The sequence below is a fragment of the Chenopodium quinoa genome, unplaced genomic scaffold (assembly GCF_001683475.1).
Source record: "Chenopodium quinoa cultivar QQ74 unplaced genomic scaffold, ASM168347v1, whole genome shotgun sequence".
Taxonomy (NCBI): domain Eukaryota; kingdom Viridiplantae; phylum Streptophyta; class Magnoliopsida; order Caryophyllales; family Amaranthaceae; genus Chenopodium; species Chenopodium quinoa.
The window spans coordinates 4183334-4255422 of record NW_018742484.1 but is presented as its reverse complement, the minus strand read 5'-3'; the positions used below and the strand labels follow the sequence as shown (position 1 = coordinate 4255422).

The 72089-nt window shown below is 36.6% G+C and overlaps 1 protein-coding gene across 1 annotated transcript; it reads right to left on the bottom strand.

Moving 5' to 3' along the window:
• Positions 1-36323: 36323 nt before the first annotated feature.
• LOC110719272 (probable purine permease 4) lies at positions 36324-40713 on the bottom strand. The gene is made up of 2 exons (XM_021898163.1): positions 39783-40713; positions 36324-37274 (listed from the first exon to the last, which is right to left on the bottom strand). The coding sequence occupies exons 1-2, from the start codon at positions 40481-40483 to the stop codon at positions 36815-36817; spliced, it is 1161 nt and encodes a 386-aa protein (XP_021753855.1). The 5' UTR covers positions 40484-40713; the 3' UTR covers positions 36324-36814.
• Between the last annotated feature and the right edge of the window lie 31376 nt (positions 40714-72089).

Here is a 72089-nt window from a genome sequence, read left to right as displayed (position 1 = left end):
AAAGCTTGAGATAAAGTAGCAAATATGCCACGTATTTACGTTATAGTAGTAGTAATTTCTTTTGGAAAAATGACTTCCAATATCAATAAAATAACAAATGTAGATCACAGGAATGAAGCGTATGCTTGAGAGTAGGGATGTGTTATGTTGGTAAGTTACTTTTTAACAATCTCTCTCTACTTTTTATTTATTAACAACCGTTTAAGCTTTTACTTGGCTTTAAAGCTCCTTAGTTTGCATATATCATAAATACTGGTACGATGTACTAATCCTAGTACTTTGGTGCTGTTTTTAAGACTACTAATGGCAGCAGCCTTGCACCTAATTCTAATAACCCTCTTCGAGAGTACCAATTTCACACATCTATCTTTAATGCTTCTTACCAATTACGGAGTATTTAAATTGGTTACACTCTTGAGAATGATCTCAAAAATCATTCCTACATACTTCTTCCGTTTCAAGAAGATGTTTCCGTTTTGATTTTATACGGTTAGCAAATCTTAATTTCCACTAATTATGTATTAATAAAAATTATAAAAATACGATATTATGAAATTACACATTGAGGCTAATCTAATAATATCGGAACATCATTTTGGGATATAGAGAGAGTATGCTCACCTTGACTACAAAATCTTAGTATCATATTGTCCACTTTGAATTTAATTAGCCCACATGGAAGACACCACAACTCTTCAATTGTGAGGTCACATACATGAGAGTCTCCCACAAAACTCTACCAAAGACTTGTACCCTCGCCATGAAGCCACACGACTCTAAAACTGAGTGTTCTAACACTGTCGATTCCATACTTCAGCGCATTTGTTTTGTCTCAGTTGTACCATCGGCTTAGATATGACTTGATCTTATTATGATATTGATTGCTTTGACGTATCCCATACGAATTTGTTTTGGGACACCCTTCCAAAAAGTCTCATACTAATGGAGAGGTGAACACTTATAATCAAGTCATCACTTTCTTACTCTTTTCACATGGTATATTGCACACCTCAATAAGGAGTGGGTAGTACAAAATACTTGTATGAGTATTGAGTATGACCCAATGCATTATCCGGTCTCAAAAACTAGTTTGGGATTAAGTCACGTCAAATTTAGCAAGAATAAAAAAAATGACTTCACAAAGAAGGACAAAATAATGTAAGAGGATTTGTTGTTCAATCGGTGGTCCTTTAGGCAATGGCCCAATAACCAGCATGCTAGCCCACTCCAACTATGTATTGTTGCAAAAATCATTTCTTCACCACTCACAAAACTTATCCCATTTTGCCAAAAAAAAAAAAAACAAAAAACAAAAAAAAAACGAAACTTATCCCATTAAATTTCAGATAAATTTCCAACCAATTAAGTTATGTAATTACATACCAGTAACTTGTAAAGGTAATTTTTATTTTTATTTATTTTTTGTAAATTGTTTGTTATAATACATGTAGTTTTGATTGATATGTCAATAACTAAAACACTAACTTTGATATCATAAAGAATCATCTTAATCAAAAGCTTCCCTCAAAAAAAAAAAAAATCTCAATCAAAAGCTTAATTTGATAATTGAAAACCCTAATTTGTTTACATACTCTATCATATACTCCGTAGATGACCAATTGGTTGTTAGTGCAGTGGTGATTGAGACTACACTTGGTAGAAAAAATTGCGTGTTCTGTTTCGGGGTTTTCTGATGTCCTGCGGGAGTACAATTCCGAGACTGGAACCGGACGCCTGTACCTGCAAAACAAACGGATGCTCCGGATGATTGGAGATCCGCCTCCGACGGTCAAGTTAGTACTTGATTAAGGAGTAATTAATGCGGAAATTAAAGTGATTGAGTCTCTCTAGGTGAGAGAGTTTAATGTGTGTAATCTGCGTAATCTCCCTTAATGAGGATTAAGGGAGGTATTTATAACCTCGGGAAACGTGTCAATCTAGGTTTAGGTTAACCTTGGGCTGATTGGGCTTCCCACGGAAGTTGGGCCTAGGTGACCGGTTATCCCAGGTGTCATGGGAAGGACACGTGTCGTGTCGTAATTGGTCTATAGTGGACGGATCATTGCTTGACACGTGGCAGACTCCTATTGGCCCATGTGACGGACACATGGCGGAACCTGATTGGTCCACTTGTCAGATGGTGATTGGTGGGGAAAAATCCCCTAATCATTTGCCCCTCACAGGTGGCACGTGACTGGTCACGTGTTACCTGTGACAGGTATCGCCCTGTAACAGGCGACGGCCTGCTACAGGTGTCACTTGGCGAGAGGCCGAGAGATTCTCCCGCCAAAATTTTGAATTATGGAAGTGACCCTTCGCCTTCTCACTTCGCCTATATAAAGGAGTGTTGACTTCGGTCATTTTCACACTTGAAAACTTTGTGAGAGAACATTCGGACCCCTGAACTTGCTCTGACATTTTGGACCCTTTCTGCCTACCGCCTGCTCTGACAAGCCGACTGCAAAGGATTTTCAGAACTTCATCAATCGTCACTCGTTCAGGTAACCGTCGGTTCTCTTACTCTTAATTTTCTCTTTACTTTATTCTTTTTTGAAATGGCACCACGGAAGCACACGACACGACCTAGGTTAGTGATCAGCCGGTCACCGGGGACGGCTGAATCTAGGACTAGGAGTGTCGCCTGCCCTTTTCTGGACCCATCTTTGCCCTTTATACAAAGTCCGACTGTATCTGTGTCTATGCAGAGCATGATGGCCAGAACAAAAATGACTGTCAGGATCTCAAACTCAGACGGCTCCTCCCACAGGGTGCCGATTAGTGAAACATCTGACCAGGCGCCAGATGTGGAAGTGAAACAAAGCGGCTTGAAAGCCGGCAGTTCTGAGGGAGGAGTCAAAGTGACCCCTTCCCATTTTACAGTTGACAATTCTACATTCTCTCCTGCTCCTTTTAAAGGAGAGGAGGCGGGCCCCTCCGGGAGAGGGGAGGAGTCGTCCTCTTCGGACTCGTCAGAGGACGATTTCGAGTCTAGCTCTTCTGGCCATGCTTCTCTGGACACAGAAGAGAAAAACTGTCGCCTACAAGAGGCGAGGCTTTCTCACGCAGTTGAGAAGGGGGACGATTGGGCGGAGCCATCCGCCTCTCACCGAGAGCAAAATACCCCCTACTACTGCACGGTACCTCGGGGCCGAATCACAGCCATGCAAGAGAAAGTGGAGAGCTTTATCGCAAACCACACAATGGGCCCCGGCTTTTTAGTGTTCGTGCCGGATCCAGAAGACACAGTCGTCTGGCCGGCTGGTACCAGTTATGATGGCGCCTGCTTTGGCTGCTACGAGGCGGCCATCAAGGCTGGGCTGCGCTTCCCACTACATCCGGTTGTTCAGCGGATCTTGGATGGGTATGAGTTGGGGTTGTGGCAGTTAGCCCCGAACTCCTGGGTCAACGTACTCGGCTATGTGGCCGGGTGCGAACTGCACGGGGTGGAGCCGAACTTCGAGGCTTTCGCCCACATGAACTACCTCAGCCGGACCCCTAAGGCAGGCGGTACCGGCTGGTATCAATTGACGAGCCACAGGGGCTACCTCATGACGAGAGGTAAAGAAAACAAATGGAAGGACTGGCGGAGCACCTTCCTCATCATTGAGAGTTCAGACACAGAGCTGAACAAGCGCTTCAACAGGTGGAACAGGAATCCGCCCCTTCTTGCAGGCGGCCGCAGCATGCCGCCTGTTCCCCCCAAGGCTAAGAAAGAGATCCTAGATCAAGGACTCTTCAAAGTAGAGTCGAAGGTGAACTCTACTTCAGGGGTACGAGAGCCTCCATCATGCAACAGTCTTCAACCGCCTCCAGCTCGCTATTCCTCCAAGACTGCGGCGGCCATGTTGCGGGCCTCCATCATGCAACAGTCTTCAACCGACTCCCCCAACAAGGGGGCACCCTTGGTGGGCTTCGAACCTTTCACCCTCTTTTTGGAGTTGTGTTTATGCATATACTGACTCTTTTCTTCTTTTTTAGACGGGCGCTCCAAGAGCTTCTTCTTCCCAACAGCCGGACCCCAAGGCCCGGAGGACGACTGTTGCGAGCTCTCCTAGTTCTGCCAGGAAACATGCGGCGGCTGAGAAACAGCCGGCCACTTCTTCTAAAACTCCAGCTGGGCCACCTAGAAGTATGAAATTATCCTTGTAAATTTTAGACTTGCTCCCTTCTTTACTAGGTCTAATCCGTTTGTTTATGCTTGATGCAGCCGGCCCTCAGGAGCCTGACTTGGTCGAGGTGGCCAAGTCTATGATCAAGGCCGTTCCTCCAGCTGAAAGGGAGGCGGTCAGGGGTGTCGGCACCCTTGACCTAGACGGGATTGCAGGGGTCCTTGCTGAGGTATACTTAGCATATTTTTGAGTACTTGAATTCCAGGACGCCTGTTTTCTTTTTTGTTTGGAAACTGACGCATGTTCCCCTTTTTACTTAGGCCCTGCTCCGAGTGAACGGCCTTCGCAAGCCGCTTGACCGGAAGAACAAAGAGGTAAAGGCTGCAAAAGCTATGGCCGCCTCTGACTGTGATAAGGCAATGTTTCAAATTGCCCAAAATGAAGTTCTGCCCATTGATATTCTTTATTATCAGGCGCAGGCTACCGCCGCTATCCGGGCTCAGTTAGAGGCGGCCCAGAAGAGGAATAGCGAGCTGGAGGCGACCATCAACAACCTCAAGGCCGAGCTGAGACCTCTTCGCCAAAAGATGTCCTCATACGAAACCTTGGGGAAATCCTTGGCGATTGTAAAGGTACGCCTGGTGACCCAGGAGAAGAGTCTTACTCAGGAGCTCTCGGAAAAGGCCGAGCAAGAAAAGAAAGAGCTGGTCCGGGAGATGATGGAAGACTCTGCTCAAATCCAGCGCATGACTTGGGGCCGCCTCTTCCCCAATGCCGACTTTGCCTCATGGGAAAAAACGTACCGCCAATGTTCTGATAGATATAATCAAGAGATCCTGGCGGCTGCTGAGGAAGAGGCGTTGGAGGAGGAGGAGCAGCCGGTAGTGGGCGCTTGTGTCGCTTGGGGGTAATGCATCAAAGAAGGATGCAGCTGAAGCCGAGTCCAGCAAGAAGAGTGCTGACCAGGCGGCAGCTGCTAATATTGAAGATCTGCCCCCTTCCTAAGCTTTATGTCTTCTTTCCACGGCCTGCGTGCCGTTTGTTTGTATTTACCCGGCCAGGGGGCCGGGGCTCTGAATATTTTGCCAGTCTTTAATGACCGGCTTCTTTTTAATGAATTTTTTTTTGTTTTGCTTCAAATTTGTTTAAGTATTGAATATTCTGATATCCAATTGTACACTATACCGACTGTTTTACATGGCCGATAGTTGCAGACAGGTACGGACAGTTATTCACGCCGCCTATGCCCCTGGACGACTGGTTGTCTGTTTCCAGGCTAGACGATCAGTCGGCCATTTATCCAATCGGTATTCGAACCATTTTATAGACTGGATCCCCTTTAGGCAGGCGATCCTGTCATTTGTAAAATTTAACCAAGTAGGAAAGTTGTTTCCTACTTGTCATGCTTTTAGGCTAGAGACTTTAGGCCGTCTAGGCCGACTGTTTCCCACCATATTTAATCTAGTGTGAACAGGTGCTGTATGAACACCTTTTTAGTTTCATACTAAATTTTTAAGGAGTGACCAAGTAAACATGATTGTTACCTAGTCGCCAAGTAACTGAGTAGTAGAGGTATCAAGCGGTGGGTACCGGTTGTTCCCCTTTATTCGCCAATGTTTGTTGGCTTTTAACTCATAGGTTGTTAACCTAGCAGGAGTAGTGGTTGAGAGCCCCTGTTTGCTAAAAACAGGCGGACGACTCATACCTTTTGGGCTCCATACTAAGTTTGAGAGAGTGACTATGAGTTAACTTTGGTGTTACTCAGTCGCCGTCACTCCTGCTTGAGTAGTAAAGGTACCAGGCGGCGGAGGCCGGCTGAACCTTTTGATTCGCCAATGTTGGCTATTAACTCAATAGGTACCCCCTGCATTTATCCCAAGTAATACAGGCGGTCATCTGACTCAGATGCCAACTGCTACCACTAGTTTGGTTAGTGATAGAGTTATCCTTGTCTCAAAAACGGCTACGTGGTTGCCCTTGGGGACAGTCGTATAGGTGCCGTGTAATTAGTTTATAGAGCAATGTTCCACCCAAAAGGGAGCTGCTCTCTGCGACGAATTTCATCCGGAGGGATGTCGCCGGACGCCTGCTATGATGTTGGGACAGGTCGTATTAGTTTAAAGATTGGATCAGTTGGCTTGGCGCCTGGACTGATCATTCGGCTTGTGGAATTGGTTAGTTCTTGGTGAACGTAGGTGCTAAGTAAGAGGAGGGTAGCCGATAAGAATAAAAATTAAACATGGAGAGTAGCCGACTGTTTGTCAGTAGGCATGCCCCTCTTAGGTAAAAATGAAAACTGAGTATGGAGAGTAGCCGATTGTTTGTTAGTAGGCGTGCCCCTCTTAGTACAAAATTGAATATTAAGTATGCAAACTTTTATTAAGTAGCCCTTGACTATTTATATCATTCAAAAGAAATATTTCTTAAGATTATCTGCATTCCAAGTTCGAGATAACGGTTGGCCGTCTGGTGTTTCCAGATGGTAGGTACCGTCCCTGAACTCTTCACAGATTCGGTAGGGTCCTTCCCGGTTGGGAGTTAGTTTGCCAGACTCATTAGCCCTTCCAACTGCTTCCATTTTTCTAAGTACAAAGTCCCCCACTTTGAGTGGACGCCTGTGTACTTTTTTGTTGTATGATCTAGTCATTCTCAGACGGTAAATTTCATGGCGCAAGACAGCATTGCCCCTCCTTTCAGGAAGTGAGTCTAATGCCAGGCGCATGGCTTCCCAGTTTTCCTCTTCGTCATATAGAATTACTCGAAGAGTCGGCTCATAGTGTTCTATTGGAAGAACAGCTTCCGCACCATAAGTTAGGAGGAATGGAGTTTCTCCAGTTGCCCCTTTTTCAGTCGTCCTAATGGCCTAGAGAACATGTGGTAATTCATCCGCCCATAGGCCGCCTGCTCGTTCAATCTTTTTCTTGAGACCGTCTGAGATGATTTTATTAAAGGCTTCTACCTGGCCGTTTGCTTGTGGACGGCCGACAGATGCAAAGTAGTGTGCAATTCCTTGGTCACCCAACCAGCTTTTGAGAACAGGCGTCTCAAATTGGGGACCATTATCAAAAACCATAGACATGGGAACCCCGAACCGAGTGATGGCATTTTTCCAAATGAATGAAATTACATCCTTCGTCTTGATTCTCTTTACAGCCTCCGCCTCTACCCATTAAGTGAAGTAGTCGACGACAACAAGTATGTACCTCCTTCCGCCTGTAGCAGGCGTATATGGACCCAGAATATCCATGCCCCACTTAGCAAACGGTAGTGGGCTATGAATGGTAGTGAGGTCAGTAGCCGGACGGTGAATTAGCTTGCCAAACCTTTGGCACTTGTCACATTTTTTCACCATCTCCATTGCATCTGCTTCTAAAGTAGACCAAAAGTAGCCCTGCCGCCTTGCCCGTTGAGCAAGCGTCCTACCGCCTATATGGGAAGCACAGTAACTAGAGTGAAGATCGCCTAGTATCTCTCGTCCCTTTTCTGGAGTAACACACTTTAAGAAGGGTTGAAGGTACCCCCTTTTGTGAAGTTCTTCCTTTATTATTTCAAAACTGGTTGCTCGTTTTTTCAGTGCTTCCGCCTGTTGATGATCATCCGGCAGGGTACCCTTTGTCAGATATGCCCTGATTGGATCCATCCAGGTTGAGCTTCTGTCTAAGATTCCAATAGGTTCTTCCTTAATGCTTCTCCTCTCCATTACTTCCCAAAAAACAGTTCGAGGAGTATCACAGGAGGCGGATGATGCTAATTTTGAAAGTGCATCCGCCTGGTTGTTTTCTGATCTCGGCACTTGGGTCAGACGAAAATCTTCAAGGGATCCGACCGCCTGTCGTACCGCCTGTAAATACTTGATCATGGCCGGATGGGTTGCTTCGTATTCGCCATTGTACTGACTCACTATCAATTGTGAATCGGAACAGGCGTCTATTTTTCTTGCCCCAGCCGCCTTGCACATGCGGATTCCGGCTAGTAAAGCTTCATATTCTGCCTCATTGTTTGAGGCCTGAAAACTGAAGCGTAGAGCATACTCGTACCTGTCGCCCTCTGGCGACTGACATATGATGCCTGCTCCACAACCATTTGAAGTAGAGCTTCCATACACATATACCTTCCAGACTTGGTCTGGAACTTGAGAGTCAGGAGGACGAGTCATCTCAACAATAAAGTCAGCAAAGGCTTGCCCCTTCACTGCTTTTCTAGGCTCGAAGGTAACTTCGAGGCTCTGTATTTCTATGGCCCATTTGATCATTCGGCCTGACGACTCCATGATGGTCAGTGGCCGCTTGATAGGTTGGTCTGTATACACGATGACTGCATGTGCCAAAAAGTAGGGCTTCAATTTTTTAACAGCCATGAAGAGTGCAAGACCAAATTTCTCCACTAAGGGATACCTCAACTCGGCATTTTTCAGTACATGACTGACAAAGTAGACCGGGAGCTGACAGCCGTCTCTTTCAGCAAGGAGAACAGCGCTTAACGCATGATCAGAGACGGCCAGGTACATGTAAAGTACTTCTTTGGGCAAGGGGCTGACCAGCCTCGGCAAGGAATGCAAGTGAACTTTCAATTTCTGGAAGGCCGCCTCAGCATCCGGCCCCCATTCAAACCTTGCCTTTTTCTTAATTGCCTGGAAAAAGTATAGGCATTTGTCGCCTGATCGGCTTAGAAATCTTCCCAAGGCCGCCAGACAAACCTGTTAACTTCTGAACCTCTCGGATGGTACGAGGCGACTGCATGTCGATGACCGCCTGCACCTTCTCAGGGTTCGCCTCTATTCCTCTCTGATTGATAAGGAATCCGAGAAATTTCCCAGACTCAACTCCAAAGACACATTTCTTGGGATTGAGCATGACATGGTGCCGCCTGAGTGTGGCGAAAGTTTCTCGGAGGTCCGACAGATGATCTTTCTGAAGTTTAGACTTGACAATCATATCATCAATATATGCCTCGACATTTCTCCCAATCTGATCAAAGAACACAGTGTTTATCATTCGCTGAAAAGTGGCCGGGGCATTCTTAAGACCAAACGGCATGACCGTGTAACAGTATAACCCCTGATCAGTGACGAAGGCAGTCTTTTCCTGATCTTTCTCCCATAAAGGAATTTGATGGAAACCAGAGTAGGCGTCCATAAAGCTCATCAAAGCATGGCCGACTGTTGAGTCGACCAGGTTATCAATTTTAGGCAGAGGGTAACTGTCTTTAGGGCACGCCTTGTTTAAGTCTGTGTAGTCTACACACATTCGCAAGGTGCCATTCGGCTTTTTAACAAGCACCACATTTGCAACCCAGTCTGGGAAGTAACATTGCCGAATGAACCCTGCATCAAGTAATTTTTTAACTTCGGCGGCTGCCGCCTGACTTCTTTCTTCTCCATGGTTCCGCTTCTTCTGCCGTACCGGCTTCTTTTTCGGATCCACGGCCAGTTTATGTACCGCCAGATCAGGACTAATGCCTGGCATTTCATGGACTTCGAATGCAAAGATGTCCTTGTATTCTTTCAATAGTTTGTGAAAGTCGTCACCCAGGTCCCCTAGAGAAGTCGTCCCAACCTTGATTGTTCTGTCAGGACGCGAGTCATCTAAGATCAGGTCCGTATGCTCACCAGCTGGCTGAGGGCGGAATTCATCCGACCGCTCCTCTGCCAATGATTGCTATTTTCTGTCTTTTCTTGCGGCCCCTGTCTGGGATGCCTTTCTCTTCTTGTCGCCTGCTTCTTGAACAGGCGCACTCTCCTTGACATTGTCAAGGTCTATTTTTCCACCGCTCGACCTAGTGGCCATAACAGTGGGCTTGACATCCGAGAGATAGCACTCACGGGCCATCCTCTGATCTCCCCTTAGGGACCCGACTGTTCCATTATCCCTCTCAAACTTGAGCAACATAAGAGATGGGATTATAACAGCCTTGGAATTATTCAGGGTTGGTCGTCCCAGAATCATGTTGTAGGCCGAGAGTTCTTCTACTACCAGGAACCGGACTACCATGTGTCGTCCTTCCCCTTTTTTGCCTAGGCGGATGGGTAAATCAACTCGTCCCACTGGGTGGACGACTCCTCCTCCAAACCCTACTAAAGGGTGGGATACCGGATGTATGCAATCAGTCTGATATTTTAGTTTCGACAGACATTTGCTACTGATGAGATCTGAAGAGCTTCCGGTATCTATGAGGATTCGGCCAACTCTCTGGTTGGCCACTTTACATTCAATAACGATAGGGTCGTCATGCGGCCCTCTTACCCCTCCTAGATCTTCTTCAGTGATGACAATCTCAGGAAATGAATATTTGGAGGGCCGTTCTTGGTGAACGGAATTTACATCTAACCGTCTGATATTGTCTTTGTTGCCCCTAATAGTGGGGCCGCCTCCTGAGAAGCCGCCTGCAATGGTGTAGACGACTGCATTATCTGTATCGGAACTGTCGGCCTGTTGATTCTTTTTGGCCGACTGCTTTTTCGAGGAAGTGTTCCCCGTAGATTTCTTGACATAAGTGTCAAGATCACCTTGCTCAGCCAGGCGGTCCAGATACCGCATGAGACTGATGCATTCATTGGTGTGATGACCAACATCTTCATGATAATCACAGAATTTTTCTTGGTTCCGGTTGTTTGCAGAACCCTTCATGGGGACCGGCTTCTCAATTGAGATCCGTCCCTTGATTTCCTTTAGGATAAATTGGCTATCCTTGTTAAACGCATACTTTGGGGAGTATGGTTTGAAGTCTTTTTTCTTTTTCTGGGCCGGCTGTTTAGAGGAATCAGCCGCCCAGACCTCTTTTCTCTTCTCGTCTTTGTTTGACGACTGTTTCTGTCGTCCTTCTCTTTTGTCGGACCTTCTCCCGTCTGACTGTTTTACCGTACTACAAAGATCAGTCGCCTGTATATAAGCTTCCGCTTCAATCAAGGCCTCTTGAAGAGTCGCCACCCTCTTTCGGACCAAATCAAATTTGAAGGTCGACCCGTCTTTGAGACCTCTGAAAAAGTCAGTATAGGCTACTTCATCCGGTAACCCTTGAATCTGTATTCTCATCAGGTTAAACCGCCTGATGTAAGAACGAAGCCCCTCCTTCTCGCCCTGCTGAATTGTTCCTAAATCAAGGGTCGTCTTCTTCGCAGGGATGTTCATGGCGAAGTTGGAGGTGAATAAGTAAGCAAGCGTCTTGAAGCTATTTACACAACCAGTCGGCAGGTTGCCGAACCATTGTTGTGCGATTCCTTTGAGAGTCGCTGGGAAACACTTGCACCAAGTGGGATCATCCAACCCTTGAAGGTACATCAGGTTGGTGAATGCCATCAGATGGTCTTCTGGGTTAGTAGTGCCGTCATAGGCGCCTACTAATACATTTTTCACTTTGGCCGGCTGAGCGGCTTCAGTAATTTCCTTGGAGAAGGTCGACGGCTGTTCACCAAGTCTAAGCAGCCGTAGCCGCCAGTCCATAGGTTGGACATTTTTTGCTGCATGTCCACCAAACGGAGGTGGCTGTAAAAAATACTGTTGTTGCGGTACAAACGGTAAGTTTGGTACCGCCTGGTCGCTATGAAAGTCGGACTGACGGGAGGTGCCGCCTGACTGACTCTCATGATACGACTGAGTATGCCTCATCGAGGTATTTCGCAGACTGTCTTGGAAGTTTGAAGTAGAGGCCGACTCTGACAATCGGTCACTCTTCTTCTTCTCTAGCAGTAGCCGAGCTTCTGTGTATGTTTTCCTCGACCCGTCCGCCTGAATATGACGAACAGGTTTCCTATTTCCTGGAGTAGGAAATCGGTATTTTGTGAAATCAAGGGAAGGTGGCTCCCACTTCCTAGATTTAGGATGAGGGGTCGCCTCTCGCCCTTGAACTGGTTTTCTCTTCCGTGAAGTGGAGGGTTTCTTAGCCGACTGCTCCTTGTCCAGAGCAGGCGGCTTCTTGTTGATCAACTTTTGAATTTCTCCCTTGAAGTCCCTCATGAAGGTCATGAGTTCGTTCCTTGTGATGGGAGCAGACCCATCAGTCGGTTGCTGCCGAACAGGCGGTGCGCCTGCTGGTCGCTTCTAATTTGAAGATGTTCCCGTTCCCTCCTTTCGGTATGATGGGTACGTCGGGCCCTTAGGGTCCCGTCTGAAGCTGTGTGAGCTTCAACTTCAAATTCATTCTCAGTATCGTGGTCCGACTAAACTAGAGGGTCGTCCAGGGGACGTCTCTCTTCAGGAGCCGGTACAAACGTGGATGCCATCTCAGAAGTACTCTCCCCACAGACGGCGCCAAGATGTTTCAGGGTTTTCTGATGTCCTGCGGGAGAGTTACAATTCCGAGACTAGAACCGGACGCCTGTACCTGCAAAACAAACGGATGCTCCGGATGATTGGAGATCCGCCTCCGACGGTCAAGTTAGTACTTGATTAAGGAGTAATTAATGCGGAAATTAAAGTGATTGGGTCTCTCTAGGTGAGAGAGTTTAATGTGTGTAATCTGCGTAATCTCCCTTAATGAGGATTAAGGGAGGTATTTATAACCTCGGGAAACGTGCCAATCTAGGTTTAGGTTAACCTTGGGCTGATTGGGCTTCCCACGGAAGTTGGGCCTAGGTGACCGGTTATCCCAGGTGTCATGGGAAGGACACGTGTCGTGTCGTAATTGGTCTATAGTGGACGGATCATTGCTTGACACGTGGCAGGCTCCTATTGGCCCATGTGACGGACACATGGCGGAACCTGATTGGTCCACTTGTCAGATGGTGATTGGTGGGGAAAAATCCCCTAATCATGTTCGATCCCCCATAACAACAATTGAGAGAGAATTAAAACCTAATCACCTAAAACTAGCCCCTAAATCCAGATTAGCCTGAAAAATGAATTGAGTGGAGACACCAATATACTTCGTAGATACACCCTCCGTTTTTAAAGGTAGTGGGGTAGGTGAAAGAATAAAAAATTGTAAAAAGCAAAAGTAATTGAGAGAATTGGAGGAGAGAGAATATGAAATTAATAAAATATAATTTATGTTGGGTCCACTAGTTGAGGGAAATGAATTAAATATTGTAAAAGCTTTCCAAATAAGAAAATGGAGCAAACATTTAAAAACGGCCAAAAATAAAAAGTGGAGCAAGTATTTAAAAGAACGAGGTAGTAAAAGGGCATGATAACTATCGAAATAAATAAATAAATAAATTTTTTTTACAAAAACTATTGGACGTGAAGGAACATTTATTAAATAAGTTTGGGACCAATAGCGATTCTTATATTACAAGGCCCCATCAGAAGGTTCGGTATTATGTCTACTGGGCCCCCGTAGTTTTGGTGGCCTTACTTGATCAAGTAGAGCCCGTGTAACAGTGTATGTATTTTGATTGGGCCATTTTGTCCATTTACCACAATTCATTAGCCACACACCAAATCCCACCAAAAAAAAAAACTAAAAAAAAAGGATCTCTATTTTCTTTTAAATTGATCACTTTTACTTCTACCTTTTTTTTTTTTTTTTTTTTTTGAAGAACTGCACTATATCTTTACTAACTCATCATTTATTTTTATTTTTTTGAATAGAATAGAGAGAAGTGTTTCATTAAATAATAATCGTCATTCGACACTTACAATCATCCTTTAAGAGATCTTAATATTCAATACAAGTATTAAACATTCTTAAATTAATTTTGACATCGCTTTTGAACTACTCCTGAATAATTTTAGATGCCTTTGCATTGTTCTTGACGGAGCTCCATTGATGTATAGTCGCAAAAGTGATAAAACTTGATTGGTCATTTAGATCGGCAAATTTGCAAAACGAATCTTTTGAATCCGCACCCCTATACCAATAGGCCGTAATTCCACAAATTTACAAGACGAATCTTCCAAATTTGTGTCTCTACACACACGAAAAACAAACAAACAAACAATACTAAAAAACCCACTATTAGGGAACTGACTAAACCCCACGTGGAGGGACTGACTATAATCACCATATTGTTGATGATCTTTATTGGCTAAAAACACTGAATTGAAGAAGAATTCGGGGCTTACCGATGACAGCCTCTAAGTTTTACTGTGGAAGCTAGGTTTGAAGAGAGAGAACATACTACCTCCGTTAAATATTTTGTGCAACTTTTACTATTTTTGGCCGCTAAATATTATGTGCAACCAAAATATTTCTTTCCTCTTTTAGTAAAAAAAACTGATCAAAAATCCATTTTACCCTCATTTAAAAAATTAAAACACATTTTAGTAACTATAATCAGATTTAATTAATCACCTAATTTTCTCTCCTCTTTCAGTTATCATCTTCATTCATCTTCATCTTCCCCCATATTTTCTCTCTCCTCTTTCAATCTTAGAGGCTGTTTAGTTCACCTGATTTTAGCTGATCTGATCTGAACTTATTTTTTCCGATCTGATCTGATCTGAACTTATTTTTTCTGATTTGACCTTATTTTAATTATTTCAATATTCTACTTTTAATGTTAATCAATATTAATGTTTAATTATTATTGTTATTATCATTATTATTATTATCATTATTATTATTATTATTATTTAATTTATATTATATTATATTATATTATATTATATTATATTATATTATTACTATTATATTATATTATATTATATTATTATTATTAAATAATAATATCATTATTGTTAATGGAATTGTTTCTAAAATTTCAAAAGGGTGAGATTGTTTCTGGAAGATGGAGCAAAGGTGTGATTATTAGATTTCATTTTCCTTTTTTTATTTAAGCTTTTATATTTAACTTGTTTAGGGCGTTTAAGGGTTTTTTTTTATTCATTTGTTCCTCTATTGAACCTTTTTTTTATTCATGCGTGTATGGTTGTGTGGGAATGACACATTGACCTTAACCCGTCAAAACCTGAATTTAACCCGACCTATTCCTAACCCGACCCGAATTTAACCTGACCTATTACTAACCCGACCCGAATTTAACTCGACCTATTACTAGCCCGACCCGAATTCAACCCGATCTATCATTAACCCGACCTGAAATCAACCCGACTTGTTATTGACCCGAAATTAACTAGCAATCTAGGATTACGTCATTTTTTTTCTTTCCCTAATTCTATGAGTTATTTTCCTATTTAAGCTTATTCAAATATTTTCAAAAAAATTCTCTATTATCAAATGTATTATAATTTACGTCTCAAAAAAACCTATGAAAATTTATGAATACCACTACTTTTTGGATGTATGTGCATTCTTTATTCAAATTTAGTAATTACTATTTACGAATACTATTACTTTGTAGGTGCATGTGCATTAATGTAGTCAACCCGAAATGATCCGACCCGAATTAATCCGACCCACACTTACCCGACATGTTTACCCGAATTGACAGCTCAACTTCCGACCCATGTTCGCGTTAGGCTCCTCTATATGAAATGGGTGTATAAATACAATTATGGTTGCCTCGAGAAGACCCATTTGATGGGAATACATCGTTCAATGGGTGAATGGGAATACATCGTTCAATGAAATGGGTGTATAAATACATCGTTCAATGCTCCCGATGGGAATGACCCACTTGCTCTGGACTTCACCGGGATGGGAAAAGGTGAGGCATGGGTGAATGGGCAAAGCATAGGACGCTATTGGCCAAATTTAAGTTCGCTAAGTGGTGGTTGCAGTGACCATTGTGATTACAAAGGACCTTATAAATCGGACAAATGTCTCAAAAATTGTGGAAAACCGCCCCAGCAATTGTAACCACTTTTCCTCCATTAATATTATTGCCCCCCTAATTTTTTTTTTACTTTGTTTTCTATTCTTTAATTTTTCACTTTTCCTGCTTTTGACCTTGCTTTCCTTTTTCCCATAACAACCTTCTATCTCTTTTTCTGTACTCACACTTTCTCTCTCTTCTCTGTTTTTTGTGTTTACTTCACACTCTTCACCATTGTTGGTACTTTACACTTCATTTTTCTAGAAATCTGAATTGGGTTTTCTCTAATTGGGTTGACTGACAAAAATATTAATTGGGAGTATTGGTAGTTTGGTACTACAGTTTTTTTTTGTGTATATATATATATTTTCGTATTGCGATATCTCTTACCTACAACACATCAATCTCTCCCAAATTTTGTCCTTCTGTTGGTCATTGTAGTAGCTTGCTCGTATACAATCCCGTTGACAGGTAAATACCTTAACTCTTTGTTGTTTTTTTATTATATTATATTTTCATAATTTCGTTTACAATCATCACTTCATCGGGTAATTTACTAGTTACGGAGTATATTATTGTTTCAATTGAATTTTTATCTAAGGAGGAATTATTTAATTTTCAATTATTATTTTGTTATTGGTATTTTTAAAAATGATGACCTTTTCTTTATTTTAAGTGGAGAATAATAAAAAAAGAAGAATGGAAGTTGTAGTAATAATAACAACATAAATAGTCACATCACAATGTAGTGTAGTAGTATAACTCAAAAAATATACTACGTATATAATTAGATATGATACTTTTGTTGTTTTCTTTAATAAATCTCTATTTTGTTGAAAGATCAATATGGTAATTGGTAAACCTGGCCATAAACGACCGAGCAATAAAACTTCCCTACAAAATTCCTTTTGTTGGTAGGCCGATGTGGTTTATAATGACTCAGAGTCATGTTAAAGAATTTTAAAGTTAAATGAGAATCATCTAATTTCATGCGATTTTATGTCAAATTGATCCAATTGCTTAGTTAAATGTCGTTTTTGAATTGACTATCGTTAAGCCTTAATTACTCCGTAAAGGTCAATATAATATACTAATCATAAATATATGAAATTTTTTGTCCATAGGGACCATTTAAACTTGTGTTTCTCTATAGTCCAATCACCTCATATATATATACATATTACTAATGATTGCATTTAAAGTAAAAATAAAAAATAAAATAAAAATAAAAATATTATATTACTGTATGGAACCATTGCTTAACTGTACCAAAATTTCGATTTCCCCATCCACCTCCAGGTATAATTTAAAATAGTGTATGTTTTTACTCCATACATGACACTATACTAATATGCTGTATAACTTTATTTTGTAACAGGAAAATATTATCTAGTAGATTCTGGATATCCGAATACCGTTGGATATTTGAGTTCAATAAAAGAAAAAGATATTAGAACCCATTTGCCTGAATTTCGAAATGGTCCACCACCACAAGGCATGCTTGAACTTTTTAATTATTTTCACTCTTCACTTCGAACAACGATCGAGAGATGTTTTGGACAATTAAAAAGTCGATGGAAAATATTGACAATGATGCCACAAATGGACACTAAACATCAATTGGCAATTATGGTTGCTACATTCACACTTCACAGTTTTATTCGATTACATGAGTTGGATATACCCATTGATAGTGGTATAGAAATCGAACCAAGAGCAGATTATGATTTGTTTAACGAGAATCGTAAAGCTGTAATGAAAGAAGTACAACTTAATATAGCGAAGGAATTTTGGAACTTCTTGTACTGAAAATTATATTTGTAAACGTTTATGATTTGGAGTTTATAATGAAAATTTAATTATTATCGTTTATTGTTTGTGCTATTTAATAACATAGACAATGTTGCTAGTTCAAACAAACGATAAAATCAAATCCGATACATCATAAATCAATAATAATAATAATAATAATAATAATTTGATCTGAACTTATTTTTTCTAATCTGATCTGATCTGAACTTAGTTTTTCTGAAATAAGTAAAAATAAGGTGAACTAAACAGGGCCTTATTATCTCTTTGAATCTTCTTTAGATCTTCTTTCTCTCTCTTCAACTTCAAGAAATTTGTGGTTGGTTTCATTGGATTTGAGATCTTCTTTCTCTCTCTTCAACTTTCAAGAAATTAAATTCATGGTGGGTTTTATCGAATTTTTGGGGATTTCGTGGTGGTTTTCGTCGGTTTTGTGGTGAGTTTTCGTGGGGTGAGTTGTCTAAGTTTCGTGGTCGTGGGATTTCGTCGTGGGATTTCGTGGTCGTGGGATTTTGTCGCGCCGGGGTGGTTGTCTAAGTTTCGTGGAGGAGAGTTTGTGGTGGTGGGATTTCGTGTGGGTGGTGGTGGGTTTCATAGAGTTGGTTTTCATGGGGTTGTTTTTGTGGAGGTGGTGGCCTGGGTATTCGTGAAGGTGGTTTCGTGGGGTTGTTTTTGTGGAGGTGGTGGCTGGGTTTTCGTGAAGGTGGTGATGGTGGTTTCGTGGGGTTGTTTTTGTGGAGGTAGTGGCCTGGGTTTTCGTTAAGGCGGTGGTGGTTTCATGGGGGTGGTAAAGCCGTCGTGGTGTTGATGAAGGCAGTGTGGGTGGTGTTGGTGGTGACGCTGGGTGGTTGATTAATTATCCACACATTCTCTCTCCTCCTTAATAATAGACTTCTCTAACTCATTAATTGCAATTATAAAATTTTGCATTGATATCCGTGTCAAGCCTTAGAATTGCACAAAACATTGAATGGAGAGAGTAGAATATTTTTTAAGGTTTTAGGAGGGTAATAACTTGTTTATTTAATTTAATTTTTTTTTTTTACTAACATTTAATAATGTGTATAATTGTTATTATGTAACATGTTGTCACTATACTTGTATTAGTGACATTCTTTTTTTCAAAATATATATATGGGATACTGTGAAAAATATCCTTAGCATGAGAAGCATGAGAAATTCAATTACATAGATAATACACTACAAATACATTGATAATATACGGTAGATACATCAAAAATATGTTGCAAATACATTACAATCTTGTAGAGTTGAATATGATTAGCATTGTTGAAATTGATATTTTATCAAGCACAATATGTATTAAATTATATTATGCTTAAAAAAAAGTTATTAAATTGTATACATTAAAGTCCAATAAGGGTGAAATGCGTGAGATAAAATTATCATTAATATTACTCAAATTAACACTTTGTCACGCACAGTAATGAATTATATCTCCTTTAATTATAGTGTACATAGCAATTAAGCCATCAAAACCATTAGCACACAAATCATAATTTTAGCATTTATCCAAGAAAATTTAGGTACTTAAGATAGTATAACTTAGCAACGTTTTCATAATGCTGAAGTTGAGTGATTTTTGTTAAAAAAAAAAATTGACAAGAAAAGTCAATTTGAAGGTTAGAGGATTTCGTTTAGCAATAGTATAGTTTTTTTTTTTTTTTTTTTTTTGAAAGCAATAGTTTAGTGTTAAAACAGAGGTTAAGTTGCTGATTTGTTGTCAGCTCTAGATACATTGAAAGAACATTAAAGATGCACCCAATGTACAATACAGATACATTGAAATCACCTTTAGATACATCAATTTCTTTTCCTTAAAATATGGACCTAAAAACTAATATAACTCAAATTTTGTCGTTCCTAATATTCAGCAAAAAATTCTTAACAGAGGAGAGAGAAAGAAAAGGGGTAGGAGAGCTGGGAGAAAAAGGGAGTTTCAATTGTTTAGAAAAAAATTGGGATATGATTATTGGATTTACGATGTAATGGAGGTTGGGTCAAGGATGCGAGAGAAAATGGGTTAAGATTCTTAAGAAAGTCGGGAAAAGTGAAGCAACGTGAACGATAAAATATATATATATATATATATATATATATATATATATATATATATATATATATATATATATATATTACTGTATTGATACATTTAAGAGAAATAAGATGAAGTGTTCTCCATCAATCAATAACATAATATTAAAACAGACATTAGGAATGACACATGTCACTTCTAGGTGTTCCTGATGGTGTTTTTTCCCTCCAAAACTCCCCCTCCCTTTCTAGCACTTTATTGTTTTTTTTTTTTTTGGAATATTTGTATAATACAACTTTAATAATATTATTCAAAATCCTATATACTATCTTTACATAATTTTTTTTTTTTTAATTCTTCTATACATAATTATCTAAAATGTTATTCTTACTCTTTTTTAATTATAGAAAAAGTAAGTCGTTGATCAAGTACAAGATATTATCATTACCGCCTAGACATCTTTTAAACGGAGTATTATTGAAATTTTGCCCAAAAAGTAATAATAAAATTGATTCATATAATTGATATTAAAGAAATTACTTTAAAACATCCCCCCCTTTTTTTTCAAATACCTCTAACATTTTGATTCTTTTTCAAATACCTCTAATATTTACAAAAACTACATCATATGTTTAATTCTAGGAAAATGTGAAATATCAATCAATCTTTTTGTTATTACGTAATTAAATAAATTAATATCTTAGTAAATACAAAAAAAAAAATTATCTTTTGCTAAAACATGTGATTGAGATAATAAATTTATTACATTCAACATTATAAATAAGATGCATAGTAAATGACACGTCGAACATATTAATAAGTGACGTCTTCATGTGTATCCTTTTTTTTTTTTTTTTTTTTTTGATAAATAACTATCATTTACAAATAAACTTTTAAGGCAATACACAAACAATGATCAAACTACACTTATTGGATAGCTTCAAACACATTTTTATATAATAACAAAGAGTGACGATATCATGTAGAACATCAATTCATAAACAGAAAATGTACTATTAATAATATAGGTTAGTGTTGCCTAATTGATTATTATTATTGCCTTTAATGGTTTGAGTAGTATTTATTTCCATTGAAATTATTTTATTGGATATAAAGGTGATATATTATTGTAATATATATTTAGATGTATGTTGTGCTAATAGTTTTAATGTAGATTTTATTTTGTTGTGTGATTAATATATTCATGTTTATTAGAAGAAATTTATAAATAAGTCTATAGTCATAGAGTCACTAGATTGTATAGCTTTATTGGGAATAGTATGCATCGTTAATGTAATATAATGTATATAACTTTTAAATATTTTCAACACAACTAATCAACAATATATTTTTTTTTCTCAATTGTAGTTTGATAATGTTTGCCTTATTATTTTATTTTTCTATATGCATTGCATTTGTTTATTCCACATGAGTTGCCTCATTTTTATATTATATCACAATTAATTATGGAAAAAATATTATTACCACCGTGCATCGCACGGGCATTAATCTAATAATAATAACATAATACTAAGACACCAGGAATGACACGTGACACTTCCTGGTGCTGTTTTTTTCCACCTAACATTTTTTAAGGGGAAAAAAATTAAAAAATCTTTTTTTTTTTTTTTTGTTAAATATCCCTTGATTGATTATACATAGGATTTACCATATATTCACCGAATCAGAAAATCCTTGCCTAAAATTTTTACAAATATATATTTAGGTCACTATCATAAATAATCTTTTTAATACGGAGTATAAATATTTGCTATGTAATTAAGGAAAATATATATAATAATTTTGTTTATAAGTATATTAGAATAAAGCCTAAAGTTACAAAACATGCGTTATTTTTATTGGTATAATATGCCAACCGATATCATAACAATATGCGAAAATATATATGCATTATACTCTATGTTAATGTAAGATTCTATATTTCTGTTTTAGTTTAAAAATGAAATTAAACTAGCTTCGATGTTTTAAGAAACTTTAATATTTTAAAATAAATTTAAACTAACTTAGATATTTTATAAGTTTAAATATGGAGAATATGTTCAATTTTATAATTTACATTTTTTCTACAATTATTAATGCTCTTATTTTTATAAAATTTTGTATCCTATGTATAGAATATGATTCTTATGCCAATTATTAATTTATAATTATAAGAGTACATTACATGTTTGGTTAGTACATTACATGTTTGGTTGAGGAACTATGTCTAACATTTTTCTAAATCTCAACATGTATCTTTGATCTATATGAAATTTATTTATACCAATATCTAAATATTTATGGATTATATTTAGTCAGATGTTATTAGTTCATTAGTTGTATGACTATTGTGTAATAGTTCATGGCACAATGCTAGGAAAAAAATATACCTATAGGTGGGTTGAATAAAAAGTTTGTTATTTTGGCTCAATAAATTGCCGAGTGCGACCGATAAAATGGGTATTAATTATTAGAATTTATGCCTACTTAAGCAATTGGTCGTACGAAAAAAATAATTTCATATTTGGTACTCGCTAGACTGCTACTACAATTACGTGAATAGATAAATGATCTACTTTTTTTTTTTTTATATATTTTTTTTTGAGGAAAATAAATTATCTACTTCTCTTATACAAAATCTTATTTTTAAACACTATTATTACCATAAGTTTATTTGTATTCCAAAATTGATTTTTTTTTTTCTTAGAGCTCACATAGGTAGATCATTTGTTAATGTAAAGGAGTCTATTACCCTATAATACTCATTGAATTTAATTTGTTCATACTGTATGTATTATTATTTGACGATATTAACATAATAATTTGTAAACCGTGCATCGCACGGGCACTATACTAGTATTGTCTAAAAGAAACTACGATTTACATAAAATGTAATGTATTAATCCTAAACAAGCAACTATTTTCAAATCTACTTTTTTAAGTCTATTGTCGCTAAAAATTAATAAGCCATCTATCCAAATTGATATTTATATTTTTGACTTATATACTCGTAATATATATATATATATATATATATATATATATATATATATATATATATATATATATATATATATATATATATATTTTGAAATTTTAACATGTTATACAGCTTATATCATTAAATAATGGGGTGACGCGTCATAAAAAATTTTATATCGTAATAATTAAAACGAATTCGAGAGCACTATAATTTTTTAGACGAAGTATAACATAACTTAATGTAATAAGCCATGCAACGTGTTAAAATGAAGCAATTGATAGACTTTAACGCAACCTTCAAAAAATAAATGAAGCAAAGAAGAACACATGTAGAAACCTGCAAAAAAAAAAAAAAAAGGGGAGGGGGGGGGGGAATGTAGTTCATAATGGTACGAGATCACGCCTGATAACCGGTCATCAATGCTAGTATAGTTTGTTAAGCCGTTTACACTATTGAATTTTGCTGTCAAGTGTTTTATGAATAATAATCGTCTGAGATATTGCACCATAAATGTGTTTTTTTTTAATTTGTTTTTTTTTTATTTATTTTTTATTTGTTTGAGGGGATACCATTAATGTTAGATCGATGTTCATACACTTGTTAAAACCGGTTATAAAGTTTGTTGCAATTTGTAGATTTTGCTCATCAAATTAGGGCATGTTCTAGTAAAGTATTTCATTAAAATTAAATGATTATTTTTGCTAAATTAAAATTAAAGTATTTTATTAAAGTTAAATAATTTTTGTTGACCTTAAATTATTTAATTCACTAACTTTTATTAAGTAAAAATCAAGCAATTAAAGTTTACATTAAGTTGAAAAATTCAATTTGTAGGACAAGATCGAGCATCATTATCTCTAGTCATGAATCCAGATAATATATATACTCCGATTGCCCTAAATTAAAGTCATAGTTGAATTTCGTTATGTCATACTCATATTTCACACATATGGAGTGTTTATTTGCATTATTGCTTTATTTGAAAGTTGTCACATTTTCTAAAAATGTACCACGTATTAATATAAAAGCAAATAGAACTATATGGTGATTCAAAAATTAAGCAATTAATTATGAAAGTATGAAATGCTTAACAAGGTGAGTTGCGAGCGATGGAGTACATGGTCTACCAAGGGCAAAGTTGGGGGGGGGGAGTTCTTTTCAAATATTGTTATATGCTAATGAATGCAGCTTTACAACATCAACAAGGATTGGCTCCGGTGGCTAGCAATGAATGCATAGGGTTATTAGCGGGATTATTAGTCTTGGCCATTGGGTTTATTTTATTCTAGGTAAAAATGACTGTTAAGGATCATCGCTTTACTTTCATATTTACTACTCCGTACATAAGATCACACTAATATTCTTCAATTTCATCCAATTTAAAAATAAAAGGTAACAAATTGTATCAGACTAACAAAAAGGTCAATGAAGGAAGTATGAAATTGGTTAGTTTATCCATTTAAGGAATATTTGTTCATGTAAATGTGAATGGATTAGCCTAAAACCTTAGTTAATCTTTTATTTGTAGTCAAAAACCATTAAAATTGTTCATCCATAAAGTCCGTAAACAGGTGAAACAACTTTAGTCACAAGGGGGTTGACCAATTTGAATAGCCAAGCTTGTTTGCCTTTTGTTTTTAGGTCACATGATGTTGTATGCTTGATTACTTGTACAGTTGTATGACATCTTAATAACGGATGAAAATTATAGTCAATTCATTTTTTAAATATTTGTATCACTTTGACTAACATGTGTCGAGACCATAATACCTAGGCATGTAGTGAGAAACCATCCATGGAGAGTTAGAGACCATGGGGTAATTGCTTTAATTAGTTAGGATACATATGGTAATCATGGACCGCTATCCAGTCGATCAGATAATATCGATTCTATAATATATGTTACCGTCTAAACCCCTGACCGAACAATTGGGCTAGGCCAACATCGGTTTTTTTTTTTTTTTTTTTTTTTTTTTTTTGGTGTGTGTGTTTGTTTAGAGAGCTAAAAGGCCGGGTGATGAGAATCGATCCCTATATTTCTTGGAATCGGGAGGGGAACACTAACTACTTGAGCTATCCTTCGCTCTCAATAAACTCGATTTTGTTAGTTATCCATAAATATTTTTTAATTATAATCTTAAAAATGAAACAAAATTTGTACTTTTTTAACTACACATTAATATTTTTTATTTACCACCTTAAAAAAAGGAAAATTAAAGTAATAATAACCGTTTTTTTTTTTGACCGACACTATTAATTTCTGTCCATAAATATTAAAGCGGTGAAATTTTTATAAAAAAAAGTTTAAAGAGAAAAATTAAAATTTTAAATTATTTAATTTAAGGAAGATAAAGTCAAAACTTTATTTTTAATGGTGATAAAAGTAAAAAAAAGTTAAAAAAAAAAATTAATTATAACTTTATAATAACCGTCGACATGAGATCAAATTTAGGATCCCTTTTTACAAACTCAAATTTGAAATGAAATTAAATTATGCCCTAAATCGAGCAGGTTGGCCAAGTTGATCAACTACAGTTACCATTTTGAGATTATTTAGCAGCCATTGCTAGTCATTTATGCCCCATTTTAGTAAATATAAGTTCAATATAGTAAAAATAATTTCATTTTAGTAAAAATTAGTAACTTTAAAAAAGATATATAATAGAAAATCAGTAAAAATAATTCAGCTTAGTAAATTTTTATTTTAGTAAAATTAATTTCAGCTCTGTAAAAATAAATTAAATTCAAAAAAAAAAATTTCAGTTCAGTAAAAATAATTTCAGTTCAGCAAAAATAAGGTGAAGTGAATAGAATCTTATTCTATCCTACTACCAAAGTTGATCGATAATTTATAAAAACAGGTTGTATATATTATAGACTGCTATTACAAAGTCTTAAAACAATAAGGGTATATTGGCACACTGCATACCATGTCAATTTCCCATTTTAAAGATCGCAACTGATTAGGGGATTTTTCCCCACCAATCACCATCTGACAAGTGGACCAATCAGGTTCCGCCATGTGTCCGTCACATGGGCCAATAGGAGCCTGCCACGTGTCAAGCAATGATCCGTCCACCATGGACCAATTACGACACGACACGTGTCCTTCCCATGACACCTGGGATAACCGGTCACCTAGGCCCAACTCCCGAGGGAAGCCCAATCAGCCCAAGGTTAACCTAAACCTAGATTGACACGTTTCCCGAGGTTATAAATACCTCCCTTAATCCTCATTAAGGGAGATTACACGCAAAAAACGCAGATTACACACATTAAACACTCTCACCTAGAGAGACCCAATCACTTTAATTTCCGCATTAATTACTCCTTAATCAAGTACTAACTTGACCGTCGGAGGCGGATCTCCAACCATCCGGAGTATCCGTTTGTTTCGCAGGTACAGGCGTCCGGTTCCAGTCTCGAAATTGTAACTCTCCCGCAGGACATCAGAAAACCCCGAAACATTTGGCGCCGTCTGTGCGGAGAGTACTTCTGAGATGGCATCCACGTCTGTACCGACTCCTGAAGAGAGACGTCCCCTGGACGACCCTCTAGTTCAGTCGGACCACGATACTGAGAATGAATTTGAAGTTGCAGCTCACACAGCTTCAGACGGGACCCTAAGGGCCCGACGTACCCGTCATACCGAAAGGAGGGAATGGGAACATCTTCAAACAGGAAGCGAGCCAGCAGGCGCACCGCCTGTTCGGCAACAGCCGACTGATGGGTCTGCTCCCATCACAAGGAACGAACTCATGACCTTCATGAGGGACTTCAAGGGAGAAATTCAAGAGTTGATCAACAAGAAGCCGCCTGCTCTGGACAAGGAGCAGTCGGCTAAGAAACCCTCCACTTCACGGAAGAGGAAACCAGTTCAAGGGCGAGAGGCGACCCCTCATCCTAAATCTAGGAAGTGGGAGCCACCTACCCTTGATTTCACAAAATACCGTTTTCCTACTCCAGGAAATAGGAAACTTGTTCGTCATATTCAGGCGGACGGGTCGAGGAAAACATACACAGACGCTCGGCTACTGCTAGAGCAGAAGAAGAGTGACCGATTGTCAGAGTCGGCCTCTACTTCAAACTTCCAAGACAGTCTGCGAAATACCTCGATGAGGCATACTCAGTCGTATCATGAGAGTCAGTCAGGCGGCACCTCCCGTCAGTCCGGCTTTCATAGCGACCAGGCGGTACCAAACTTACCGTTTGTACCGCAACAACAGTATTTTTTACAGCCACCTCCGTTTGGTGGACATGCAGGAAAAAATGTTCAACCTATGGACTGGCAGCTACGGTTGCTTAGACTTGGTGAACAGCCGTCGGCCTTCTCCAAGGAAATTACTGAAGCCGCTCAGCCGGCCAAAGTGAAAAATGTATTAGTAGGCGCCTATGACGGCACTACTAACCCAGAAGACCATCTGATGGCATTCACCAACCTGATGTACCTTCAAGGATTGGATGATCCCACTTGGTGCAAGTGTTTTCCAGCGACTCTCAAAGGAATCGCACAACAATGGTTCGGCAACCTGCCGACTGGTTGTGTAAATAGCTTCAAGACGCTTGCTTACTTATTCACCTCCAACTTCGCCATGAACATCCCTGCGAAGAAGACGACTCTTGATTTAGGAACAATTCAGCAGGGCGAGAAGGAGGGGCTTCGTTCTTACATCAGGCGGTTTAACCTGATGAGAATACAGATTCAAGGGTTACCGGATGAAGTAGCCTATACTGACTTTTTCAGAGGTCTCAAAGACGGGTCGACCTTCAAATTTGATTTGGTCCGAAAGAGGGTGGCGACTCTTCAAGAGGCCTTGATTGAAGCGGAAGCCTATATACTGGCGACTGATCTTTGTAGTACGGTAAAACAGTCAGACGGGAAAAGGTCCGACAAAAGAGAAGGACGACAGAAACAGTCGTCAAACAAAGACGAGAAGAGAAAAGAGGTCTGGGCGGCTGATTCCTCTAAACAGCCGGCCCAGAAAAAGAAAAAAGAATTCAAACCATATTCCCCAAAGTATACGTTTAACAAGGATAGCCAATTTATCCTAAAGGAAATCAAGGGACGGATCTCAATTGAGAAGCCGGTCCCCATGAAGGGTTCTGCAAACAGTCGGAACCAAGAAAAATTCTGTGATTATCATGAAGATGTTGGTCATCACACCAATGAATGCATCAGTCTCATGCGGTATCTGGACCGCCTGGCTGAGCAAGGTGATCTTGACACTTATGTCAAGAAATCTACAAGGAACACTTCCTCAAAAAAGAAGTCGGCCAAAAAGAATCAAAAGGCCGACAGCTCCGATACAGATGATGCAGTCGTCTACACCATTGCAGGCGGCTTCTCAGGAGGCGGCCCCACTATTAGGGGCAACAAAGACAATATCAGACGGTTAGTTGTAAATTTCGTTCACCAAGAACGGCCCTCCAAATATTCATTTCCTGAGATTGTCATCACTGAAGAAGATCTAGGAGGGGTAAGAGGGCCGCATGACGACCCTATCGTTATTGAATGTAAAGTGGCCAACCAGAGAGTTGGCCGAATCCTCATAGATACCGGAAGCTCCTCAGATCTCATCAGTAGCAAATGTCTGTCGAAACTAAAATATCAGACTGATTGCATACATCCGGCATCCCACCCTTTAGTAGGGTTTGGAGGAGGATTCGTCCACCCAGTGGGACGAGTGGATTTACCCATCCGCCTGGGCGAAAAAGGGGAAGGACGACACATGGTAGTCCAGTTCCTGGTAGTAGAAGAACTCTCGGCCTACAACATGATTCTGGGACGACCAACCCTGAATAATTCCAAGGCTGTTATAATCCCATCTCTTATGTTGCTCAAGTTTGAGAGGGATAATGGAACAGTCGGGTCCCTAAGGGGAGATCAGAGGATGGCCCGAGAGTGCTATCTCTCGGATGTCAAGCCCACTGTTATGGCCACTGGGTCGAGTGGTGGAAAAATAGACCTTGACAATGTCAAGGAGAGTGCGCCTGTTCAAGAAGCAGGTGGCAAGAAGAGAAAGGCAGCCCAGACGGGGGCCGCAAGAAACTAATTCACCGTCCGGCTACTAACCTCACTACCATTCATATCCCACTACCGTTTGCTAAGTGGGGCATGGATATTCTGGGTCCATATACGCCTGCTACAGGCGGAAGGAGGTACATACTTGTTGTCGTCGACTACTTCACTAAATGGGTAGAAGCGGAGGCTGTAAATGGAATCAAGACAAAGGATGTAATTTCATTCATTTGGAAAAATGTCATCACTCGGTTCGGGGTTCCCATGTCTATGGTTTTTGATAATGGTCCCCAATTTGAGACGCATGTTCTCAAAAGCTGGTTGGGTGACCAAGGAATTGCACACTACTTTGCATCTGTCGGCCGTCCACAAGCAAACGGCCAGGTAGAAGCCTTTAATCATCTCAGACGGTCTCAAGAAAAAGATTGAACGAGCAGGCGGCCTATGGGCGGATGAATTACCACATGTTCTCTGGGCCATTAGGACGACTGAAAAAGGGGCGACTGGAGAAACTCCATTCCTCCTAACTTATGGTGCGGAAGCTGTTCTTCCAATAGAACACTACGAGCCGACTCTTCGAGTAATGCTATATGACGAAGAGGCAAACTGGGAAGCCATGCGCCTGGCATTAGACTCACTTCCTGAAAGGAGGGGCAATGCTGTCTTGCGCCATGAAATTTACCGCTTAAGAATGACTAGATCATACAACAAAAAAGTACACAGGCGTCCACTCAAAGTGGGGGACTTTGTACTTAGAAAAATGGAAGCAATTGGTAGGGCTAATGAGTCTGGCAAACTAACTCCCAACTGGGAAGGACCCTACCGAATCTGTGAAGAGGTCAGGGACGGTACCTACCGTCTAGGAACACCAGACGGACAACCGTTGCCTCGAACTTGGAATGTAGATAATCTTAAGAAATATTTCTTTTGAATGATGTAAATAGTCAAGGGCTACTTAATAAAAGTTTGCATACTTAATATTCAATTTTGTACTAAGAGGGGCACGCCTACTAACAAACAGTCGGCTACTCTCCATGTTTAATTTTTATTCTTACTTCAGAGGGACATGCCGCCTGTACCTTTACAGTCGGCTACTCTCCATTGAGTATTTTACTCTATCTTCAGAGGGGCATGCCGTCTATACCTTTACAGTCGGCTACTCTCCATTGAGTATTTTACTCTATCTTCAGAGGGGCAGGCCGCCTATACATTTACAGTCGGCTACTCTCCATTGAGTATTTTACTCTATCTTCAGAGGGGCATGCCGCCTGTACCTTTACAGTCGGCTACTCTCCATTGAGTATTTTACTATCTTCAGAGGGGCATGCCGCCTGTACCTTTACAGTCGGCTACTCTCCATTGAGTATTTTACTCTATCTTCAGAGGGGCATGCCGTCTGTACCTTTATAGTCGGCTACTCTCCATTGAGTATTTTACTCTATCTTCAGAGGGGCATGCCGCCTGTACCTTTACAGTCGGCTACTCTCCATTGAATATTTTACTCTATCACCATAGGGGCATGCCGTCTGGACATATAGTCGGCTACTCTCCATAGAAGAGGGCCGACTGATTCCAAACACACAGCCACCCCCTTATACTTAACTAAAAATGATCAGGGCCTGGCCGACCCTGTGCCTAAACAGGCGGCTACCCTCCTTTTACTTAGCACCTACGTTCACCAAGAACTAACCAAGGCCACAGGCCGAATGATCAGACCAGGCGCCAAGCCAACTGATCCAATCTTCAAAACTAATACGACCTGTCCCAACATCATAGCAGTCGTCCGGCGGCATCCCTCCGGATGAAATTCGTCGCAGAGAGCAGCTCCCTTTTGGGTGGAACACTGCTCTATAAACTAATTACACGGCACCTATACGACTGTCCCCAAGGGCAACCACGTAGCCGTTTTTGAGACAAGGATAACTCTATCACTAACCAAACCAGTGGTAGCAGTTGGCATCTGAGTCAGATGACCGCCTGTATTACTTGGGATAAATGCAGGGGGTACCTCTTGAGTTAATAGCCAATAAACATTGGCGAATCAAAAGGTTCAGCCGGCCTCCGCCGCCTGGTACCTTTACTACTCAAGCAGGAGTGACGGCGACTGAGTAACACCAAAGTTAACTCATAGTCACTCTCTCAAACTTAGTATGGAGCCTAAAAGGTATGAGTCGTCCGCCTGTTTTTAGAAACAGGGGCTCTCAACCACTACTCCTGCTAGGTTAACAACCTATGAGTTAAAAGCCAACAATCATTGGCGAATAAAGGGGAACAACCGGTACCCACCGCTTGATACCTCTACTACTCAGTTACTTGGCGACTAGGTAACAATCATGTTTACTTGGTCACTCCTTAAAAATTTAGTATGAAACTAAAAAGGTGTTCATACAACACCTGTTCACACTAAATTAAATGTGGCGGGGAACAGTCGGCCTAGATTGCCTAACGTCTCTAGCCTAAAAACATGACAGGTAGGAAACCACTTTCCTACTTGGTTAATTTTATATGACGGAACCGCCTGCCTAAAGGGGATCCTGTCTTTAAAATGGTTCGAATACCGATTGGATAAATGGCCGACTGATCGTCTAGCCTGGAAACAGACAACCAGTCGTCCAGGGGCATAGGCGGCGTGACTAACTATCCGTACTTGTCTGCAACTATCGGCCATGTAAAACAGTCGGTATAGTGTACAATTGGATATCAGAATATTCAATACTTTAACAAATTTGAAGCAAAACAAAAAAAAATTCATTAAAAAGAAGCCGGTCATTAAAGACCGGCAAAATATTCAGAGCCCCGGCCCCCTGGTCGGGTAAATACAAAACAAACGGCACGCAGGCCGTGGAAAGAAGACATAAAGCTTAAGAAGGGGGCAGATCTTCAATACTAGCAGCTGCCGCCTGGTCAGCACTCTTCTTGCTGAACTCGGCTTCAGCTGCATCCTTCTTTGATGCATTACCCCCAAGCGGCACAAGCGCCACTACCGGCTCCTCCTCCTCCTCCAACGCCATTTCCTCAGCAGCCGCCAGGATCTCTTGATTATATCTATCAGAACACTGGCGGTACGTTTTTTCCCATGAGGCAAAGTCGGCATTGGGGAATAGGCGGCCCCAAGTCATGCGCTGGATTTGAGCAGAGTCTTCCATCATCTCCTGGACCAGCTCTTTCTTTTCTTGCTCGGCCTTTTCCGAGAGCTCCTGAGTAAGACTCTTCTCCTGGGTCACCAGGCGTTCCTTTACGCTCGCCAAGGATTTCTCCAAGGTTTCGTATGAGGACATCTTTTGGCGAAGAGGTCTCAGCTCGGCCTTGAGGTTGTTGATGGTCGCCTCCAGCTCGCTATTCCTCTTCTGGGCCGCCTCTAACTGAGCCCGGATAGCGGCGGTAGCCTGCGCCTGATAATAAAGAATATCAATGGTCAGAACTTCATTTTGGGCAATTTGAAACATTGCCTTATCACAGTCAGAGGCGGCCATAGCTTTTGCAGCCTTTACCTCTTTGTTCTTCCGGTCAAGCGGCTTGCGAAGGCCGTTCACTCGGAGTAGGGCCTAAGTAAAAAGGGGAACAGGCGTCAGTTTCCAAACAAAAAAGAAAACAGGCGTCCTGGAATTCAAATACTCAAAAATATGCTAAGTATACCTCAGCAAGGACCCCTGCAATCCCTTCTAGGTCAAGGGTGCCGACACCCCTGACCGCCTCCCTTTCAGCTGGAGGAACGGCCTTGATCATAGACTTGGCCACCTCGACCAAGTCAGGCTCCTGAGGGCCGTCTGCATCAAGCATAAACAAACGGATTAGACCTAGTAAAGAAGGGAGCAAGTCTAAAATTTACAAGGATAATCTCATACTTCTAGGTGGCCCAGCTGGAGTTTTAGAAGAAGTGGCCGGCTGTTTCTCAGCCGCCGCATTTTTCCTGGCAGAACCAGGAGAGCTCGCAACAGTCGTCCTCCGGGCCTTGGGGTCCGGCTGTTGGGAAGAAGAAGCTCTTGGAGCGCCCGTCTAAAAAAGAAGAAAAGAGTCAGTATATACATAAACACAACTCCAAAAAGAGGGTGAAAGGTTCGAAGCCCACCAAGGGTGCCCCCTTGTTGGGGGAGTCGGTTGAAGGCTGTTGCATGATGGAGGCCCGCAACATGGCCGCCACAGTCTTGGAGGCGGTAATTTTGCTCATGGCGTCCGCTGCAAAAACAAATAGCAAAGTTAATAAAAGTCATAACAAGAAATGCACGGAACAACAGAGTATTCGACAGGCCGGCTACCTCTTGAGCACCGACTGCTGAGGCCACAGGCGGCCAAAAAGTACTCGTCATAGAGCCATTTGAAGCTCGGGACGCAGTGCAGGGGTACTTGCTCTCGTACCCCTGAAGTAGAGTTCACCTTCGACTCTACTTTGAAGAGTCCTTTATCTAGGATCTCTTTCTTAGCCTTGGGGGGAACAGGCGGCATGCTGCGGCCGCCTGCAAGAAGGGGCGGATTCTTGTTCCACCTGTTGAAGCGCTTGTTCAGCTCTGTGTCTGAACTCTCAATGATGAGGAAGGTGCTCCGCCAGTCCTTCCATTTGTTTTCTTTACCTCTCGTCATGAGGTAGCCCCTGTGGCTCGTCAATTGATACCAGCCGGTACCGCCTGCCTTAGGGGTCCGGCTGAGGTAGTTCATGTGGGCGAAAGCCTCGAAGTTCGGCTCCACCCCGTGCAGTTCGCACCCGGCCACATAGCCGAGTACGTTGACCCAGGAGTTCGGGGCTAACTGCCACAACCCCAACTCATACCCATCCAAGATCCGCTGAACAACCGGATGTAGTGGGAAGCGCAGCCCAGCCTTGATGGCCGCCTCGTAGCAGCCAAAGCAGGCGCCATCATAACTGGTACCAGCCGGCCAGACGACTGTGTCTTCTGGATCCGGCACGAACACTAAAAAGCCGGGGCCCATTGTGTGGTTTGCGATAAAGCTCTCCACTTTCTCTTGCATGGCTGTGATCCGGCCCCGAGGTACCGTGCAGTAGTAGGGGGTATTTTTCTCTCGGTGAGAGGCGGATGGCTCCGCCCAATCGTCCCCCTTCTCAACTGCGTGAGAAAGCCTCGCCTCTTGTAGGCGACAGTTTTTCTCTTCTGTGTCCAGAGAAGCATGGCCAGAAGAGCTAGACTCGAAATCGTCCTCTGACGAGTCCGAAGAGGACGACTCCTCCCCTCTCCCGGAGGGGCCCGCCTCCTCTCCTTTAAAAGGAGCAGGAGAGAATGTAGAATTGTCAACTGTAAAATGGGAAGGGGTCACTTTGACTCCTCCCTCAGAACTGCCGGCTTTCAAGCCGCTTTGTTTCACTTCCACATCTGGCGCCTGGTCAGATGTTTCACTAATCGGCACCCTGTGGGAGGAGCCGTCTGAGTTTGAGATCCTGACAGTCATTTTTGTTCTGGCCATCATGCTCTGCATAGACACAGATACAGTCGGACTTTGTATAAAGGGCAAAGATGGGTCCAGAAAAGGGCAGGCGGCACTCCTAGTCCTAGATTCAGCCGTCCCCGGTGACCGGCTGATCACTAACCTAGGTCGTGTCGTGTGCTTCCGTGGTGCCATTTCAAAAAAGAATAAAGTAAAGAGAAAATTAAGAGTAAGAGAACCGACGGTTACCTGAACGAGTGACGATTGATGAAGTTCTGAAAATCCTTTGCAGTCGGCTTGTCAGAGCAGGCGGTAGGCAGAAAGGGTCCAAAATGTCAGAGCAAGTTCAGGGGTCCGAATGTTCTCTCACAAAGTTTTCAAGTGTGAAAATGACCGAAGTCAACACTCCTTTATATAGGCGAAGTGAGAAGGCGAAGGGTCACTTCCAGAATTCAAAATTTTGGCGGGAGAATCTCTCGGCCTCTCGCCGAGTGACACCTGTAGCAGGTCGTCGCCTGTTACAGGGCGATACCTGTCACAGGTAACACGTGACCAGTCACGTGCCACCTGTGAGGGGCAAATGATTAGGGGATTTTTCCCCACCAATCACCATCTGACAAGTGGACCAATCAGGTTCCGCCATGTGTCCGTCACATGGGCCAATAGGAGCCTGCCACGTGTCAAGCAATGATCCGTCCACCATGGACCAATTACGACACGACACGTGTCCTTCCCATGACACCTGGGATAACCGGTCACCTAGGCCCAACTCCCGAGGGAAGCCCAATCAGCCCAAGGTTAACCTAAACCTAGATTGACACGTTTCCCGAGGTTATAAATACCTCCCTTAATCCTCATTAAGGGAGATTACACGCAAAAAACGCAGATTACACACATTAAACACTCTCACCTAGAGAGACCCAATCACTTTAATTTCCGCATTAATTACTCCTTAATCAAGTACTAACTTGACCGTCGGAGGCGGATCTCCAACCATCCGGAGTATCCGTTTGTTTCGCAGGTACAGGCGTCCGGTTCCAGTCTCGAAATTGTAACTCTCCCGCAGGACATCAGAAAACCCCAAAACAGCAACTATCAATTACATTTTTGGGGAAAACTATACGTACATTTATTTTTAAGATACATTAGAATGGAGGTAATTTTTTTATCTAAGTTTTTCGATGGGACAATTTCTTTTTATTCACATGAATAGAAATTCTCAACATGCAAATTAAAAGTTCAAAAAACCTTACATACATCAATTTACCCCACATTCCAACATATTAGGCAAGTTACAGTCAATTTTTAATGCTTTACATCGAAATTTATTATTTGATTTATGCAATTTTAGAGATGAAATTAAAGTAACTCATCATTCACACTCATCAATTGCTATACATAGCACTATAGTGATAGAGTATATAATTCGATTTTGGACTTCAACCATCAGCTTAAACTTTTAGTTGAATTGGTCCATTAACATGGTATCAGAGCCAACGTGACACAGAGGTCACGGGTTCGAATCTCATCCACCCCTTCTTTCAAAGTGGAATATTAAATGCTGGGTATGATGGGGCCCATGTTACATCCACACTTCAAGTCCAATGGACTCTTATATGAGGGGGTATGATAGAGTATAAACATATTCATTGGCCTCAACCATCAGCTTACGTTTATGGTTGAGATGGTCCACTAAAATTAACAACGTCATCACAATATTATTAAACCCCTCGGCCCTCACACATATTGTAGGACTGAAGGTTCATACTCTAGCCAAAAAATGCACTATAATTACATGAAGTTGAGTTTCATTATATTTTGAGAGCTACACATGAGACAACTTTTATCTAAATTGAAGAGCTAAGTTGGTTAAACACTGTAATTTTACCATGAACTATCCCATTAATATTCGCGGTAGGAATTGATTGTATGCTAGGGTTCTATATCCAATGTCCAAATCATGTTTGCTCCCATGAAAATAGATAGCTTGTGAAGTGAAGGCAATTCACTTATTAAAACATTGTTTTAATTTGGTATTATTTAGGCATTGCACGTATCTTCTTGAGTATATAATTCATCATTTTGTTAATCTAACGTTAAAGCAAGTTTTTAACTCTATATGAGTAGACATCCGCATTTATGGAAACTAGTGGAAAATCCTAGTCCTAATCCAATTTATCATTAATTGGTTACGTCCTTGTCACATTGCCTATCTAAGTAGCATATATACAAGTACTATGTAAGTGTGATCTTAGTAGACTTAGTTATAGTTAATTCATATTCATGATTTGCATATATTATGGTTAGTTAGCGTGGAATACAACATGTATTAATTGGTATTTACGTTTACAATAAGATCCGTGCACTCACGGTTAATAACTTAGAAAAGAGTCTAACACATTACACATATAATTTCTAGAAGCATATTGTAAAATCTTTTTATCATAAACGCATGTTTATTAACCATTAAAATGGCAGTGCGATTGTATATAGCCTTATTATGAGAATTTTGATAATGTGTTAGAATTACTACTTTTGTTTACTTAGCTTATACAAAAGAAAAAAGAAAAAAAAAAAAAAAAAAAACCGGAAGATAAACCCAATTTAAAATACGATGCACCAAAACTTATAGTAAGTGTTCAACCCATTCACACATTTCCATTTAAAAGTACATACATTTTGTAAATAAAAAATAAACTTTGTATTGTTTTGTTTTCATAACATGTAAGATGTATGTAATTAAGTTACATAATGTAACACTATACCATTGTATTTGCTAGGCTTATTTCAAAAGATAACAAAATTAAATTTAATGCTCATCAATTAAAATTTGCGTCATCTCTTTTGCACGATTTTTCTCATCAGTCCCTCCCTTTTCCCTGTTCACATACAACCCATACACGTAGGAGCAAAACCCCCATGCACATATCACGGTGGACACAGCTTTGGGGCCGCTAAAGTTGTCCCCGTACACTAAGACCCCGCCGATCACGTTCAACGCTAGGAGGGCGGTCATGCACACGCCTCCGGTTAACGAGGTGGTCAGAAACACCATCCCCGCGGTGCCCATGAAGCACACTTGCCAACTTATGATGTTACCCATCACGGTTAGCCAGTACATGTTATGACCTAGGTCGTATTCGACCATGCTCTCCCTCTTCATCTCTTTGAAACCACCAGCCGCCGCCATTGCTATGGTGGCGATCACCGTTGTTGTAAACTCCATAACAAATTGCATCTCTACCACCATTTCATAGCAATAAACCTCCCTATGTAAAAAACAATATATGTGTACCGTTACATAAATTGTTTAATATTATGAGAAAATAAGATAAATGAAAAAAGAAAAAATAGTGAATAATTTTCTATTTTTTTTTATATGTAATTATGGCCTTCATGGATTTACTTACAAATTAAAACTACTCTTATAAAAGTTGCATATGATTTTGACTTTGTTAGCATAAATGAGAGATTTCATGTGATGCAATGGGCAACTTTCATTGACTCAAACTAGAGTTGATCAAAGTTGGCCCGGCCCGATTTTGGGCGGGTTTTGGGCAGATTTTTCCGGCCCGAAAAATTATTTTTTTGGGCGGGTTTGGGAATGCGTTTTTTATGCATTTTAGTTGTATTTTTTTGCCCGGCCCGAAAATAACCCGAAAGCCCGTCCAGCCCGACCACTTTGGGCACAAAATTTTTGGCCCGGCCCGGCCCTAAAAATGGCCAAATTTTTTAGCCTTGGCCCGGCCCGGCCCGGCCACTGATCACCTCTAACTCAAACTAATTCTTTATAAAATTAAAATATAATTATTGGTATGTAATATGTTTAATGCTATTAATGAAAATAAAAACTCTAAAATAATAAATATAAATGGTAAGAAAGAAGAAAAATTAACATTTTTGAGGCGGATCATAAATAATAACTGTGAGAAATAAGAATTAAATAAACGTGCTAAAGATTATAAACCATAATTGTGATCTAATAAGGAAGAATTACGTATAAAGGAGGCCGGGCTTATGGGTAGTTTTATAACGTATTTCGAATCTATTCTCGTTACAATCCAAACAATTTATATATATATATATATATATATATATATATATATATATATATATATATATATATATTTTGATGGGTACAATATAACAAGCGAAGTAAGAAGTTGATGAATTACCACGTCATCCACTAATTCTTATTTCCGCTTTAATTACCAAAAGTATCCATGTATATGTAGAATGGACTTTGCAAATACTTCTTTACTTTATCAAATGTAAAATTGTCTTTTTCTCCAAAAATACAAAAAATTAAAAAATGAATAATAAACAAAAAATGAAAAAAAAACAATAAAAAGTAAAAGGTGAATTTGTAAAGATCTGTGTACAATTGCTCTAGGCATTTAGCTATTCCAATCTTTGTTTTTTTAATTTATTTTTGGAATTTCTGACATTTCGTGAGTTTTGGTTAAATCTACAAGTAGACGAAATTGGTACTATCCTACGAGGAAAATTTGCTAAATCCAAATTCCCAAAAACTTTTTTTCACTTTCAAATGGATTAATTAAGTTGAAAAGGAATACGAACAAACACAAAACATATGTGATTTATTACCCATTATTGGATCGATTTAAAGAAAAATGTAAGCAATTTATTTATCCATAATTGGAATATGGCTTTGTCACTTTCATTCTCTTTCTAGTTTCGATCGTATAACATTGTTGGAAAAAAGATGTGGATAGCACAATTATTAAATCAAGCTAAGAAGCGATCTTGAGAAATTCTACAATTATTTTTAAAAGACATATATTGCATTCTTTTAATCGATCTTCAATAATGTCAAATACGGATTGAGTATAATTGTTGTCTTCTTATACTACATAGTTATTAATGGATTTTTAAAAGATTCAAAGTATTAGAAAAAAAATATATACAACCTTCGTTTCTTAACAGATGCATCGATTTGACTATTAAAACTATTTATATACTTTGCCCACTTGTACGAGTATATATATACTATGATAAATAATGTCATTTTTTTAGGAAATGATAAATGATGTCATTATTTTTATTGTTATTACTCAATGTATATTACGAGTATCAAATCATCAAAATTACGTAAATTTTACCAATACGGAGTATATAATCAAAGATACAAAAGGTCAAAGAAAGTTTATGAACAATGTAAAAATTCAAACTGATATATCTATTGAAAAACGGAAGAAGTATTAGCTTTTTACAGATGGTTACTCATTTTTAAATTAATCCAAATTTCAGTTACTTCAAAACAGTTTAAGTTGGCCCTTGTCACAGAACACATGTTTTGTAACGATTTTTAGGGACTATTGAAAGAACAAACAAGGGACTATTTTTTTGAGGACTATTGAAAAAATAAGGGACTATTTTTTTAGGAAAAAAATTAGTTAGAATTTTTTATTAAAAAAAAAGTTATAAATAAATTAAACAATAAAAATTTATCGAATGTCACCTAATTTATAATAGCTGCTCCAATAATAAGTTTAATGTCACCTAGTTTATAATATTAATTGCCCCAATAATAAGTTTAATGCACCTAGTTTATAATAATTGCCCCAATAATAATTTTAATTACCAAATAAATTTTCCATCTAATAATTCTCCTAAGATAATAATCTTGCATGCATTTAATGCACTATTATGTACCAAAAAATGGAGACAGAAATTCACACACAAATTAAAGAGTATACGTAATTGATTCATAAATTTAAATTAAGATGACATGAAAAAAAAAAAATATATTGTACCTATAGATTTTCTCCATGAGAGGAAGATAAAGAGAGAAGAGCAATCCGGCACCAATGGTACAAAAATAGCCAATAAAATACATGCGCTTGGTTACACCCTCGGGATGGTCATGGCTCGAAATTAAAGCTAATAAAACCGAACTTATGGTTAATAAAATCACACAATTTAAGTTGTTAAAGGTGATTTTTTGCTTAACAATGAGGCACGATAAGATTAATGTGAACACGAGTTGAGAAGATAAAAGCAAGGAAGATGTTGAGACCGGCAAATAAGAAGTGCCCCAAGAAATTAAAAAGTTGTTTAGGAAAAATAAAACTCCAATTATCATAGAGAGGAGAATTAATCTTTTGGTAAATTTTTTGAAGGGTTTTCTAGGGCTTAATTCAAACATGTAAGGGAGAACTATAGGGATGATAAGGATGGGAAAGCCAGCACATTGGACCCAAGTTGAGACCCATCGGCTTGAGCCATTGTGGATGAAGTAAAATTTGGCCAAGAGTGAGGAGGCCAAGGAGCCTACAAAGAGTAACATATAGTTTAAGACTAGTAGCACCATGTAACGTTTTGTTGGTTTTTGGGACGATGGTGAGGATGAAATGATTGGCATGATTTCGTCGGTGTTGGTGGGCGGCGGCGGCGGTGGTGGTGGAGCTTGGTGGACTGGGGACATTTTTTTTGGTTGAGAGGAAGGAGTCATCATGAAATGGAGAAGGATAAAATTTTTGGTTTGATGGAAGAAAGAAATGAAGGGCTTGTTGAAATGTTGGAACTTTTGGGTTTTTAAATGTGTGTGTCTTGTGAGTATTGGACAATTTGTGTGAGTGTAGCTGTATTGGTGAATGTCTTGCGAGTTTGTTGTGAGGACTAAAAAGTAAGCGGATTTATTTCCCTTTTAAAAATATTTTAAGGATTTTAATAAATCACCCCTTTTTTAAAAAAAAAAAATGATGTCACTAATTATATAGATGACAGTAAAAGCTTAGTTAAAAAATACTCTCAAATAAGTACATAGATGACAGTAAAAGCTTAGTTAATAATACTCTTCTTAAATGTAATTTATCTTTATTTATCAATGGGCTTTTTTAAAAAATGAAAAATCAGTCATGAATCATTCATTGTTCTCATTTTCACAATAACCAACTTTTGAATTGAGGGGTTAGTCAAATTAAAAATATAGTGCAGAGTAATAATTTTGAAGATCAAGATCATTAGAGGTTTTTGTTTTTCCTTTTGTTTATGATAATTTTATTTAGTTTATAGCTATTGATGAGTGTCATGAGCGTGTTTCAAATTGTTACTTTTCGTATTTTATTTTTATTTTTTTAAAAAAAAGAGTACTTTCGGTAATCTTTACCTAGTGAAGAACAAATGGTTTGGTGACTATACAAGTGATTGCATGATTTTATTTTATTTATAAAAAAAAAAAAAAAAAAAAAAAAAAAAAAACTTACAAGTTTGGAAGTGAAAAAACAACGGCTTAAATTGTACTTCAATTTGTATTGTCTTACCAAGAAAAGATGTTTATAAATGCACTCTTATTTTTACCATATATAGCAAATTAACAATATTATTATGGGTCTTGTTTACTTTACATTACTTGTGTTGAACTGAAATTATTTTTACTGAACTAAATTTATTTTTGTTGAGCTTAAATTATTTTTACTGATTTGAAATTAGTTTTCACGAACTAAAATTGTTTATATTCAGTTCAATAAAAAAATGTTAGCTTCAACAAAAATGAATTCAGTTTAATAAATATAAGTTTTAATCAATATAAATCAAGAAATTCAAAGAACAAATGTAGTAGAGACTCAACAATTTTAAGTTTTAATTAGTAAAAATAATTTAATTTCAACAAAAAATAATTTCAGGAATTTTTTTTTTTTTTTTTTTGAACATTACCTAAATCTTGTCTTGTAAAGGATTATACTTATAAGACTTTTATTTTCTATAAAGTTTTTTAAATATCAACAATGATGTTAAATTATATTGGTGGTTAATTTCTCATTTTTCATTTCAACAATACGGTCATGCGCACCATCCGATACTTTATACTCTTGTATGGAGGAGCAATAATATTGATTTTCTTGAAAAAAAATTGAAGGATTGACATAGAGACGAAATATTTGCATTAGAATTTAGAAGAGAGTGACATGTAATACATAAACTTTTAATTTTTAATTTTTTAATAAACTACTAAACTAGTATATATACTACATTTAATCCCCAAAATGTCTTATTTTACTCTTTGGTCTCCACTTCTACATATGGCACTTTATTATTTTTCTCTCCTTATGGACCCTACTCTTTTATATATTTGTTGAGTAGAATTACCAGAATAATAAATTTAGAAGAAAAAAAGTGAGCATAATAAAGGTTTTTGGATTTTTTTTGGTTGGGTGACTTGTGGGAGTTAATTATACATAGGGAGTATTATTATTCCCAATTAAATGGGTGTAAATAGGAAAATGAAAAGTATGCTTAAAAAAAAAAAAAATTGAAAAGTAGTTTTATGTATGTTTTGGATTGAAGTCCAATCTAATAAATTCAACTTTGGTTGTTTGGAAATATTGAGTCCAATTCGATCCAAAGATTTACCAACTTTCATTTGATCCACCAAATATAAGTTTGGTATGTAGTTTGGATTCAATCCGAAATTCAAATTGAAATTATCTTTTCTTTACAAATTATTTTCGATGATGTGAAAAAAAAAAAATACAATGTAACCCAATATATTCCATCCCACAAACTCAAAATGACTTGAAAGCTAATATACGATCTCGAGGAATAAAAATAAATTTCGACAACAACACTTTGTAAATTACTTCCTCCGTTTTAGTAATATTGCAACAATTGGACTTTTGCACTATTCATCATGCTTATTTGACCACAAATTATGATTTATACATAAAGTAAAATATAGTCATGTGGGATCTTGTTAGATTCGTTTTGTAAAATAGTTTCACAAAATCAACTTTTTATAATTTTTATTATTATATAATTATTGATATTTAACATATAAAATGTGCTTTAAGATGCGTAATTTTATCCTTGTTGCAATATTTTGTGGAACAGAGGAAGTATAAAATTATTCCATTTAAAAAAAAGTGATAAAACCCATCAAAAAACAAAAAAAAAAGTTGAGACAAAGAGAGAGGTGTATATTTATAAAAATATTATGAACCAAAAAAAAAGCTCAATTGTTTCAAATAAATAAATAAATAAATAAAGCTCACTAATATTGGTGTATTTAACTAGAATTCTCTCAAGCCAACTAAATGTGAATTTCTGATTTTCCAAAAAAATAAAAATGTCAATCCAATTCAATCTGATTTTATTTTATTTTAAAATCAATAATTTTTTTTTCTTTGAGGGTGATTGGGTGAAGGATAACTCAAGTGGTTAGAGCTTTCCTTCCGATCCGATTTCAGGAGATCCTAGGATCAATTCTCACCCCGTCCTTGTGGATCTCTTAACACCAAAAAAAAAAAATTCTTTTAGATAAATGGTACGGTGTATAAAAGTTAGTTTATCAAATTTTTGTTGGCTTTTTTTTTGTTGGCTTTTGGCTTGTTGGCCCACAAATTATCAAATAAACAGCCAACAACCACCAACTAAATTTACCAAACACTTTTATAAACAACCAATTTCAAAAGCCATTATAAATAGCTAAACATTCAAGCTGGTCAAACAAGCCAAGTGAACCAGCCAACCGCCAACAACCAACATCCATTTTCCAAATAAGGCCTAGGTCTAAAGTGTAGGGAAAAGAAGGGTTTTAGTGAATAGGAGGATAGGGTTTCTAGAGAGAAGAGATAGCCCCTTTTTCTAGATGCCAATTAATTAATGATTAACTATGTCATATGTATATTGTTTAAAATAATAATAAATTAAAAAGAACATTGTGTATAGGCTTTTGGCTTGTTGGCCCACAAATTATCTAATAAACAGCCAACAGCCACCAACTAAATTTACCAAACACTTTTATAAACAGCCAATTTCAAAAGCCATTATAAATAGCTAAACATTCAAGCTGGTCAAACAAGTCAAGTGAACCAGCCAACCTCCAACAGCCAACATCCATTTTTTAAACAAGGCCTAGGTCTAAACTGTAGGGAAAAGAAGGGTTTTAGTGAATAGGAGGATAGGGTTAGAGAGAAGAAATAACCCCTTTCTCTAGATGCCAATTAATTAATGATTAACTATATCATATGTATATTGTTTAAAATAATAATAAATTAAAAATAATATTGTGTGTGTATATTATATTATATATATATATATATATATATATATATATGGGGATTTATAACCTAATAATCACTGTTTGGGTGGAACACTTACATTATTAGATCTATTGTTATAGATTGCCTCCTTATAGTGTTTTAAATCACTTATTAATGAGGTGGCAATTTAGGTGATTTTCGAACTTATTGTGAACTATGTACACTGCACCACATCTATATTTATATCTATAAATAAATATTAAAAAGCGTTTCAAAGGAAGTTTACTTGTCATATGACATTCTCTATCATATCATTCATTGTTTCTCTTTCCACGTGTTGCCCATGATGTTAAAAACTTATATTTGGGACTAATGTTTTCCTTGACTGTGTAGCCTGAGTTCAAGTTACAGAGTTATTCGAGACAAAAGAACTGGAGCTCAAAAAGCAAAGACTGTTTGCAGTGTTACTTTGCAGGAACATAAGCTGGAGAAAGAAGATTCGGAGCAGAGACTTATTAAGAGAATTAATAAAGTCTAAAGTATTTTTATTTTAGGTTTTATGTAAGCGAAAGTTATTTGAAGTCTGATAGTTTAGTAGAATGCACAAATCATTTAATAGAATTTAAAGGTTGCTTATTTATAGGAAACTTAGTTATATATATATATATATATATATATATATATATATTTCTGATTTCTTGTTTAAAAGAATATCTTTTATTTTCGGAATTCAATGTATTTGCAACTAACTTCCTAAACATGCGCTACTGGTGTTTGATTAAGTTTTCTCCACTGAACGAGAAAATTGCTTCTTGCTGGTTTAACGTTTCCTGAGTTTTAGGACATGATTGAAGCACTGGAATTGGTGGAGGATAATGGCGTTGATGTCCAGCAGTAGTTGCGTAAGTGTGGCGGCGTTTTATTCAAGGTTTTCTATAAATATAGAAGTTGTTTTCTGGAAAACACAACCTTGCTTAATCATATTTTCTATCTTCTTAGTTTTCAAAGAGTTAAGAGTCGCATTCTACTTTAGTTGATAACTTTCTTATTTTCTTTCATTAGAGTATTTATTTCTAAGAGTTGTAATTGGGATTTGGGGAGTTTGAGTGAACTCAAGATAAGTCATAAGAGAAAGAGAGAAGAGAAAGAGAAGAGAAGTGCATTAAGTCGAGGGATTTATTGTTGGGAACTCCAAGTTCGTTGAGGAACTTGGAGATAGAGTCTTTAGCTTGTAATAGGTTGATTGCCCTATTCTAGTAAAGAATCTTTCTTAAAATCCCAAGTGGTCGTGGTTTTTCTTCTTGTTAGGGCCAATAAGTTTTCCACGCTAAAATCTCTCTGTGTGACTTTTGCAACAACTGGACTTTTGCACTATTCATCATGCTTGTTTGACCACAAATTATGATTTATACGTAAAGTAAAATATAGTCATGTGGGATCTTGTTAGATTAGTCTAGTAAAATAGTTTCACAAAATCAACTTTTTATAATTTTTACTATTATATAATTATAGATATTTAACATATAAAATGTGCTTTGAGATGCGTAATTTCATCCTTGTTGCAATATTTGTGGAACAGAGGAAGTATAAAATTATTCCATTTAAAAAAAAGTGATAAAACCCATCAAAAAACAAAAAAAAAGTTGAGACAAAGAGAGAGGTGTATATTTATAAAAATATTATGAACCAAAAACAAAGCTCAATTGTTTCAAATAAATAAATAAATAAAGCTCACTAATATTGGTGTATTTGACTTGAATTCTCTCAAGCCAATTCGATGTGAATTTCTGATTTTCCAAAAAAAATAAAAATGTCAATCCAATTCAATCTGATTTTATTTTATTTTAAAATCAATAATTTTTTTTTTTCTTTGAGGGTGATTGGGTGAGGGATAACTCAAGTGGTTAAAGCTTTCCTTTCGATCTGATTTCAGGAGATCCTGGGATCAATTCTCAACCCGTCCTTGTGGCTATCTGAACACCAAAAAAAAAAAAAAAAAAACTTTTAGATAAATAGTACGGTGTATAAAAGTTAGTTTATCAAATTTTTATCCTTAATTGCATTCCAAAGATAGTCTATATGTGAGTGTCGTGACACTCCATAAATCATTGTTTCTCACTCCATGTTATGGACTTACATTATTATTGTAAATTTGGTCTAAATAAATTTTGAACATGTAGCCTCAAGTTTTGACACTAGTTGCATTACTATTGAGCTATATCTTATTTCATGTTTTTTTTTCTAAAATAAAATATCAAATTTTAGCTAATGATGTAAAATAATATATTAATTGAGAGAAAGTTGAGTCCAAATTAACTATACAATCATTCATTTCATGTAATAACATGGGGATTTAACGGGACCAAAATTGTAAAGTAAAAAAAAAACATGAAAATAAACTACTTCATATTTACTTAGGGCTTGTCAGCCAACGCTTTTACAAGGAGGGAAAAGGGTTTCTAGGGTTTTTCGCGGCTGGGTGACTGTTTTCAAGGGAGGGGGAGGGCTTTTCAGGGAGAGAGGATGAGCGGCGAAGGGTGGGGGATGTGCGGCGAGTGAGGTTGGGTGGTGGGGTGGCTAGAAAATGTTTCAAAGTGAAGGAAATAGGTGGTTTTGTGGTGGTGGTGTGGTGGTTCGATTGGTGGTTTGTTTCTTTCTGTTTTTTGTAAAACAAACAACATTTTACATGAAATGGTTTTTCATTCCATTCTCTTTCTTTCCCTTTGTGCATTTCATTCAGTTTACCCTATGCAAACCAAACGACCCCTTAATGCTTATGTAATAGGTATAATTATTTTTAATAATAATAATGGAATACATGCATAATCCTACCCTTCATTAACACCTTTGTCCCTTACAGTTAATTAGTTGAATATATTATATAAACAAATGTATTATGCATTAATTTGTCTAATATATGACCTAAATATGGGTTATTATTAGTAAATTATTTGGATATAATGTTGTTTTAATTTTTCTTGTGACTTTGTCTAATGTATTTTTTTTGTCAATCATTAAGATATTATTGTGTGTAAACATAAAAATGGTCAATATTTATGAACTTAATAGGGGTTAAAAAGTCTTAATTTTCATGAGGGCATCACTCTTTCACCTCTTCCAGTAGATTATAAAGATACTTGTAACTTTTAATTGTAGAAAATGAAAAGTAGAGATATTTTTATTTAATGATAAAGCAAATCAAGCAATAAATTTTTTGAATTTACATATCTTTTTTGTCAGAATTACTCTATAGATATCCGTAACTCCAAAACTTTAGGAACTAGGAGGATACATAAATCTCATCTGAATAATGTTTCTTGTTTTTATCAGGAACTTTGAAATATATGGTGGGCCAAATGTGATTTTTATCGCATACGTGTCTTTTATTTTTAAAGCTATAAATGTACGTGACGTACAATTTGATACTTTCGGGATTGACCAATAGATTGTTTGCTAGATAAAGTGGTGGTGTTTATTTTGAAAGGATTAAGATCCATGTGCATAAATCTCCCATGCCTCAGGATAGACCAATAGACTAGATTTTTTTTTTTTTTTTTAAAAAAAACAAGCTTTATAATTAAGCTGATCAAGGAAGCTAAGCTAATATAAGGACAATGGCAAGCAAATCCGGCAACAAACAACCAATAAGGTGGAAAAATCTTGCCACAGTGAAATTTCTTATTTCATGAATCTGGTGTGATCGCTTTGAAACTTTCCTTGGCCATCATCCTGATTGCCTTAACCCATGCTGATAGAGTATAAAATATATTCTTGAGTCTCAACCATTAACTTGGTATCGGAACCAACGTGACACAAAGGTCACAGGATCGAATCTCATCCACCCCCACCTTCAAAGTGGAATATTTCGCGCAGGTTATGTGGAGGGCTCATGCTTCATCCACACTTCAAGCTCAACGGACTATCGTGTGAGGAGGCGTGATAGAGAATAAAACATATTCCTGAGCCTCAATCATTAACTTAAGCTTTTGGTTGAGTTGGTCAATTAACTTGATAGAGTATAAAACATATTTCTAGGCCTCAGCCAAAAGTTTAAGCTAATGGTTGAGGCCAGAAATATGTTTTATACTCTATCACATGCCTCAACGCCGACAATAGGGATGGCAATGGATTTAGACCCGACCCGAATCCGTGGATTTAGATCCATTTTTAACGAATATGGATCTTCAAATTTTAAACCCGACGAATTCGGGTCGGATCCGGATCCTGTTGAAAAAAACGGATATGGGTGACCCGGACCCGAACCCAAATCCGTTAAGCCATTTATAGTTTCCCTCCAAAAAAAAAGGAAACGAAATAAAATAAAATTTCTATAATACAACTGGGTCGAACCCATACAACTATACAAGAAACACAATGTACATATCTCATAATACGATATTTTCTCTTTCCTTCAAGTACAAACCTTAACTTTCTCTCTCTGCCCCTAACTCTTTGTCAAGTCGGCAACTGAACCTCCATTAAATCGGCGATCGAACTAACACCGAGGACCTTCTTCAATCGCGAGCCATCCTCCATTAAATAAGCCCTCTCTGTCTTCGTTGTTTACCTTATCTAGTAATTCATTTATGTTTTTGATTTTTCAGTACAAGTTTTGTTTAATTTGAAGAATTTCTAGCTTTTTTATATGTATTTATGTTGTGATTTTGTTTTGTTTTGTTTTTTTTTTTGTTTTGTTTTTTTTGTTTTGTTTTTTTTTTTTTGTTTTTTTTTTTTTTTTTTTTTTTTTTTTTATGTAATTTGCGTTTATTTGTTTTAGACCTTTTAGTCATTTGTACTGTGAGGCCAATTTCAACTTGAATAAAATCTTAATTTCATCATCAAATCAAAACGTATATGCTTTAACTTTGCGGGACCCGTTTTGGACTCGGATTCGGACCCGTCGGATCTGGATCTCGGTCTCCATTTTCCAGACCCAACGGATCCGGGTCGGATATGGATCCAGGGTCAAAAAACGGATCTAGATCTGGGACCATCTGGACCTGGTCCAGATCTGACCCGTTGTCATCCCTAGTCGACATTGTTTTACACCACCGCGATCCTTAGTTATATTGAATTGAATGTTCCTCGAGTCGGCATCTTTGAAGCATGCGAGCGGGCTAGATCATCACGACCCTCGACACATTCCAAGCTTGTAAGTGTTTTCTTATTTTATCTAGTCGCATAATCATAAGAGGAGATTGGCTGAAAATATCTAGCACATCAACTAATCTTAGAGATGGTTAGGGCCATGTTTGGTAAATGGCTTTTTGGTTAGCTTTTGGTTTTTCGGTTTTTTTATGTGGTTAAACAGCCAAAAAAAGTGTTTGGTAATTGGCTTTTCATTCAGCGAAAAAGCTTGCTTTTAAGCCAAAATGAAAAAGCTGCTATGAGTAACTTTTTTTTTTGTTGGCTTTTGGCTTGTTAGCCCACAAATTATCTAATAAACAGCCAACATTCACCAACTAAATTTACCAAACACTTTTATAAACAGCTAATTTCAAAAGCCATTATAAATAGCTAAACATTCAAGCTGGTCAAACAAGTCAAGTGAACCAGCCAACCGCCAACATCCATTTTTCAAACAAGGCCTAGGTCTAAAGTGTAAGGAAAAGAAGGGTTTTAGTGAATAGGAGGATAAGATTTCTAGAGAGAAGAGATAACCCCTTTCTCTAGATGCCAATTAATTAATGATTAACTATGTCATATGTATATTGTTTAAAATAATAATAAATTAAAAAGAACATTGTGTATATATATATGTATGGGGATTTATAACCTAATAATCACTGTTTGGGTGGAACACTTATATTATTAGATCCATTGTTATAGATTGCCTCCTTATAGTGTTTTACATCACTTATTAATGAGGTGGCAATTTAGGTGATTTTCGAACTTTTTGTGAAATATGTACACTGCATCACATCTATATTTATATCTATACATAAATATTAAAAAACGTTTCAAAGGAAGTTTACTTGTCATATGACATTCTCTATCATATCATTCATTGTTTCTCTTTCCACGTGTTGCCCTTGATGTTAAAAACTTATATTTGGGACTAACGTTTTCCTTGACTGTGTAGCTTGAGTTCAAGTTACAGAGTTATTCGAGACAAAAGAACTGGAGCTCAAAAAGCAAAGACTGTTTGCAGTGTTACTTTGCAGGAACATAAGCTGGAGAAAGAAGATTCGGAGCAGAGACTTATTAAGAGAATTAATAAAGTCTAAAGTATTTTTATTTTAGGTTTTATGTAAGCGAAAGTTATTTAAAGTCTGATAGTTTAGTAGAATGCACAAATCATTTAATAGAATTTAAAGGTTGCTTATTTATAGGAAACTTAGTTATATATATATATATATATACATACATACATATATATATATATATACATATATATATATAGAGGAAGGCACATGTAAGAACCCTACTCTATATAAGAACCCAATCTTATATAAGAACCAATCTCAACCATTTATTAGTTTTGATCCAACCATCTAAAATAATCCTTTAGTAATGGCATTTTTGTAATTTAGTCTACTTATGTTCTAATTTTCTTTTTTCCTATGTTCTAAAGTTTTTTTGTTTTTTTCCTATGTTCTAAATATTCTTTTACCTATGTTTTAAATTCTTTTGCCTATGTTCTAAATTCAGTCTACTTATGTTCTATTTTTTTTTTATATGTTCTAAATTTTTACTACCTATGTTTTAAAGTTTATTTATTTATTTATTTTATGTTCTAAATATTCTTTTACCTATGTTCTAAATTTTTTTTCCCTATGTTCTAAATTTACTCTACTTATGTTCTAAAGTTTTTTTTTTCCTGTGTTCTAAATTTTTTCAACCTATGTTCTAATTTTTTCCTATGTTCTAAATTTTTTTTACCTATGTTCTAAATTTTTTTTCCCTAAGTTCTAAATATTCTTTTACCTATGTTCTAAATTCTATTACCTATGTTCTAAATTTAGTCTACTTATGTTCTAAAGTTTTTTTTTTCCTATGTTCTAAATTTTTACTATCTATGCTCTAAAGTTTATTTTTTTATTTTTTTTTATTTTTTATGTTCTAAATATTCTTTTACCTATGTTCTAAATTTTTTTTCCCTATGTTCTAAATTTAGTCTACTTATATTCTTAAGTTTTTTTTCCTGTGTTCTAAATTTTTTCAACCTATGTTCTAATTTTTTCCTATGTTCTAAATTTTTTCTACCTATGTTCTAAAGTTTTTTTTTCCTAAGTTCTAAATATTCTTTTACCTATGTTCTAAATTCTTTTGCCTATGTTCTACATTTAGTCTACTTATGTTCTAAAGTTTTTTTTTTCCTATATTCTAAATTTTTACTACCTATGTTCTAAAGTTTTTTTTTTTTATGTTCTAAATATTCTTTTACCTATGTTCTAAATATTTTTTTTCCTATGTTTTAAATTTAGTCTACTTATGTTCTAAAGTTTTTTTTCCTATGTTTTAAATTTTTCTACCTATGTTCTAAATTCTTTTGCCTATAATCTAAATTCAATCTACTTATGTTCTAATGTTTTTTTTCCCTATGTTCTAAATTTTTACTACCTATGTTCTAAATTTTTTTTTATATAGTTATTTATAAATATAGCCTATGTAGGATTCGAACCTACATCATCTATGCATTTGCATAGTGCTCTACCACTTGAGCTGATAGGTTTTTGATATAGATCAACGCCCTCCCATATAAGCAGAGGAAAACAATCACATGTAGAAACTCAAATGCCTCCATTATTACTACAACAGCCACCATAGCTCACAAATTAACCAACACCTGCTCACAAATTACCCAACACAACTACTACTAGGAAGTATTATCTAGTAAATTACATCAGTCTGACAGAGGAAAATATAGAGTTGGATGTTCATCCATTGATTCCATTCTGAAAATTGCATAATTAGTTGCAAAACCAAACCAAAAGACAAAATAATAACTAAACACACAACATGACTTTGGGATAATAATCCAAAAATCACAAGTAACAAAATTGGACATACAAACACTTGCATACTGGTCAAGAGCTTAAATCACACAACAAAAATAGGCAAAAATCAAATAGAGATACTCAAATGCAAATGGTGGCAAAGGGACAATTCCAAGACAAATATTTACCTTCCATCACCAATTTCACCTTCCAAAACATATAATTTTCGGACATAGCTGTCACAAGATAATCAAGTCATAAAATCAATGAACATCCTTTCTGATTTGCAATCATTTCATTTGTGGTAAAATAAAATAAATTTAACACACTTAATTATTGATTAAAAAAATGGTACCAGAAAGCACAGGATGCGCTATATAGATTGCATTAGAATTCCCTGATGAATTCATCTGAATAATTTAGAAGAAAATATAATAAGATACAACAAAACATCTACAATTCGAATAAAGATGTCACAGTATTCAACACAAAGTACACATCCTTCCGATTTGAGGGATGAAGACATATATACCATGATTTTGCCGTTGAAATCTACAGAAGTTTCCTTAAAGATATGAGCATCAACGAATGCCTCTATCTCATATTCCTCTGCAAAAAGATAGAAGAAATAAAAAAAATCGAACTCATGCGAAATTCATTAAAATCAAATCCGAAAAATCGAACTCATGCAAAATTCATGAAAATCAAAACAGAAAAATCGCAAAATTCAAATCACGAAAATCGCAAAACATAAAATAGCAAAATCTACTTGAACATCATGCTAATTTCATGAAAATTTGAACAAAATCGAAAAAAAAAAACGTACCTGATTTGAAAATCCTTCAAATTGCAATTTCTATGAAGATTTTTGGGGGTTTGAGGAGAGAGAAAGTGATGAACACAAAGAGAGAGAAAGTTAGAGGAGAGAGAAAATTTTGGACGGTTGGTAAAGGGTTTGAGGGAGGATAAACATTTTAATCTTAATCGTCCAAAGTAACTTAATTCTACGGTTGAGATTGGTTCCTATATAACTAGAGTTCTTATATAAGGAGGGGTTCTTACCGGATCCCTTATATATATATATATATATATATATATATATATATATATATATATATATATATATATATATATATATATATATATATATATATATATATATATTGAGGAAGGCTCATGTAAGAACCCAATTTTATATAAGAACCAATCTCAACCGTATATTAGTTTTGATCCAACAATCTAAAATGATCCTTTAGTAATGACATTTCTGTAATTCTTCTTTTATGTTCTAATTTTTTTTCCCCACTCCTATGTTCTAAATTTAGTCTACTTATGTTCTATTTTTTTTTCCTATGTTCTAAATTTAGTCTACTTATGTTCTAAAGTTTTTTTCCCTATGTTCCAAAGTTTTTTTTTCTTCTATGTTCTAAATATTCTTTTACCTATGTTCTATATTCTTTTGCCTATGTTCTAAATTTAGTCTATTTATGTTCTAAAGTTTTTTTTTTTCCTATGTTCTAAATTTTTACTACCTATGTTCTAAAGTATTTTTTTCCTACGTTCTAAATATTTTTTTTACATATGTTCTAAAGTTTTTTTTTTCCTACGTTCTAAATCTAGTCTACTTATTTACTGCTCATATAACTTAGTGCTAATTTAATTTGTTTTATTGTTTTTTTTTTTAAAAAAAAATAAAACATTTGAAGTTTTTTTAGTTATTTATAAAGATAACCTATGTAGGAATTGAACCTATATCTTCTATGCATTTGCATAGTGCTCTTCCAGTTGAGCTAATAGGTTTTATCATATGTTCTAAATATTATTTGCATATGTTCTAAAATTTATTGCTTAAGCTCTAACTTTTTCAATCTAAGCTTTAAATATATGTATGTTCTAAACTATTTTCCTATGTTCCACATTTTATTGTTTATGTTCTAAATTTTTCTGTCCATGTTCTAAATATATATCCTATATTTAAATTTTTTTGTCTATGTTCTAAATTTATTTCCTATGTTCTAAACCTATGTTCTAAATTTTATCCTATATTCTAAATTTTTTCTACCTATTTTCTAATTTTTTTTTTCGTACGTTCTAAATTTTTTCTATCTATGCTCTAAACTTTATCCTATGTTCTAAATTTTTTCACCTTATGTTCTAAATTTTTTCACCCTATGTTCTAAACTTATTTTCTATGCTCTTATTTTTTTTTTCCAATATTCTAATTTTTCAATTTTTTTTCCTATGATCTAAATTTTTTTTCAATGTTCTAATTTTCTATGTTCTAAATTTTTACTATGTTGCAAATAATTTTCTTATGTTCCAAATTTTTCCTATGTTCTAAAGTTGTTCGTATATTCTACTCATATGTTCTAAAGTTTTTTCTTTTGAGGAGAGAGAAACTCAACACCAACAAATATTGCGCCTAAAAATACAACACCCAAAACAAAGTTTAGACTAATTAAATCACAAACTATACATTATAACTAATTACTCAAACATAAACTAAAATAAAAAATGCCTTCAAAAAAAATGATGATTATTAGAATTATTACCAAAAAGTTGTCAAGGTCTTGGCGTTCATGAGGAGAGAGAGAGTGATTATGTTGAGAATTAGTATCATAAGAACGAAGTAAATTATGAGATTGATTATATTGAGCTTCAATTAAAGGCAACTGATCAATTGGTGTTGCAACTCTTAAACAAGCAACATGAGTCGCTAACAACTGTTCATACAGCGGATGTGTCGCAATTTCAGCTGTCTATGCTGATCGGAAAACGCCATTTCTCCGCCCATCAAACCGCCAAAACCACCACCACTTTCGCCTCCGCTTCCGCCTCCCATCATCCCTAACCCCTGTTCTTGCATTTTCTTTTGAGGAGAGAGAAACTCACAAACGTTTAGATTGAGGAGAGAGAAAATGAAAGCTTTATGAGTTTGAGGGTTTGTGATTTGTTTTAATCGTGGCCGTTCATATCAATCTAATCCTACGATTAAGATTAGTTCTTATATAACTAGAGTTCTTATATAAGGAGGGGTTCTTACCGGATCCCTCCCCTATATATATATATATATTTCTGATTTCTTGTTTAAAAGAATATCTTTTATTTTCGGAATTCAATGTATTTGCAACTAACTTCCTAAACATGCGCTACTGGTGTTTGATTAAGTCTTCTCCACTGAACGAGAAAATTGCTTCTTGCTGGTTTAACGTTTCCTGAGTTTTAGGACATGATTGAAGCACTGGAATTGGTGGAGGATAATGGCGTTGATGTCCAACAGTAGTTGCGTAAGTGTGGCGGCGTTTTATTCAAGGTTTTCTATAAATATAGAAGTTGTTTTCTGGAAAACACAACCTTGCTTAATCATATTTTCTATCTTCTTAGTTTTCAAAGAGTTAAGAGTCGCATTCTACTTTAGTTGATAACTTTCTTATTTTCTTTCATTAGAGTATTTATTTCTAAGAGTTGTAATTGGGATTTGGGGAGTTTGAGTGAACTCAAGATAAGTCATAAGAGAAAGAGAGAGAAGAGAAAGAGAAGAGAAGTGCATTAAGTCGAGGGATTTATTGTTGGGAACTCCAAGTTCGTTGAGGAACTTGGAGATAGAGTCTTTAGCTTGTAATAGGTTGATTGCCCTATTCTAGTAAAGAATCTTTCTTAAAATCCCAAGTGGTCGTGGTTTTTCTTCTTGGTAGGGTCAAGAAGTTTTCCACGCTAAAATCTCTTTGTGTGACTTTGAGTTCCTTTAGCTTAGTTTTATATTTTCGCAAAAAGCTGTCTAATTTCTCTATACTACAATTCATCCCCCTCTTGTAGTATTCTTCTAAAGTAACAATTGGTATCAAAGCCTAATCCTCTAGAAATCAGGAAACCCTGAAGAGGAAAAATCTTGTTGCATAATGAATACTCACGAGAAACTCGAAGAAGGATACATACTCTACTCAACGACCTCCTATGTTCAATGGAAAATTCTACACATAATGGAAGAACAGAATGGAGATCTTCATCAAAGCTGAGAATTACTAGGTATGAAGGGTCATCGAAGTGGCAGATTTCGAAGTAACCAAAACCAATGCTACAAATGAGGTAGTTCCTAAACCTATTTCTAAATATGAAAAGGAAGATTTTGACAAAATGGAAATTAATGCCTTAGCGGTAAAGCTACTTTATTGCGGACTTAGACCACATGAACACAACTGTGTTATTTGGTGCATGAATGCAAAAGAAATCTGGGATTTACTCACTACTAGAAATAAGCCGTTTTCCGAGGGAATCGTTCTGACGGACCTAAATTCCGTCGGAAAATCCGTACTTTTTGACGGAATTATGGTCTGTCGGAACATTCCGTCGGAAACATGCCCGTTACGGCGGAAAATCCCTCGGAATTCTTGCGACGGAAATAAATTCCCTCGGAATATTCCATCGGAAAGTTAGTTTTCCTACGGAATTTTAATCCGTCGGAATATTCCCTCGAAAAACCTAAATATTCCGAGGGATTTTTATCCGTCGGAACTTTCAAAAATATAAAAAAAAAAACCGGAGAACTTTTTCATTTGGGAACCCTATTCTCCCTTATTCCAGATCCGCCTCTTTCCCTATCTCTCTCCTCTCCTCTGATATTTTCCCTTTCTCTCTCCTCCTTCCTCTTCTCTTCCTCTTCTTCTCTGATCTCCTCTCCTCTCCTCTATCTTTTCCCTTTCTCTCTCCTCCTTCCTCTTCTACAACAACAACAACATCAACAAGCAACAAATTTTCGCCGTAACAACAACAATCAATCAACAACAAGCAACAAATTCTCTCTCCTCTTTCGTCTTCTACAACAACAACAACATCAAGAATCAACAACAATTTTCGCCGCAACAAACAATCAATTTGAATGTAATTATAATTGTGTAATTACATAATTTTTTTTATTTTCGTTGTATAATTTTCGGTTATTTGAATTTTTGGTATTATTTAAACAAAATGTGTTAATATAATTTTGTTTATTTGGGTTTATTTCGGTTGTTTAATTTGTGATTGTCGTTGTTTAATTTTCGGATGAATTTGCTTGATTTTTTGCGTTTATTTGGGTGAATTTGTTTTTTTTTTTGGATTTTTTCGGTTAAATTGGTTTTATTTGTGGGTGGTGGTGTGGTGGGGGTGGTGAGTTACAGGGTGGCGGTGGGGGTTAGGGGTGGTGGGTGTTTGGAATTGTTCTTTATTTTCGTTTTTTTTTTGCTTTTTTTCGGTTTTTCGGTGGTGGGTGGGGAACTAGGTTGTGGTGGGCTGCTGGTGGGGGTGGGTTGTGGTGGGGTGTCTGGGTAAGTTAGGCGGGTGGGGCTGGTGGTGGCCTGGGTGGCCTGGGTAGGGGGGTAGGTCAGGGGCAGGGGTGGGGTGGGGTGGGCTAGTGGTGGTGGGCGTGGGTTGTGGGGGGCAGGGGGGTAGGGGGTGGGCTGGTGGGTGGGGGTATTTTTATATTTTTTTTTTTATTAAATTTTCCGACGAAATTTCTGTCGGAAATTTCCGGCGGATTTAAATTCCGTCGGAAATTTCCGGCGGATTTAAATTCCGTCGGAAATTTCCGGCGGATTTAAATTCCGTCGGAAATTTCCGACGGATTTTCCGGTACCGGAAAAACCTCTTCCGACGAAAAATTTTCGTCGGAAGTCCGTCGGAATAGTGTTTTCCGACGGAATTGGCCATTTTACCTACAAAGTGTGTTCCGACAACCAGTTCCGACGGAAATTCCGTCGGAACAGTGTTTTCCGACGGAATTTAGGGTGTTTCCGACGGAATTTTGCCGTCGGAAATGGCTTGTTTTCTAGTAGTGACTTCAGATAACGCACGAGGGAACAAATGAAATCAAACGTTCAAAGATTGACCTATTAATGTCAAAGTATGAACGTTTTGAGATGCAACCTAGAGTCTATATAGGAAATGCTTACTAAATTAACTAACATTATCAATGAGCTAGTATCTCTTGGTAGAAAAATTCCTATAGATGAACAGCTGATAAAGGTGCTTAGAAGTCTGCCTCAGAGCGATGGAGAGCCAAGGTGACAACCCTTCAAGAAACCAATGACTTCATGAAGTTCAATATTAACCAGCTTGCTGGTTCTCTTATGACTCATGAATTACATTTGGGAATTAGTAATAGTGAAGGACTTAAGAACAAGGGGTTGGCACTGAAGGCTGACCAAAAAGATTCTGGAGTGGACGAAGAAGTAGCCGCAATGCTGGTTAGACGATTTAAGATGATGTTCAACAGAAACAATCGGAACTCAAGGAACTTCTAGAAGAAGACTTCCAACACCAAACCTGACTATGGTTGTCACAAATGTGGATCTACAGACCACTTCATCAGAGATTGTCCCCAATGGAATATTAAGAAGGGAAAAGGCAAGGCTAAGGAACAAGGGAAAGAGAAGTACAAAACTCCCTTCTCAAAGACTGATGTCCAGAAAGCAATGATCACTGCCTATGGTGACTCTGAGAGTAAAGAAGATGAGGATCAGCCAAAAGAGGAGATCGCAAATTTATGCTTTGATGGTAAGATCAGATGACAATAGAGCCTATCTCAAGGAACTCGAAAAGGTGGTATGTGATGTTAAATTAAATCTTACTCAGCTTAGAACTTTGTCTAAAGATGTGCTGATTTATTTATTGATCTAATTTAAATAGGAGAAAATTTGAACAATGAATGCATGCAGAAAGATGAATGTCAAAATGTTCTAAAAAAATATGGATAGATCACAATGCGTGGCTGGAAACAACACTCAATGATATTCAAACCAGATTTGAAGAGCTATATGATAAACATCTCCTAATGACTGAAATGCTTGAAAGAGTCAAAAAGGAAAATGTCATGTTAAATGTAGAGCTTTCCCAGTACAAACTTATCAATACTGATATTAGCTCTAGTAGTTCCCCTAACGATCCTATGTAGAAAGTTAATGCTGATTTTGAAAAACTCAAGATAGATCTTGATAATTTGAAAAGTCATAAGGATCGTCTTGTAAAGGAACTCCAGGACAAAAAAAATAGAAGATTGATCCTATTATCACTCCTAAATGGATCAAAGATACCCAAGTCAAAAGAATTGAAGGACTTGGCTATGAATCCAAAAAGAAAGGAAAATTGAAAAAAATTATGTGGATTCACCTAGCAGCAAAGTTTGTACTTTTGTGGGAATACTGGACATTTGCATGTTGAATGTAGAAAGAAAATAGAACATAATAAAAGAAATGTTAAGCAAGTTTGGGTAAAGAAAACTGATATTGCTTCAACTTTAAAGGAACCCAAGGATCACGGGGTTCCTGGAACTAACGCTTGAGTTTTCTTGTAGGTCCTAGTGAGGGGGAACAACCTATGGTACCTCGACAGTGGTTGTTTGAAGCATATGACAGGAGACAAATCAAAATTCCTTTCACTAGAGGCCTATCCAAGTGAAACCGTGACTTTCGGAGACAACATGAAAGGAGAAATCATTGCTAAAAGCAACATTGGAAAGTCCACCTCCCATGCAATAGAAAATGTGTTCCTGGTCGAGGGTTTGATGCAAAATCTAGTCAGTATATCGCAATTCTGTGATAAAGGAAATTCGGTAAGCTTTACTTCAGATAAATGCCACATCTCCAATAACAAATCAGGAAAGGTTATTCTACAAGGAACGAGAAAAGGAAATACTTATACAGTTGACCTTGACTCAATCCCAAAGAGTAGTCTTACATGCTTGAGTGTTATTAAAGATGACTCTCTACTCTAGCACAAACGTTTTGGATATGCTAGCTATTCTTTAATTGATAAACTCAAGTCAAAGGACTTGGTAATAAGACTTCCCTCCTTCAAGTTCTTGAACGATAAAAGATGTGATGCCTGCGTAAAAGGAAAGCATGTCCGCAACTCTTTCAAATCTAAAAAGATGGTGACCACAACAAAACCATTAAAATTAATTCATATGGATTTGTGTGGTCCCATGAGAGTCTAGAGTAGGAGTGACAAGAAATATGTCTTGGTTATTGCTGATGATTACTCTAGATATACTTGGGGTGATTTTTCTAACAAGTAAGGATGAAACATTTGATGAATTTGTGGCATTTACCAAGCATGTACAGAAAACAAGTGGATTCTCTATAATTCATTTGAGATCTGACCATGGTACAGAGCTCAAAAATTTTAAGTTTGATGAGTTTTGTAGGGAACAGTGCATGAATCATAATTTCTCTGCACCAAGAACACCTTAACAGAATGGAGTGGTCGAAAGGAAGAATTGAACGGTGGAAGACATGGCAAGAACAATGTTGATTGCAAGCTCCCTGCCAAGGAACTTCTGGGTAGAAGCAGTTAACACGGCATGCTATATTATTAATAGAGTAACCATCAGAGCTATAGCTAATAAGACTCCCTATGAGCTATTCAAGGGAAGGAAACCAAATATCTCTCACCTCAGGTCCTTTGGTTGTAAAAGCTTTGTTCATAACAATGGCAAGAAAAACCTAGGAAAATTCGATGAGAGAAGTGAAGAGGAAATATTCCTTGGTTATGCCTCAAACAGCAAGGCTTACAGAGTTTATAATAAGAACACATTGTGTGGGGAAGAAAGCATTCATATTATTTTTGATGAATCTAACTCATTTATGAATGTGCAGGAACAAGAAATTAATGATTTCGAAATTGGATTGATAAGGAACAGGGAAGAAGAGGACGAAGTCCAAAAGAAAACCAGAGAAGAGAAAAATGTTCTAGTGCAAAATCAACAAGAAATTGCTGAAGTTCCTCAACCAGAAACACCAGAAGATCAGATCAATGAGGAACCTACATCTAAAGAAGAAGTAGAATGAACAGAGTAAGAAGCTCCTCAAATAGGAGTTCTAGCAAGGGAATTTCAACCTAAGCCATTCAAATATTAAGGTTCCCATCCTACTGATCTCATCATCAGTGATATCGGTAGTGGAACTCAAAGAAGATCTCAAATGAGGAACTCTTGTGCGTTCCATGCATTTCTCTCCATCATGGAGCCCCAAAACCATCAAGAAGCCTTGGAAGATGATGACTGGATCGTAGCTATGCAAAAGGAACTAAACAAGTTTGAGAGAAACAAGGTCTGGCATCTTGAGCCTAAGCCGAAGAACAAGAAGGTTATTGGACTCAAATGGGTGTTTAGCAACAAGCTAGACGAGTATGGAACAATCATAAGGAACAAAGCACATTTGGTTGTGAAAGGCTACAATCAACAGGAAGGTATTGATTTCGAGGAAACCTTTGCTCCTGTAGCTACATTAGAAGCTATTAGAATTCTTATTGCTTTTGCTTCTTTCATGGGTTTCAAACTTTATCAAATGGATGAAATGTGCTTTTCTAAATGGTTACTTAGTAGAGGATGTGTTTGTGGAACAACCTCCAGGTTTTGAAAATCCAAAATTTCCTAATCATGTTTTCAAGCTTGACAAAGCCCTTTATGGACTTAAGCAAGCACCAAGAGCCTAGTATGAAAGGCTCTCCAAGTTCCTTTTACAAAACGATTTTAAATGAGGAAAAGTGGACAAGACTTTGTTTTTAAAATCTCAAGGAACTGATCTTTTAGTTGTACAAATCTATGTGGATGATATAATCTTTAGTGCAACTAACGATGTCTTGTGCAAGTACTTTGCTGAACTCATGAGTGGTAAGTTTGAAATGAGCATGATGGGAGAATTGAACTTCTTCCTCGGACTACAAATCAAGCAGACTGAGATAGGAATCTTAATTCATCAACAGAAGTATGTCAAGGAATTGCTGAAAAAGTATAACCTTCATCAGGCTAAAACAAACCATACTCCTATGGGAACATGCACAAGACTGGATGATGATCCAATAGGAACTAGTGTGGATCAAAAGATGTACAGAGGTATGATAGGTCCCTTATTATACTTAACTGCTAGTAGACTTGACATTGCTTTCAGTGTTAGATTGTGTGCCAGGTTTCAATCAAATCCTAAGGAATCTCACCTAACTGATGAAAAGAGGATTTTAAGATACTTGAAGGGAAATGATGATTTGTGTATCTTCTATCCTAGAAGTGATTCTTTTGAGATAAAAGGTTTTGCAGATGCAAATTATGCTGGAGACTTAGTCAATCAAAAAAGTACATTTGGTATGGTTCAGTTCCTTGGGCCAAGCTTAGTCTCTTGGGGATCAAAGAAACAAAACACTGTAGCTTTGTCTATGGGTAAAGTAAAGTATGTTGTTGCAGCCGCATGTTGTTCTCAAGTGCTTTGTATTAAACAACAACTAAGAGACTTTGGTATGAAATTTGATTGCATTCCCGTTTTCTGTGATAACACAAGTGCTATTTGTCTCTCTAAAGATCCAGCTCATCACTCTCGTGTTAAGCATATTCATATTAAACATCATTTCCTAAAAGATAATGCTGAGAAGGGCTTAATAAAATTAGAATTTTGTGAAACTAATAATCAAATTGCTGATATTTTGACTAAGTCTTTAAATAGAGAAAGACATGAGATGATGAGAATGGAGCTTGGAATGATTAAGTTATGTTGAGGAATGCCTTGATGTTCCCTCAGGTATGATCTCTAAACTAATGTACATTTTATCTCACACAAAATGATATGTTTAATTACATAGATTTGGCATGAGAATTAAGCATATATTGTCTCAAAGTTGTACGCAAGTAAAATGATAATTCTTGAAATCCTTGACTGATGGCATGAGCTATGTTAACTTGTTCCGTGTATCAATTTGCATGTTCATAAGTTTATATTTTCAACAAAAATCTTGTTTGAATTAATTTTTTGAATTTTTCTGTATTTATCTCATCAAACACAGTTTATCTGATGAATACATCCAATGTTCATCTAATTTTGTTGAAGTGATCCCTTTACATGCAAAATACAATTAACTTTCAAAATTTATCTTTTTAGTTTCCCCAAGTTATAAATGCAGTTTCACATCATCATTATTCACCTCACCTACCCTTTTCCCTGAAACGACACCTCACATTTACCACCTCAATAAAAAGGATGGGTGAGTCTGGAAATTTTATTCCACTCAGATCAATTATTCACCTACCTTACAAAGAACCTCACTCTTACTGTCCCATGGATATCTCTCCAAAAGACGAAACTCTAGCCAAAAATCAAGAACCCACCGTTCAGATTCAAGAAATCTCTAGGGAAACTGCTAAAACCTCCATAGACCAATTGCTTCTTGAATACCTTGCATCACATCACTCTACCCACTTAAAGAAAATGGAGGAGGAACCAGTGGAGACAAGAGAAGAAGATGTTAAAGAATTGGGGGTTTCTTACCAAAAACAAGTCTGCTGCTATGAAAAAGCTCGAGGAGAATGCGAAGCACTTCGTGACTGGTCTGAGCTTGAATTTTCCATGGTGCAAAGCTTTTAAGTTTAATGAATTTCTCGAATTAATTAAATTCAGAATTGGACTTAATTGTTGAGTGATTGCTTCAATAAACCTTTATATGCTGGTGCTCTAAAGGAATTTCAAAACAATTATAAGTGTGTGAAAGGAAAAATCACTAGTAAAGTGCAGAAAAAGAAAATTGAATTTGATGTTGCATATTTAGCTGAATTGTATGAAGTACCGACTGTTGGTTATGAGTTGTATTTCAAAGGATCTGTTCAAAAACCCCTGTCTGGCATTAGCATTGACTTCATTGTCGAACACTACCAAGGAAACCCCGAGCTAACCTATGTCAACCACAATAACTTCACCCCTCTCCAAAAATTGCTTTTCGAAATTGTTCACAATAATATTGTTCCTCATATCCAGAAAAGAAATTCAGCCAACAAGCTTGACTGTATCTTCATGTACCGTCTTGAGCATAAATTTCCCATCAACTTCCCCTCAATAATGATCCAACACATTGACCAGTGCCTTCCTAGAGGGTTCACTTGCTTTCTTTTGTTTAAACTACTGGATTTGGTACACTTTTGGCCGATGTTTTAACATTGGTTTTGGATGAATATGTTTTATTGTTAACTTGTGTGTTTGCTTACTATGACTGATTTATATGCTCTCTGCCTTATCATTAAACTATGCTATGGTGCTGTGCTTGAGATAATTTTCTATATACATTGTGTTTTTCATAATGCCAAAAAGGGGAAAATACACAGGCAAACTACTTAACTACTTAATCATCTCTATCTCTTCTCAAAGTTTTGTGTCACTTTGGATCTCAGTCAGTCAGGTATAAAAAAAAACAAAATCTTTTTCTTTTGTTTCCTATTGTTTTTACAGTAGTTAAACATTATAGCAGTCTTTTGCTTTTATAGTTTACCTTGTTTGTCATCATCAAAAAGGGGGAATATTGTTGCCCTTGATGTTTTGATGAGAACACAAGTCAAACTTATATTTGGGACTAATGTTTTCCTTGACTGTGTAGCCTAAGTTCAAGTTACAGAGTTATTCGAGACAAAGGAACTGGAGCTCAAAGAGCAAAGACTGTTTGCAGTGTTCCTTTGCAAGAACATAAGTTGGAGAATGAAGACTCGGAGCAGAGACTTGTTAAGAGAGAATTAATAGAGTCTAAAGTAATTTTATTTTAGGTTTTATGTAAGTGAAAGTTATTTGAAGTCTGATACTTTAGTAGAATGCATAAAACATTTAATTAAAAGATAGAATTTAAAGGTTGCTTATTTCTAGGAAACTTATTTATGAATATATATATATATATATTCTGATTTCTTGTTTAAAAGAATATCTTTTATTTTCGGAAAAATATCTTTCCAAGTATTTGCAACTAACTTCCTAAACTTGCGCTACTGGTGTTTGATTAAGTCTTCTCCACTGAACGAGGAAACTGCTTCTTGTTGGTTTAACGTGTCCTGAGTTTTAGGACATGATTGAAGCACTGGAAGTGGTGGAGGATAGTGGCGTTGATGTGCAGCAGTAATGGCGTAAGTGTGGCGTTTTATTCAAGCCAATGTTTTCTATAAATATAGAAGTTGTTTTCTGGAAAACACAACCTTGCTCAATCATATTTTCTATCTTCTTAGTTTTCAAAGAGTTAAGAGTCGCATTCTACTTTGGTTGATAACTTTTTTATTTTCTTTCATTAGAGTATTTCTTTTCTAAGAGTTGTAATTGGAGTTTGGGGAGTTTGAGTGAACTTAAGAGAAGTCAGAAGAGAAAGAGAGAGAGGAGAAAGAGAAGAGAAGTGCAGTAAGTCGAGGAATTTATTGCTGAGAAATCCAAGTTCGTTGAGGAACTTGGAGATAGAGTCGTTAGCTTGTAATAGGTTAATTGCCCTATTCTAGTAAAGAATATTTTCTAAAATCCCAAGTGGTCGTGGTTTTTCTAGTTGTTTGGGCTAAGAAGTTTTCCATGCTAAAATCTCTCTGTGTGAGTTTAAGTTCATTTAGCTTAGTTTATATTTCCGCAAAAGGTTGTCTAATTTCTCTATACTACAGTTCACCCCCCTCTTGTAGTATTCTTCTAAAGTAACAACACGCAAATTAACTATCATGAATTAGATAATATAAAAAATACACGAAACCTCAAGTTTTAACACTACATATCTTACCAAACAATGATATCATAGTTCATGGTTTTTTTTTTAGGAAACTAATATCAAAATGTATTGAAGGACAATATGAGAAATATAATTAAATTAAGAGATCGAATATGATAATGAATTAAATGTATAATTGCAAATTCTGTGTAGTGACCAGGGAAAAAGCTCAGGCCCTAATACAAGTTAAGCTTTAAATAAAATTTGTTTCGCTTGAAAATAGAGCTTATGAAGCGCTATTATAGCTATTCCCAATAAAATAAAATTACAAACTTAATATAGAGTTCAGGTTTTTCACAACTTTTTTATAAATGCTACTAAATCTGTTTTGGAAAAATTTGTGTAGTCCATCTACACAAATACCAGAAATAGGAAGAGGCAAAGAAAAGAAAAAAAAAACAGAGGAACAACAATACTACTGCTCCGCCATTGTTATCCTTCTCAAGCTCAAACCTCCTTCTACTCCACTTCTTTCTCTCTCCCCTTTTATATTTCCACCAAAACGTTTCCATCTGGATTTAAATCAAGGAAATTAGAACATAATGTTTCAATTTTGTATTCAAATAAGAATAATTCTCCCAATATTACCTACCATCTGAAATTTAAGGTTGTATTATTTTTCATAATAAGACACCGGTGAAAAAGGTTCTAATAAAGGATTTAAAAACTTGTATATAAACACACTAGAATATAATTTACGCAGCAAAAGAAAATTCATTTCTCATATTATATAAAATCTCACAATATAAAATCATATCTTCCTCTAGTGAATGATTCACGGATAACAAAAAAAGATCCAATCACATACACCACAAAATTTACCTTACCTTACAATACAATAAAATCATCGAAAAAATTGTAAGAAACCACCTTTTATAACACCTTTTTTGTGAAAAAACACTTTATAAAAATTTTCTTATGAAAGCACACCTTAAACCAATTTTTTTTTGCAAAGTAACACTTAACCCGGTTTTCGGGCTTTGACCCTGTTTTCTGGCATTGACCCTCACGTGAGGGTCACGTGCTCAACTCCTCCCTCCTCAAAACAACCAAAACCATAGCCTAGCCAACCCCATCCGCCGACACCACCACTAGAACCACCTCTCAGTCGCCGTCTCCACCACCCATCAACCTAGCCACCATCATCGCCTACCCAAATCACTCTAAACCCACCTGAAAAAATCCTTTTTCTTTCTTTTTTCCCCATTTCCCCCTCTAGTTAGACTTTCTCACTCCTCTAATCTTCCTAGCAACTCTGGAATTTTGTCAATTGAAGGGGAAAATTCCATTGTTTTGCTCGAATTGGTGCAAATACAACTTTAATTAATCTAATTTTGAGGTAGGTGTAAACACCTGATTGTGTCTCCCCAAAAACCAAACCCAGTGATGAGTACCTTTCACATCTTTGGTTATCGAGTTTGGTGAAGAGTTGAAGAGTCTCGTGAAGTTCCCTTAAGCCTTAACCATATTTCTAACTTTGCCTAAAATGTTTTAATTCAAAGTTATTTATTTCGTGTCTTTAAACCCAAAATAATTCATTTCGTGTCCAAACCTTAAAAATGACCAAACCTGACTGTTTTGGTCCATAATCCCTGTCCAATTATTATTTATTTGGATGGGGTTGAAAAGAGTTTTTCAACGACATATTATAAGCCTAGATCCGACTTATAACGAAAAAGTTATTACCAAAATACCAAACTGAACCCGAACTAAGCCTTACCTTCGGCCCAATGATCCTGTGGAGGGTCCAACTACTTTAATCCCATATTACAAGCTTCTAAAATCCTCTAGAAGGTTGTTTTCAATCCTAAATCCGTTAGGATTTATTATGAACTTCTAGAATCCTCTAGAAGGTTCCAATTTATCTTGTTTTCGAAAGATAAAGATTTAAGAATTCAATATTGAATAAAAACATCTTTTTTTTATGATCCTAATCCCGGTCAAAATAGAATACGTACGGATATTTGGTTAACCCAATCCGATTGGGAATTAAACTCCATACGGATTCTTATCTTTCCAAAACCATCGCAGAACGACAGAACCATCGCGCTGCGAAAAACCTATCGCGCTGTGATGAGACTTGTTTTAGTCCGATTTGAATTTAGATCTTTTCTTATCGCTTAGACTATCTTTTTTTTCTCCTATAAATAGAGGTCGTTTCACCCCGTTTTCAATCACCAATAATCATCATCAGTACCCTTTCTAATACTCTCTCTCTCTCTCCCTCGATTCTTCTTGTTCTTATCCTAGCTTAAACACATCCTTGATATTCATCCAAATAAAACACCATTCCTCATCCACGAGATTTGAATACTCCAAGCCATCCTCGACGTTGCCTTCGACCTCGACGGGAAAGGTTGATAGTTCTGAGGGTTTGGTCCCAAATCTATATTTAAATTATTATTTGATTTATTTATTTTGTTGATTTAATCTTTCTTGAAGTTACTAATGTGTGTATTGTTTTGATAGCAAGAAGGTTGAGGCATCAAAGTGAGTAATTCAATTATCTCTTATTATTATTCTCTTAATTTTGGAGTAGAAATCATGTTTAGAATATTTTTTTAATTCCTAGTATCATGTTAGGATGCTTTTTCATGATTTCTAGTATCATGTTTAGGATAATGCTTTGATTATGATTTTAATTAGTGACATGCTAGGATTTGTTATTAATCCGTTTAGTATCATACCTAGGATTTTACTACTAATGATGTTTTGATGATGTTATTATGATGATGATTGTTGTGTCAATTATATGTTGCTTGATTATTCATGATTTATTATTATTGCTTGATCACTCTCCTTCTTGTAGGTTTAAAGGGAATATGTACATGAAATCACGCCTAAAAAGATAATTGATAATTTGATTTAGGATAATATGATTTTAATTCAAGTGATCACCAACAATAGATTTAATTGTGCATCAATAATCAACCAACGTAGATTAAATATGCTTAGGATTAATTTGATGTATGTATGTTGATCGAAAAGCGCACATGAATATCATAAGAATTAAGTAGAGGCCGATCTAGGGCGGGTTCAATCTCTTTTAGGTTGGATTCGTACCATTATCCCTAAATATCTAGTCATAGTTCCGGACCACTATGGAGTTAGCGATATCCGTGATCGTGAATGGGGTGTAACCTTCACATCCGTGTACGGTTTACAAGTTCCTAAAACTTGTTGGCAACTCTTCTATCTCTAGCTTCCTTCCCTTGGAGCGTCGTCATGCCTAAAAGCATGAATCACAGTGGCGGCTAGGTGGTGATGTCGGCGGTTGGGGTTGGCTAGGTTAGAGTTTTGGTGGTTTTGTGGAGGGAGGGGTTGAGCACGTGACCCTCAAGTGGGTCAACAACTTGAAACCGGCCTAAGGTGTTACCTTGCAAAAAAAAATCTAGTTTTAGGTGTGCTTTTACAAGAAAATTTTTATAAGGTATTTTTTTCACAAAAAAGTGTTATAAAAGGTGATTTCTGATAATTTTTCCTAAAATCATCCCTCTATATATGACAAGAGTTCACTTTATAAATGTGTCTCTCTGTCCTCTATTATTGGACCCATATTGCCCCTCAAGGTAGTAAAAGTTACTCTATATTTATTGTGATAGTACTGATTTTTGGTAATAAAATGTGTTTTGAACAATGATTCATCAGTGGATTTCAAGCCGAATTAGTGCTAATTCACAAATTGTATCGCTTCGAATGAAATATTTTATTAAGGCGATCATTTATCGAATCTACGATATATCTAATTTTAATGTGATTTGTACTTGTGTTGGAATTCTAATTTTCCTAGTAATTGTTTGTAACGTGTTTTTAAAAGCTACATAAATAACAATATGACCGAGAAACACGACACTCCACACACAAGTGCACTCTTGAGTGAGAGTTTGAAGCCTCATGACACTCCAGACGTAGAGGCATGCAACCAGAGACGTGGCGAGTTTGCCTGATACGTACACAAGCCGAGCAACCAGCCTCAGGTCTCTTTTACATCACAAAAATAATCAACGTTGCGCCGCTTTTCCCCATTATATAGCTTGTGCAAAACTCGATTTTACCTTTTACCAACTTTGCTCAAAAGAATGATCAAGTTGTCTATTCTAGTATTATTAAAATTAATCATGCTAATTTAATCATACAACTTATTTTCTTAAAAGGCATTAAAACAACAATAGTTATGTTATATACTTATATATGGAAAATCTTTGTGACAATTTATTTTTTATGTCCAAATTACCTTAGATGTTATGTATGTGACTATTTGATTTTGGGCATTAGCACTAGCAGTTTAGCACAAGTACAATCTATGATAGAGTCCGCTTTAGGCCTACCTCGCACTTTTTTATTTTTAGGCACCTTCCTAAAAAATCTCATTCTAATTAGAGTGCGAATTCACTTATAATGAAGTCATCTCTTTCTTTTTTCTTCAGTCTGAGACTTGGGATGAATAACCCCAGCCCAACACTGCTGTATGAAGAAGAAAAAAAAAAAAAAGGTATTGGTCTAGCGGTAAAATATAACGCGGTAATAATTACATTATTTTCTTTCACTACACTAAGCAAAAATACAAAAAAGAGTTTGCTAATTTACTATATCTAGTCTAAATAACTTAATTAGAAGCAACAGCTATGTAGGAAGTTGTCACTACGGTGATCAACCCATGAAATTGATTGACCTTGATTATTGTTAGTTACTTGTTTGCCACTTAATGACGACGACGATGATGTCTCCGACCACTTCCCTGACCTCGATCTCGACCTCGACCCCTCCGCTGCCGCCGCAGCCCTTCTCTCCATCCTTCTCTTAATCACATATTCTTCCGGAATAAACACATCCATTATATTATAGTTTCTTGGAAAAAAACTAAGTATGACCTAAAATTAACGACCTATTTGTAGTAACAAAAAGTACGTACAAATGTGCTTATCTGCTTAACTCACTAATTAAATTAAGCAGCAGCTATTTGTACAGTAACACAGCCTTAGAATTTATGCCTAATTAATTAGGCCAATGATACGAAAAAGTAAGGAAATTTTATGTAATTAGTTGATGAATGAAAAGACCCATATAAATAGAAGAGGGGTTTAGAGTGTATAGTGTATGAAGAGAAACTGTGGGTTACAAAACAGGCAAAGTCATGGTTTTTGGTGCAATGTACTCGAGATTAACGAAAGTGGTGTGAATTTATTTCTGTTGGCAAAGTGTATGTCTAACACCTGGTTTTTATGGAAATGATATATAATCATATAACAATGGAGGAAATTTCATGCTATATTGTTAAAATAAAGGAAAGTGTAATTAAATAAGACAAAATGTAACGTGGTGCATTACATTTCATGCAATGATGAAGAAAATTTCTCTTTCTTGTCACATTTTTTGTTAGTCATGGAGTACATTTTTCATGATCCCGAATATGATTACCTAGTTTTCGTTTAAACAGTCGTAATTTGCATGAAAGGGAAAAGTAACATATATAGTCTAGTTTTCATGTGAACGGTTATGATCCCGTAAAAGGAACGAGAACATAATGGGTGATTATATATATATATATATATATATATATATATATATATATATATATATATATATATATTCGGCTTGTCTATTTTTATATTATTGTATGCATATTTTAAATTTTAATGTATATATGCTTTAAGAAAAGTTTTTTTTTTTTAAAACCCAATGTGCAACAAAACTTAGCAGGAATAGTGGAACTCGCCCTAATTAATTATAGTTGTACATGGGCTGCGACATAAACGCTTTGGCCTTTCAGCTAATCGTTGAGCCCTACACCCTAGTGTAGGTAGGGGTACCTACGCCCCTCTAAACGATGTGTTTAGATTGCTATCCACATCCCACTAACCCGCAGTAACTACCCACTAACTGCAGTAAATTAAGATAACCGCCCCTACCCCACATATATATATATATACATTAAAAAAAAAAACCCTACATTTCAAATCACTTTCTCTCTCTAAAACCTTCTTCTTCATTTCTCTAGACTTTCTCTCTCATCAAAACCAAAAATCGGAACCAAAATTGCTTCAAAATACTACAAAATTACTTCAAAATACTGCAAAATTGCTTCATTGTCTGACATTTGCGAAGAAATTCAACAATCGCAACAACATTCAGAGAAAGAGTAAGTAATTTGTTCATTTTAGTGTAATTTTTTGTATGAACCCTAGTTTTCTATTTTATTTTGTAATTACATGTTTAGAAACATAATAACTTGATTATAACTATTTTTATGCAAAAATCATTAAAATCTACTATGTTTTGTGTTGTTTTTGTAGAACCGAAAAAGAAGTTTCGGAGAATAGTAACATAGAGAAGGATACTTCAAAGAAGAGTCCTACTGAACACAATAAGGCAGATTATGAAGAAACGTAAGAATTATTTCAAATCAATGTAAAATTATTACTTAAATAAAGGTTTTAGTTCAAAAACATTAACAATTTGTTAAAAAATAGAGACGATGATGACGGACCTATTCAAACAAGAGTAGAAAAACTATAAAACAAAAGCCGCGAACAAAAGTCTCAAGTTGTAGATTCAGAACTTTTAAAAGATATTAAAAAGTCTTATGGTACAGATGCTAACATTTTTCTACAATTTCAAGGTAATATAT

Bases quoted from the DNA above. Each gene is read 5' to 3' on its own strand.
- LOC110719272 (XM_021898163.1), bottom strand. From the start codon at position 40,483: ATGATGACTCCTTCCTCTCAACCAAAAAAAATGTCCCCAGTCCACCAA. The intron at 37,275-39,782 runs GTACAATATATT...TTTTTTACATAG, and splicing joins CTCATGGAGAAAATCTATAG to GGAGGTTTATTGCTATGAAA.